The following is a 72,089-nucleotide window of genomic DNA, read 5'->3' as shown; positions in this document are numbered from 1 at the left end:
TTTAATCATGACGCACAGAACTTTTCCAAAAAAAAACATATTTTAACGTATGTGTGGATTTAAAAAAAAAGTCATCTAATGCTTTTCACTTACTACTTTTGTTTACCACATTCATTTAATTACACGTACACAAATGATGTGGGTATTTATTAATTTATAGTTCGTTTATGTTTGTGTGAATATTTTAAAACAACTGAGTCCTGTAAATATCATATATCGTATTTTAAAAATGATAGTATATTTAATAGGGATTTTGTTCATTGTTGTGTCAAAAGTCAAAATCATAACCACAAATACCACCCAACTGAACTTTTATCATCACTGTCATTGGAAATTCACATTTAAAACTATCAGTGTGATGATGATAAAAATTAGAAAGCATCTTTAAAAAAAAAAAACTTTGGAATAATGGCAGCCATTCTTCCCAGCAATTACGGTCAAAAAACTAAAATTTCTCAGACATCGCTTAGCGGTGGACAAAAATTGCGAAACATTTTGAACTAACTTAAAAAAAAAAACACCACAAAGTATCGAAATTACAAAAACGATCAGCTAAATGTCACGCCGCGCCGTCCGAACTATCTCCGGCGACCGCTTTGACATTTATTAACAGCTAGAAGGGTTTAAAAGAATTCCTCCAAGAACATTTGCTCCACGAGCGCCGAGGGGGTTTTTGTTCTGTTATTGACACGACGTCAGTACTCCGATGTCCCCTGGCATCGTAATAAATAGCCTATTACGAGGGGGGAGCGTACAAAAACTCCTTTAAACTTCCGACGATGGTCAGGAAGAGTATGCACGAATTCCTGACGAAGTCAGCTACGGTCAGACATTGATCGATTTACTATCAACGCTTTTTGCAAAATATGTCATTGTTTTACCTTTCTTTAGTTTCATTTTTGTAAACCTAAATAACGTCTATAAACGTTGAATTCATACAGTTTTTTAAAGAGACAGTTGAAAAAATTACAAACAAAATGCTGACTTCACACACTTTTAAATTATGTTAAATATGGTACTACTAGCTTTTACCCGCGGCTTCGCTCGCACTGAATTATTTTTAGTAAAAAGTATCCTATGTTACTTTTAATACATATAAAAATATGTGTACAAAATTTAAAGTAACAAACAAACTTACATTCACATTTATAATATTAGTAGGGATGTTTAATGTTTATAGAACGTAAAAATAGGTTCTTTAATAAAAAAAAATTAACTTTTTAATTTAGAAATATTTAAACGGTTGATACTTTGAGAACGTTTGACACAATCTTATTGAATTTATTCAAAGCTATAAGTGAAATTGTGCTGTGTGGCTACGGCACTAAAGAATTTAGCCACCCCCTCTCTTCCCGTGGGTGTCGTAAGAGGCGACTAAGGGATAACAAGGTTCCACAACCATCTTGGAACTTAAGAAGCCGACCGATGGCGGGATAACCATCCAACTGCTGGCTTTGAAATACACAGGCCGAAGACGGGCAGCAGCGTCTTCGGTGCGACAAAGCCAGTACTGCGGTCACCAACCCGCCTGCCCAGCGTGGTGACTATGGGCAAAACACATGAGTTCACGTTATTTTTGGCGTAAACTTGTGGAGGCCTATGTCCAGCAGTGGACTGTATAGGCTGTAATGATGATAAGTAAAATTATAGTAGTTTTCATTTATGTACTTATCAACCCTTCCAAGGAACGTCGATATAAATCAATAAAAAAAAAATTTGCTTAAACCAACTCATCTGACAGTTCATTCGTTATTTATCATGTGAAGTGTTTCCTGACCTCGTCATAGGGTGAGCGACTTTAAACAGAATAATCGACTCTTGAATTAATACTTTGAAATAAATTAAAACTTCATTGCAAGTCGGTTAAACAGCTATTAAGAAAACTAGTTGTGATAAGCTCTCCTTCCGAAGCCGTTAATTTATTCTAACCTTATCTATCTTTAAGTTTAGATTGTTGTTTGAATGTTTCATTGATAATTTAATTGAAATGCTTATTTTGTTGTAATTGACTTGTATTTATTATGATTATCATGATTGTCACGTTGACTGTGAAATGATCACTTTTTTATTTTTGCTATTCAATGAGATAGCTGATATTTCGTATGAAAATATCATCATCATCATCATTTCAGCCTATCACAGTCCACTGCTGGACATAGGCCTCCAAAAGTTCACGCCAAAAATAGCGTGAACTCATATGTTTTGCCCATAGTTACCACGCTGGGCAGGCGGGTTGGTAACCGCATGGCTAGCATCGTCGCACCGAAAACGCTGCTGCCTGTCTTCGGCCTGTGTATTTCAAAACCAGCGGTAGGATGGTTATCCCGCTATCGGTCGGCTTTTTAAGTTCCAAGGTGGTAATGGAACTTTGTTATCCCGTAGTCGCCTCTTACGACACCCACGGGAAGAGAGGGGGTGGCTAAATTCTTTAATGCCGTAGCCACATAGCATGAAAATATGTTGTAACTTAAATCTACATACAATAAATTAATCACTGGAATACCACTACTATGTACGTGTAACTGCAACGCTAAAGTTAAACGTTTTACACATGTCAATTTGTGAAATTAGCGATACGTGAGAACGCTATAAATGTCAATGATCGCGCACCGTTTCTTATTATACGCGTATATACTGTTTCCGTCTAAATGTTTCCGATCTTCGACAACAGCCAATTACGTCTATATCCGCCGTTCGACCGTTGTTTTATGACAGAACTTCCTTTTTTTGCAAAAATAATATGCATTTCTCGATCTTAAATTGACGTATTTTTATTTGAATAGCGTAAATATTGACTAAATGGGGTAACATGGATATACACTTTGAATTTTTATGTGGTCATTTTTTTTCGTATATCGTTCTCTACTCTTTCATGGTATTAGCCTATACCTCATGAAATAATTTTAGTACATAAAAAGAACACATTTGTTTCAACCAGTTTAGAAATTGAAATGCTAAGCGAATAGTATATTATCTATTTTTTTACAACATTCATACGTAAATACAGATTATGCGCTGTCATAGGTAAGAAACAAGCCTATATGATAGAATGCGATATGATAGGTCCGAAGCTTTGCGTGACGTGTATTTGGTGTATTTACGCAATAACTTAGAGCCGTTAATATGTATAATGACTATGATGATTTTATATAGTTGTGTCATGTAGTTTTACCGGATTTGTCACACACACACTTAGGACAAAGGAAAACGCCGTAACTTTTTTTTTCGTACTTATACATTTTTGTCATTTTGTCTCATCTTATTCTGCTTATTTTGAAGTATGTATATTCCTTTACTTCCGTTCGATTTGATGAATATAGACAACTTAAGTTTTCCAAGTGCCACTGCCACTGCCAAGCCAAGCCTCTTTTTCTGAAGAAAAAGGTTTGTGTTGTTCACAGTGTTGAATCTGAATAAAAAATTACAAATGATGTTTTAGTGAAAGAAATATAATAACAAAAAAAAGACTTCTAGATTTTCCTCTGACTTGCTATAAGTACATTTAGCTTTAGTTATAGGAGCGTATTATAGAAAACAATTTTCCTAGTACAATAAATTTACTTGGTGCTACCAATAAAACCAATTTTACTCGTGTTTCAGTGATGTAAATTGATGTCATTCGACGTTTTTGTTAAGTCACATTATTTCACGAGAATATCTGATACCGTTCTCGATTAATATTACAATGTTGTTGACGTAATCTATAATTTCATTTTCTTTGCATAAATATGGCCTTAATAAACAACGGGAATTCATTATTGCATATGCATTATACTTTGGCCTCAAGATAATACAACTGTCAGACATAATGGAGATTTTTTTCAAGTCAAAGCGGTATGATTTGTTCAACCAAGCATGTAAAGTCACTACACAGTCAATGGCGACCGCATTAATATTACATTCAGCTCATAACAAGGTAATGGACCGCTGTCGCGGGGCGATAGAAAAATGCATTATTAAGCCCCATAACCGTTTCCAATATCGTAGCGGAGGTGCACAAACAGACCTACCCTTTTTTGAATCAACAAAGCCGGTGTAAATTACGCGAAAGATCGCCTTCGCGGGCTTACTGTCCCATTGTCCACCACCAGGCCACTTTAGGGTGACTTAAATCCGAAATTGGGTATTTCGAAATGTGCATGTGTCATTTATCACGACCCTCCGGTTTAGCGCGGGAGGAAAAAACGCACCGAACCTAACCCTATTTAAAAAACTACACCCTCTATAATCCGCTCGCTAGACCCGCGCGGCACACACTAACAGTATTAAATTTTTGTACTATTAATACAATGCCGTCGGTGGCAAATAAATATTGGATGAAAGCGATGGGAGCGGGACTGAGATAATCCTTATTGAGATCGAATATTAAACAGGCCCCGTGTGACGAACAACGAAGTAATCAGCTAATGAAAAATAAAGTTTTAATTGCTCGCTTAAAATCCTTTAAATTCTTTAATTGAGACAGGTGTCCGCATAACTAAAGGCTATGTAACGACATTTATACGTTTAGGGCGGTCGTTATGAGCAATTAGCGAAACGGAAAGATATCGACTGATGAACATAAAAGCAAAGTCTGTTCAATGTACAGATGCAACGATTAATTAATCAAGCGACGCCCGTTCGGTTAGTTAGGCGAAATTAAGACAGTCGCGTGTCACAATAAAAGCCGAAGCGCCTACAGTGAATTGGACGTACACAATACCGCGGTTAAAATTTTCAATATTTTGGTTGGTGCAGCGAGGACGCACGTGCGGCGCGTGCCGCGTGTTAGCCCCCTGCCGATATCCACCGCTTTATTTTTTATTATTTTCATAATTCACATTTTACAATAACAACTCGGAAGGCGTTTCGCACGGTTAGATCATGAAACCACTTTCGTAGCAGGGCTGAGACGGCTTACCGCAAGGACCACTTATGGACCCGTTTTTATTTATGTTATATTATTTTGCTTCGTATTTTGTGATCCACTTTATCAAACGCTTTACAGAGATCACCGTGGGGTTGGAATGACTGGGATAATAATTCAGTCAGCGTTTGTGACTGCCGAACGGCTTATTGTGTTTTTTGGCGCTGGATTAGTGAACAGCGGGTAGGCAATAAAAGCTACGCTCCTAATATATTTGTTGAAAAAATGAACTTATATTAGTAATGAAGAGTGAACAATATATATAATTATTATATAATATAGTATCTACTAATGTAAAAAAAGTATAAAACTGTAACTGAAATTATTTCTTTACTAAATTAATTTATTTCAATAAATGTATTAAATCTCACACGGTCTTCTGTTCCTAAGGTATGCAAATGAACGTCTGTGGTGAGTATCAATGAACCGAAATACAAATTTTTCATGTAATTAATGTACACATAAAATGCATATATAAAAAATATACACATACGCTACACCAAAACTCAGGTCAGGAATCATACCCACTACACTGTATAAGAAAGCAACATTGCCAACTACGCTGACGGATCCATTCAATAAATAATTAGGTCAACTAGAAATAAATAACTAAACAGACAATTTTAAATTTTAAAGTAATTTCATTAAGTTATGCAACGCACCGTCGCTTGCAACTAGGGAGGTAGGAGCGCGCAGTAGGTAAGTTCTTGAGACAATCTTCGATTAAAACCGTTCAAATTTTATGACCTTGCATTGTAATGGGAGAGAATATCAGCGCATGCATATTGAGAGTTGTTTCTAAGTGGAATTTTTAGTGTTCGAGCCAGGGGAGTCTTATCCAAATTGCCGTAACAGTAAGGGTTCCTTTAGAGGGAGACTTTTTTTTTTTATTTTAGAGTAATTTCCCATTACATTTTACGTGAGTCGGGAACTCGTGGGGTAACGTTTTTTTTTTGCGTTCCCTCTACAAACCGCGCAATATCGCATTATTTGTCATCGAGTTTTATTTCCTCGATTTCGATTCTGTAAATTTAACGAAAGAAAATAAATTTTGTCATTTTTACATAAATAAACAAAAGGAGTATGAAGTGAATATTTTGTAAACAATACAATCATATAAAATTAATTTATTATTGATGTAATATATAAAATAAAATATGTCAGAAGAATAGAAAAAATCGTAAATTTAATAAATAAAAACTAATTTGAATAAACAAATGTTAAAAAGATAAACATACCTGAGACGTAATGATAATACTTAAGAAATTAAAAATATGCAAAATGTGACCCAGAAATACGTCATCAGAATATTCCATGAAAAAGAGAGTTTGTCGCGTGTCAAAAGGAAGTATTAAAATCGTACAAGTTAACCCTATGGATAGGGGTCTTTAAATACATCCGATAAAAAACTAAACGACACCCCAACTTTAAAAAAAAAACCCCACGAAAACGGCAAATAGAAACGTCCATAAAGGAAAATTTATCCGCAAATTAATTTGTTCAACGAAATAAAATTAAACAAAGTATTTGAGATGCGTTCGACTGAGATTATTAATTTAGAATTGGTTTTAGAAAACAATAATTAGACTAAAAAAATTCTTATCTTTTTCATTTGAAACTTATTTTCTAATAGAAACTAATGCCTGATTTTTAGAAATGTATTTTACTAGCATATTATACGACTGTCGTTGAAAATATAAATCTAAATATTAATAAGACAGTTTGCCTTTTCCACGATTCATCATCCTTAACGGGTTAAATATTAATTTCGTTAATCTTTATTTCTGTCTGTATAAAGATACAAACGTTTTCATCTGATACACAATATAAATTAAGATTCTTCGACGATTTATAACAAAATGTTTTGATACGTTACTTGATATCAATTAAATAATTATGCATAGTTTATCTAAAGATCTGTATCGCTTTAATCAATATCTCCACACGGAGTTTATATCATATCCAGAATTAATTAGTCATGCAAGAAAAATAAATCAGAAACGAGATACGTAATATTTATTAATGACATTCATATTTAATTAGCTATTTCCTAATTCCTAATCATGGGAATTGAATGTTGAAATCGAGAGATTTTCGCCATAAAAGTCATCCTCGAGCCACAAACTCCCATATCTTCGGTCCCGGTGATTTATGGATGACTATTGTACGAACCACAGTAAGCTAAACCAATAACAGTTTCATGGCAATGTCGCCCTTATTCCCGCTCATTGTTATGTTCTTTTATTGCATGTATAGTTTGTGTAATTTCTGAAAATAGTACCTTGTGGTCGGTTGTACGATAGAGTTTTATGTTTGTGTCTCGAAGGTTGTAAATAACTTGTACTCTTACATCCGAAGATTAACGGTACTGATTTATTTATTTAGGAGTTATGATAGATGCCAGCTGAATTACACTGTGACTGGTGGAAATATTAAAATGGATACAAATTAGAGACACATCGAGCTTGTTAATCACTTTTATGTTTTTATTTCTAATGTTTTTTATTTTTATTTTTAAGTTTAAAATTTTACTTAAACTATGGTTATAGAGATGTCTCCTTAGTATCGTAAGGAGTAAAGAGCTTAATAACTGCTGAGCTTAAAGTTTAAATTTCATCGTAACCTGATTACAACTTTTTGAGTAATCTTTGATAACGCATATTTACTTGACTATTTTTTCGTCTATCGTTGTATTACTTGTCTATGTAATTGAAGTCGGTTGTTTTTTCGTTTGCGAGCAAATACAATTATCATTAATTTTCGTTTTGACGTCTTGTAATTTTTACAAAAACTTTTCAATTTTGATCGTAAATAAAATCGCATTAACTAATTACATGTCCCATTATTGTTGACTTATTTTTTATGAAATTTTATTTTAAAAGCAAATTTTTCTAAATTTTTAATATCACTGAAATAATTCAGTATTATCAATCCAACTAGATAGTAATTGAAACAAAGCCGATTCTTTCGATCTCGTAATCTCTCGACTTCGAACAGCTTGCACTTAATCTTACGGCAGAACCCTCAGAAGGTGAACTAACCGTCCCTGAAATGGATATTTTTTAAAGTTCCCCATTATAAGACAAGAAGACCGAAATTAAACGAGGGACGCTAGATTTAGGGCCAATTTTGGGGCAAATCTCGTTTAGTATTGATTGTAATTTTTTTTACTCCGTATGCACCGTTGGCTGCGTGATCGAATTATTTTTCTTTGGGTATGCAAATGAGGGCGCGTCATAGAAGTTCAGAACTGTCTGATCGGTTAATTTATTAAACAGAGGAAGCATACTTTTGATTATGTTTTCGTTTATTACTTAAGTTATTGCGTTGTTACATCCGTATGATTTACATAATATTGTACATTTCGAGTGGTAATTTAGATAACGTTAATCTAATGCTTATGTATAGTTTTATTTTCTCTATTACCATATTCTTGTATTAAATTAAAAAGTTGAAAGGTCACGTCGGTTTCGACGGTCGTAATTTTATAGAGATCCACTTTAATGTGACAAAGTCAATCTATAAAGTCGAGGTCCAATCGAAAATTATGACAATATTTATTTTATTTACATTACAATATAAGCACTATCGTTTGCATAATTGATTTAAGAGTAAGTACCGTTTTCTACGAATGACATGTAATGTAATATATTCGTAAACTTCTTATTCGTTGATTTTTGTCAGATTTGTAATAAAAATTGGAAAAAATCTCGTTTATTATGAAATATGTTTACAAAATTATTAATCAATTATAAAATATTATTGTCAATACCTATTACATCATTCTTACAAGCACTCATGATTTTATAACTTTATTTTAAATAATTTATTGCAGATGTAAAAGAAACAGTAAAGATTTTAATTTTAATATACATTTTAAAATTGGAATTTATTTCTTTCAAAATTTTCGATCGTAAATTCAGCTTTCTCATTATCTATATATTTGTTATTTATATAATTATGTTCTATAATGTTATAAAATACATAATTGTGTTATATAATGTTCTGTTAAATACTTAAATATGTCTTAGTAAAATTAGAATGATGACTCGAGTAATTAATAAGAGAATAAAGCAATACCTATGAATATCAGTTAACCAGTATTCAATCGGCAGACATTGTAACGCGTAGTTAAAACTGGGAAACGAAACTACCTTCGTATAAATAGTTGTATAATGTTGACAAAAGGCTAAACCTTAACCCAATTAAGACGATATAATTTATAATATATTGATTGCATTCAGCGTCCATTATGTTTTGCATATAAATTGTCCGGTATTTTCTCGATCGGTCGCTGTAGGAAGATTTATCGGCTATCAATGCAAAAGCGTGGCGAACGATATTTTTGTGACGTAAATTATGTTCATTACCGACAATTACAGATTACGTTACGACAAATGTATTTTAAGGTGCTTTCTCACTAGATAGTAGTTTTTGAAGTAGTAATCTTTAATGAAGATAGAGCTTAAGATTGGATTATATAATCGCTTCAGCCTGTAATATCCCACTACGGGGCATAGGCCTCTTTTCCCATGTAGGAGAAGGATCAGAGCTTAATTATATAATGCAGCGTAATAATTAAAGGTAATAAGAAATTTAAATTCAAGCTATTATCATTCTTATATTTAAACCGTTAAGATTATTATTGCTTGATCCATTACAAGATCATAAAACATCTGCAGATTACGATACAAACAATGATGGTAAATTAGTGAACAATGTACACACATCGTTTGAGTTCTGGTAGGATCAAATATTAGTTGAAACTATTGTTCACGAGTTTGTTAGGGTATAATAATGTAACAGTCGTAATGCTAGGTGCGCTAAGTCGCATTCCGAAGACCACATTCCTTCGTGACACGTGGTAGGAAGCCAGTGTCGACTGGTACCGATCCTAGTTTACATACGCCCTCTTGTATAGATATAGATAAATAGATAGATATAGTTACGTAGATTTATTTCGAGATATGTGTAGAGTAATGTGTGTTTAGCACGTGTTACGACGACATTCGCAGTAAACCGTCCTTCATAAATTGATTATGTCATGGGCAACTCACACGCTGTAATAATCAATTATGTGTCTAATTAATTCATTCATATATGGCAGAGTTAGTTATTGGCTAGCGCTTAGTTATTTAGAATTGAATGTTACTAAAGTAGCCGACGACGCGTTGGCGCAACGGTAACAGCACTGTTTTGTGTCTGTGCACATGAAAACTTATGTATTGGCCATACAGATGTTTGTTGTAGTATGGGCGTTTGTGCAGTCTTTGTGGTTCTCCCCACCGTGCCTCGGAGAGCACGTTAAGCCGTCGGTCCAGGTTGTTATCATGTACATCTGATAGCGATCGTTACTCATAGTAGGAAATATATCCATCAACCCGCATGGGAACAGCGCGGTGAATGCTCTGATCCTTCTTCTACGCGGTGAAAGAGGCCTATGCCCAGCAGTGGAATATTACAGGCTGAAACGTAAAATAGCCGTTAGCAGACTTTATCGTATATTATGCTCTCAAAAGGAATTAATTTTCTCCACGTATGTAATATTCGTGAACGCTCGGCTCCGATTCGTCGTACGTAGAGTTATTTAGTGTCTATAAGTTTCAAAGCTTCACAGCCACTGTAACTACTTTTACTTAAACGCGACTAACCATTATTGCCATTGTGAAATTTTACGAAAAAAAGTGTGTGTGCAGTCAACTTACAACAGAAGTGAAACTTCTGAAAAGTAGCCTATGAAAGAGTTTTTTCACTGAGAATATAAAATGCTATGTAATATATTTTACCTTGTTCTCTCCTATACATTTATATATTTATTGAACAAGGATTCTAAGGAAGTTTCGCTTCGAACTTGAATCATCCGTAATCATAGCGTCTGCAACGTCGCCGAAAATCGGCTGTTTCAAAATTACGATCGTACTAGTATACTACTATATAGATTTCTATCTATATAATTGACATCGATAAATGGGCTATCCCCCACTAAAAGAATATTTCAATTCAAACCAATAATTTCTCAGATTTTACGACAGTCAAAACGAAATTCTTTGTAATATTAGAATGCTTTAGATATATAAGTAGAGATTACCTACAATTCGCTACGCTAGAATTTATTTGACTGTTAAGTAGGAACAAATCATTTGGTTTCCATCTTGTAATAGCTAATTATCATCAAAGTTACAAACAAATAATGGCGTGCAGTCGTCGAAAGCTCGGTGGGTGTCCGAGGGCTCGTTATTCTCGCTTCATTGTTTATTGTGGACGTCATCGTATTTTTAGTTGGGTGTAGTTAGTGCAGTCAACTATTATTTAAGGGCTGAGGTATTTGCATTATCTGAGTACTGTTTCTGTTCTCTTTACCTTTAGATGCTTATTTTGTAGTTGTAGAATAATATTTATAAAGATATTATATATAGTTATATATAGTATGTGTATGAAAAATTTTAACTGTTTTAATCTTGGGTTTTGTTAAAAGATAACAGTATGTTATCAAATTTTAAAAATTTTACCAACCATATATGTTAATTTAATATTATGGACGTGGGATTCATCACCATTGCATTCATACAATTTTTAAAGATGCATTTAAAATTTAATACAAAGATAAATTCATAATAAATACTTCATCACTAATAAAGTTATTTATAAAGGAATCCTCTAAACCCCGTCAAAGATAGAGTGAACCCTTCCTGGCCTATTAGACCCAGATCATTAAGAAAGAAAGGGTTAACTCTGAACCCGGTCTTAAGGTCCCCCGAAGAACTGCAGTATTTCAACTCGAATTAGCGTTTTAGGGGAACGTGAAATATTAAGTGTTGATAAGAAATGATCTCATTTGTTGATTAAAGACTTGCAAGAAGAGAAATTATTGTGTTTTATGTTCATAGTTACGATATCAAAGTTGAGAGGATTGACCAGCTTATAAACCTATTTGGTGTACGGTTATATAAATGACAAAAAACGAGCGTGACTCTCTCTTTCTATCTTCCGTTTTTCTCGCCCGATCACACTTTTCGTAACGCTCACGTCACGCATTCACCAGTTTACTCCCCTCAAGCGTGCATAAAGAAGTTTGACTTCAAAAATGTATGTGCTTTTGCGTTATGGAAATAGCACAGGCTTTCATGCGGGACGTACGACTTATTATATATTTGATTGATTAGCCTGTAACATACCGCTACTGGGTTTAGTCAGCCTTATTTCTCCATTGAGGATTAACTAAATGTACTAGTATATTTATTTTATAATGAACTCACATTATTTTTTAAATAGGGCAACTGCTGAGTTTTTTACTAATTCTTTTCACTTTCACACAACTATGATAAAATAATTAATAAAAATAATGTAAAATGACGTTTTAAGACTATTAAGCCTATTTGAGTGAAGTTAATTTTTTTTTTTTTTTTAATAATGTTTGTGACGATCAGAAAATAAAAAATCAAATCAATGATCAAATAAAACCAAGTCAGTTTCAGTGTAAACGTCGTAAAACACGCACATATTTGAAGTATGACGTTTAAAACTCGTAAAGCATGTGTTAAATGTATATAATTACATGGATACAGTTAAAATATTTACGTTTAATATATGTACGTAAGACTCAATCCTGATAAAGAAATAGGTTACATGAAAAATTTATTCAACACATACTTTAACTTTATCGATTCAAATTTGTTTCAAAATATTTTGTTTTTTAATCTGTAATGTTCTGATGATAAAATTAGCACCCGATAAAAAACCCATAAATTAACGGAAACGAAAAAAAAAATGTTCAATCTGATCTTTATACATCTTAAAAGTTTATAATTACTCAGCTGTGTTAATTAGATCTCTCGTTTTATTAAACCGATCCGTAACGAGAAACAGTAAAAAAGGTGACGGTTAAGTCAATAAGAATATAAAGATAGACAGGTGTTTCGTCGTGAAACCTTTGAAGTGTGCTTGGTTGTCATATTTCTTGTTAGATAATTTCTATTACAATATAATTCGTTCACTAAAAATAAATTAATGTATTTTTTGCTTGATTTGTAAGAGTTGGGACTTCTAACTTTCGCTTCGCTTCAGACTGTAATATCCCACTGCTGGGCATAGGCCTCTTTTCCTTTGTAGGAGGAGGATCGGAGTTTAATCCACCACGCTGGTAATAGACCAGCGGGCAGCAGGCGGGTTTTCGGATATTTTTCCTACTATGAGTAACAATCGCTATCAGATGTACATGATAACAACCGGGACCGACGGCTTAAAGTGCTCTCTGAGGTACCGTGGGGAGACCCATAAGGACTTGCTATACCGGAAACCGATATTTGAATAAATACAAATAATCACCCCGAGCAGGAATCGAATCCCCGACCGTCGGTGCTTAGGCGCCACCACACGCACACGCACCATAACACCAGAGTGGTCGTCACATACTCACAAATACACAGCTACTTATAAAGTGCCATGATTCTGGGAAACGTAGGAATTCATCCAAATAATTGTCAGCTGTAGACTAAATATTTGATAGTGTCAGTTGAAAAATTCCTAACAGTAATTCATTACCATCTGCAGAGACTTAAGGCACGCCTGGAGATTAATGCGACCCTTAATGATACGTTAATGCGATATACAACTCTTGCTTAAGAGACGAAAAGTTAAAATGCCGATTGGCAATAAACGCAGCGCCAAGACTACTCGTGTTTGTATAGCCTTAGACATAGAATATGTAAGTGTAGATATGGCTCAACTTTGGTAGGTGCATGTTGCGATGAGTTAAAGTTTATGCAGTGTTGACTATTGTGTGATTGTGTGGAGTTAAATAGTATGATCCTTTTATTTTATAAATTTCAATTACGTAGCCTAAAGAATATACATATTTAAGTATAAATATTTACGAGCATAAATCAAAACTAATTTTAAAAGTTGTACATATAAGTTGTGACAGCATTTGTTATAACAGATACAGCGAATGAAATAAAAACTAAAAAGAAAATGCCAATAATGAAAGAAGAAGATAAGAAAAATATATGTTTAAATAAGACAGGAAATATTCTGCTCAAAACCTGGAACAGCCCGACTGGGGAAGTAACTTGAACTTACAGTTATAGCTAAATAACACTGAAAGGTGATCAGAGCTCCTGGAGGGATTGGGTGGTAAGGTAGGTAATGGGCTTGCGATGTTTATGGTGTTCCAAGCGTCTATAAGCTACAGTAATTGCTTACTATCAGGTGAGCTGGTGGCTTATTATTTATTTATTTATTTATTTAATATTTGGGAAACAAACAGATATACACAATAAAAAAATATTAACACAAATTAATATGTACGATTTTTATTTTTGTGTTACCCACAATTAGGAATTCTAAACATTTTTGAATATCATATCAAAAATTGACCGCTCCAGCGGGGTTCGAACCCGCGTCTCCGACTTGCCGTGTCGGCGCTCTAGCCAATTAAGCTATGGAACGATGCACCCGCTCGAGCGAAATTTTCGATATGATAATTTTTAATTTTCGGTTTAAGCGAACCGTGGCGCCGTCTATAGTGAGCTCTTTACAGAAACCCGTAACTATTCAAAGTTTCATATTACATTGAAAATCTTTGACAGGAGACGACACCGTGCTATTTTTAATATCTAAGATTTTTATTTTTGTGTTACCCACATTAGGAATTCTAAACATTTTTGAATATCATATCAAAAATTGACCGCTCCAGCGGGGTTCGAACCCGCGTCTCCGACTTGCCGTGTCGGCGCTCTAGCCAATTAAGCTATGGAACGATATACCCGCTAGAGCGAAACTTTTGATATGATGATTTTTACTTTCGGTTTAAGCGAAATTTTCGCTTCGCTTTCGCTCTAGCGGGTATATCGTTCCATAGCTTAATTGGCTAGAGCGTCGACACGGTATGTCGAAGACGCGGGTTCGAATCCCGCTGGAGCGGTCAATTTTTGATATGATATTCAAAAATGTTTAGAATTCCTAATTGTGGGTAACACAAAAATAAAAATCGTACATATTAAAAATAGCATGGTGTCGTCTCCTGTCAAAGATTTTCATTGTAATATGAAACTTTGAATAGTTACGAGTCTCTGTAAAGAACTCACTATAGACGGCGCCACGGTTCGCTTAAACCGAAAGTAAAAATCATCATATCAAAAGTTTCGCTCTAGCGGGTATATCGTTCCATAGCTTAATTGGCTAGAGCGTCGACACGGTATGTCGAAGACGCGGGTTCGAATCCCGCTGGAGCGGTCAATTTTTGATATGATATTCAAAAATGTTTAGAATTCCTAATTGTGGGTAACACAAAAATAAAAATCGTACATATTAAAAATAGCATGGTGTCGTCTCCTGTCAAAGATTTTCATTGTAATATGAAACTTTGAATAGTTACGAGTCTCTGTAAAGAACTCACTATAGACGGCGCCACGGTTCGCTTAAACCGAAAGTAAAAATCATCATATCAAAAGTTTCGCTCTAGCGGGTATATCGTTCCATAGCTTAATTGGCTAGAGCGTCGACACGGTATGTCGAAGACGCGGGTTCGAATCCCGCTGGAGCGGTCAATTTTTGATATGATATTCAAAAATGTTTAGAACACAAATTAATTTTACAAAATCCAGCAAAGTTTCCACCAATTATTATTTCATAAAAGCACTCCAAAACCGACCTAGTTGTATTAAAAAAAAATATGTATTACTTAAAAATATTTTTTCATCTCTTCGACACAAAAGAAACCTTTTTGTTTGAAATAAAAGCAAAAAAATGTAATAGAATAAATTGACAACAAAAAAAAAACAGATATACCTACTTTTAGAGTTAGTTCAGATTTAGAACTTACTTTATTATTTTTATTAACAAGTGTAAGTCTACATATTCCTCTACTGTGTGATTTTTTGCTATCACTACCTATCCTGTATAGGTAGTGATAGCAAAAAATCACACAACAAAATTGAATGTTAATTAATTATGTTATAAAGTTTTTATTAATAAACAGTATATTGTATCATATCTGAGTTGTTTTTATAGTCTATGACTATCAAATACATCGCTGTAGGCACTTCCACGGGCACTTCGGACGACGTGGGCCGAAATAATTTAATTAGTTCACATAATTACTGACGATGCAGGTGCAGCTTTATATTCCGAATGTGTATCAAAACTATTACCGACTAATTGGATATTAAATCTTAAGTTTTCTATAATTTTATGGTGCTTTACCGTATTACTTTTGGCTGATTAGAATAAAACAATTTTGTTTAATATTTATTGTAATGAGTTTATATTAAATCAAGTTGTAAGCTTAATAAAAGCAGTATTAATGTGATTGTCAAATTGTTTCGTTATAACATTAAAAAAAAAAAAAAAAATAGAAAACCGCTTTACATAATATAAAGCCGTTGTTGGGCCATCCTTCTAAGTTTTTACCTGTATCATATATATTGTATTTGAGAAAATATACTTACCTATAGTTCAATATCTTTCATACATATTTACTTTTTATAACACTTAGTGTGAGTCTATTGGAAAATGGATGGCTCATATATTACGACGTTCTCAGTACCAAGACTACCCAGTAGATAAGAAAAATCTGTATCTACAATTAAGATTTTTTTTTTTGTAAAATTGTTAACAAAAATGTAAGCCCCTTGATCGATGATACTTTACAGATATTGTAAACAGTGTCTGATACATATAGTAAAAGCTATCAACGCCTCATCAAAGTATTTATCGACTTTTTAGACGATATCTTCAGATGTTTCAACCAGCAATGATAAGACTCCTACATCCCACTCAACTCAATCTCAAATCCACGAACTAAAGTACACTTAAAAGGACGATAAGCAGTCCCACGTCCACAGCAATCAACAGATAACGGCCTCTCAATATGACGAGATATAGATAAATGGGCAGTTTGTTCTAACGCTAATACAGCGAGATTATAAGCCCTGTAGAATGTCACCCAGCCTGTTACCTAACGAATCAAACCTGTTCTAGCTCATATTATAATTAATGATTTGCAACGTTGCTCACTGGGTCTGCGACGACATGCCAATAAAGCGACATTATTATTATACCCTGTCTACTGTTCGTTTGTGGTTACTAGAATTTTTTTTTTCTTCTTTATATCTCGCTAAATATATATTAATTAAAATGAGTTGCAAAAATGTATACGCACATTCTAGTAATAATGCAGATAATTCTTTTTTTAACCGACTTCCAAAAAAGGAGGAGCTTCTCAATTCGAACTTATCATTTTTTTATGTGTGTTACTTCAGAACTTTTAACTGGATAAACCGATTACGAGGTTTTTTTTTTTATAGACAGGTTGAGATCCAACAACAACTTTTTGAGTTATATCTAATAATGCGTATTTACTTGACTATTTTTTGTCGACCTACGTTGTATTATATCGCATGACTTTTCAACGTGTGTACTGATTTTGATGATTCTTGTTTCATTCAAAATCTGATACTTGTTTAGTGGTCCCATATTAATTTTATTGAAATCTGATGACTACTTTTTGAGTAATCTGTGATGATGTGTGATGTGGCATCTTCAGGAAAACTATGTTTAGCAAAATTAATTTCTACCTAGGCTTTATATAAATCTTAAAACGTAGAAAATAATAATGTACTCAGGTAGTAGACTAATAAAAAAATCTTTCAAACCTGGTCCATTTTTCCTATCAAACCCAAAATAATAATAATAATTACAATAAAGTCTCACAGAATTTCAAAAGTCGATAGACATCCAAAAATACAGCCAATATCATTATATATTACTGCAATAATCCTATTAAGAACATCAATATGGATTCTTAGGTTGGCAATAGTAACTATTACGACACGGGGTAACGACCCCAACTACGGGATAAACACTAACCCGATGGGCTCCTAACTTTGATTTGGTTCGTTCGCAAATAAACTTCTATAAGTATTACGAATTGTATTATGTCTATAAATAACGATTTGATACGATTTGTACGTAAATGATAGATTTAGTTTAGGAAAAATTATACATGGATTAAGACAGTATACGCAATAAAATTATATCATAGGAATTGTAATAAAAAAATTCTATAATGTGATTTTTTATTGAGTAAAAAAAGTTTGTAGTCTAGTTATTTTTGCTGATAATAAAAAAGCCATATTCATAGCTAGTTATAGGAGGATGAAAAAATTGTCTATAACTACATAAGTTAAGATACAGAATAAAAACAGTTATACTGATGATCATTTTGACCTGTGACATTAGACGTTAAACTTTTAACGAAATTTTTAAAACTTTTTATATAAAAAAGTAAAACTTTTTTAGGTTCCCCTGCAGTAATATACAAAACGTAACTCTCTCTCTTTCTATCTTCACTAATTTATATCTCCCTCTCAACTTCCGTTCGCTTAACACGATCACACTTTTCGTAACGGTCTCGTTACGCATTCACCAACTTACTCTCCAAGTCAAGCGTGCGTACAGAAGTTTTACTTCAAATATTCAAATTCTATTTACAATTTCCATTATTTTCAACAACTTGCGATAACGTATTATTCAATAACGACAGTTTTCAAAAGTTATTCATATGTAATCCATACGACTAACTTATCACATGACTGTAAAACATGAACTAATGAACACAAGCCTTCTATTCCTACTGAAAACAAATTGAATCAAAAAACTATTAGTCAAAGTTTTTGGTTCCATTAGTTAAACGAAATACCGTGAACTATTCTATATAATCCGACAAAATAGCGAAGCACTTTAGTTATAAGGCTATGACAATAAAAATGTATCGTAAATACATACATTCGTATTTATGCGGTTTCGCGTTCGCACATCAGAAATCACTATTTGGGTTATCGGTTCCTACGCACTGCATCAAATATATTGCGATCATAAAAAGAGGCTCGATATCGGAAGGCGTCGTAAAAATAGATATACAACAATCATCGACTTAAAATATATCGTGTAATATTTTATATTTGCAACATTGAAATATAGCAGTTTTGGTATGGGTTTTGACTTTTGGCGGGTAACGACGCGTTGACGCAACGGGCACAGCACTGGTTTGTGGCTGTTGCGCTGGCAGTTGCGGGTTCGATCCCCGCACATAACAAACAGCCGTGTGCAGTCCTTGTGGGTCTCCCCACCGTGCCTCAAAGATAACGTTAAGCCGTCGGTCCTGGTTGTTATCATGTACATCTGATAGCGATCGATATATATAGTAGATAATATATCCGCCAACCCGCATTATAGCGTAGTCGATTAAGCTCTGATTCTTCTTCTACAAGGGAAAAGAAGCCATATAAATATGTCCAGCTGTGGGATATTATAGGCTGAAGCGTGGTGTTGGCTTTTGGGTTCTTATACGAAGATTCTAATGAATTTTCGAAACTATAATCTGATTTTGACTGCGAATTTTCATGAACTTGTCGCATTATAGCAATAATTATGTTAAGAATAAAACAAAGTTAATAGTTAAGCTCCTAAGAACTTAGAATGTAAGAATCCTGCAAATATTTACAAATGCGAAAAGTGTTGACGATGGGCGGATGTTTTTTTCTTCCGCTCAAAAAGTACTGAAGTTATTGTATCAAGAAAAACACAGGCTGTTTTCATCCTAATATTTCCGAAGTTTCAGAAATTACGCGGATGACGTGTGAAGCCTAGTTTGTTGCTTGTTCTTTGTAAGCCTTATAGTATCATTTAAATTTAAAAATTGACTTATGAACTTAACAGCCTTTAGAAAAAAAAATTTTTAACCAACTTCAAAAAAGGAGGAGGTTACTCAATTCGACCGTATATTTTTTATGTATATTCGGGGATAACTTCGTCGTTTATGAACCGATTTTGATAATTCTTTTTTAGTTGGAAAATAGATATCTCAGGTGTGGTACCATGATAAGAAAACCAGGATCTGATAATGGGATTCCAGAGAAATCGAGGAAGAACCCTTGAAAATTAGCATAACTTTTTACTGGGTGTACCGATTTTGATAATTTTTAATTTAATCGGAAGCAGACGTTTATCGTATTATTTTATATATTATATTTTGTGGTCACATTGCATCGAGATTTGATAACAACTTTTGAAGTAATCTTTGATAATGCGTATTTACTTGACAATTTTTTCGTCTACCTACGTTGTATTATTTGTCGATATAATTGAAGTCGGTTTTTTCACAATTGTTATTTTAAAAAAAAATATTATGTACAAAAATATTTCGGTGCATTGTTGCTTGTACTTAAATTTATTTTCGGTGCCATAAAACGTCGTGAAATTATTCGGGGGACAGGCGGATCCGAGAGCGGTTGGCTGTCAAAAAAAATAACGTTTCACATTTAAAAAGAATTATAGGAATGAGGATCGTACGTGCTGCACTGAGGGGAGCTGATTTCGTTTTTGTTTCCGCGTCGAGGGCGTCGGACCTGGCCGGCGTCGTATCAGCGCCGAGCGCTGATTACTGCCTTGTTTTATATTCTATTGCAAAATTTTGTAATTCTTATTATATATTATTTTCAAAATGACCCAACGTAACTTCATACAGCCATTTTTTTTTGAAATATAGGAATATTTACTGTTTAAAAAAAAAAAGATTGGGTAAATTGGGTAGAGTTTTTCAAAATTTGTTTGCATACATATATATTGTTAATTAATTTTTATTTACATAGGTACTATTGTAATTAGGCTTAATGTGTGCTGTACGCTGGTTCGACGCGGATACTTGAAATTAGATGATTGATCTACAACTTTTTACTATTGGCTCTGATATTTAAGATTATTGTCAAAAAACGTAACTCATGAAGTCATAAGAACTAAGTAATTCAAGAAAAACATTAAAAGACGTATCTTTATAATGATATAGCGATACATTTGATCTCGTATCTCAAGTGCTTAACTTAAGTATACTTAAATTAAAATTATAAATATTTACATTTTCCTATATTTTTCTTAAGTTTTACTTGAGACCGCGTAAAGGATGCATTCAATTTTTCGTCCGCAACGATAAGCGTGATTGTCACGCACGTACTACGAGGGGCCCGAGGGGCCCAGCACCGCTCCTTAACGCACGGCCTCCTTCTGAACATAAACATACATATAGTTATCATTTTAGTGACATTCCAGATACAATGTTAGCACGCACTTATTGTAAGCAGTGTAATAGTGGCTCTGTATTGAACTTAAAACCTTGTACTGTTATAAGCATACAAGCTTAGTTACGTGGGTAGATGAAAAAATAGTCAAGTCAATTCGTATTATAAAAAATATCTCAAAAAGTACTTGTCAGATATCGATTAAATTTAAATGGGACCACATGACATAATACTAAAAAATACAGTCATAATACTAAAAAATACAGTCGAGGTGAGAACCTCTTTTTTTCGAAGTCGGTTAAAAGTTAAGTACTTTTATAAAATATTTTCAAGCCTTCAAGATCTTTTTAACGACGCAAAAATAGTTCTTGGTAGACGTATAACTACTTGTCAACTTTGAAGCTAGTAGAATAAAAGTGTAGGATTTTCATACAATCTTGTAAGAGCCCTAACATCTTCAGCCTGTTATATCCCACTGCTGGGCATAGGCCTCTTTCGCCATGTAGGAGAAGGATCAGACCTTAATTAATTCGTGATGAGTGAATGGCTTAATGATTCTATATATAGACTAGCTGCGCCCGCGACTACGTCCGCGTTGATTTAAAAAAAATATTATTCGCTTCTTAGTTACAAAATAAAAAAAAAACTAAGACAAAATTAGCCTAAGTTACTCCTTCTACCTATCTGCCTGTGAAAGTCCCGTCAAAAGCGTTCCAGCCGTTTCAAAGATTAGTCTGAACAAACAGACAGACAGACAGACAAAAATTGTATACAAATGTTATTTTGGTCTATTTGCGTATACATCCATATGAATTTAGTAAAAATTTTAGTATTAACAGACACTCCCATTTTATTTTGTATAGATATAGCTATATAGATCATAATTGTGTTTGCTCGCAAACGAAAAAAAACCGACTTCAACTACATCGACGAGTAATACAACGTAGATCGACGAAAACATAGTCAAGTAACTACGCGTTATCAAAGATTACTCAAAAATTAGTTATCAGATCTCGATAAAATTTATATGTGACCACATGATAAACATCAGCTTTCGATTAAATTAAAAATTATCAAAATCGGTACACCCAGTAAAAAGTTATTGCGAATTTTCAAGAGTTTCCCTCGATTTCTCTGGAATCCCATCGTCAGATCCTGGTTTCCTTATCATAGTACTAAACTAGGGATATCTTCTTTCCAACAAAAAAAGAATTATCAAAATCGGTACATCCAGTATAAAGTTATGCGGTATAATACAACTTAGGTCGACGAAAAAAGCGTCAAGTAAAAACGCGTTATTAGATATAACTCGAAAAGTAGTTGACACACACCACCTTTCGATTAAAAAAAAAATTGTCGAAATCGGTCCACACGGTCAAAGGTTCTGATGTAACACACATAAAAAAATACAGTCGAATTGCGAACCTCCTCCTTTTTTGGAAGTCGGTTAAAAAGACATTCGCCACATCGATTATTACTAGGTAAAATTTTAATCAAAATATGAGCATTTAGTATTAAAAAGCAAGATACTTAGTGTGTGTGTGTGTCTGTGGTGGCGGGATAACCATCCAACTGCTGGCTTTGAAATACACAGGCCGAAGACGGGCAGCAGCGTCTTCGGAGCGACAAAGCCAGCCCTGCAGTCACCAACCGGCCTGTCCAGCATGGTGACTATGGGCAAAACACATGAGTTCACGTTATTTTTGGCGTAAACTTGTGGAGGCCTATGTCCAGCAGTGGACTGTATAGGCTGTAATGATGATGATGATGATGTGTGTGTGGAACAATACATGTAAGGGAAACCGGATGTATCATAATAGTGTAGGTATAATACGACCTTGATTGCTATTAAATATAGCTTTTTGATTCGTTATCGTAATGTTAAGTGCAGGTTGTCAATAAATCCAGGCGATTTATGATCGAGGAAGTGATTTGTTGTAATGTATGACATCGGTTTTGAATACTAGATGTCCCTCCCGGTCTCGTTTGCGCATATATTTTTAGTAATGAATGTCATATAACCTACTTACTGTAGTAATAAATGAAAGTATCTTTAAAAAAAATTGTTGAAATAATAGGAATACATTCTATTACATCAGGTTTTTTTTATGGAACTTATCAATTTTTTTAAATTTTCTTGTTGTTCTTTTTAATGAGACCAAACCATGATGTTGCTAATAGTACTAAGTACCGTACTGATGGCAGTACAATAGCTGTTACGCTTATATGAAATATGGGAAATTTTTAATGATACGATTCCGGTGTTTTACAATAATTTCTATTTTTCTAAACGGGTGTGATGGTAGCCCGGGATTGAAAAGATTTAATGATAAGAGACACCAAGAAATCCAAATACTATTTCTTAATAAAATAAAAAGATCATTTATTATCATCATTTTAGAATTATAAATTTATTTTGACTTCCTGCTTTAAAATAAACTACCCACGCATACAAACGAACAAAAACTTCGTTTATATTTATCCTTAACAAGCTGTGCCCGCGACTTCGTCCGCGTGGAATTTAACAAAAAACTAGTAAAGTATTGTTTAGCTCGCAGAGTTATAAAATAAGTAAATTTCTAAAATAAAAGTAGCCTAAGTTATTCCTTACTATATCAGCTATCTGCCAGTGAGTCCCGTCAAAATCGGTCCAGCCGTTTCAGAGATTAGCTGGAATAAACAGACAGACAAAAATTGTAAAAAATGTAATTTTGGTATATGTACCGTGTGTACATCCATCCACATGCATTTATTAAAAAGCGGTTATTTTAATATTACAAACAGACACTCCAATTTTATTTATTTGTATAGATAATTTAATTTGGTCTATATTTTTTATAGATTTTATTAAACTGCATAATTTACTCATATTTTTCCATTATATTTGGAGCATTCAGGCACATCAATGACACCTATTATATTGTATTTTATTGTTATTTTGTTTCATTTAATGTCTTTAAGATAATTTTATGCGTCTTTATCGGCTTTGTGATATATTTCATATAATACTATACTTCCTGTTTTGGCTAAATATATATAGAATCTTCTTGGAAAATAACTCGCATTAGAACACGTTAAATATGCTAAGTTGGTAAAGTTTGAATATAATAATAAACTTTAGCAATCGTATACTTTACCTATTAAGATGGATAGAGTATAAGAGTTAGTCTTGATTTAGTTTATTGGAGTAAAATTATTATGATATACTATGTCATATGAATTATGATGTCCTCCGACTGGGAGGACTTACATAACTTTCTGGACGTAGGACACAGCAGGATTATACCTCGACTTGACTTTACAGATAATCACAGCTAAATAATACAGCTAAATATTTTCAAGCAGTGTTGTGTTCTTGTGTTGAGTAAGGTGATTAGAGCTCCTGGGCGGGATTGGGGTTAGGATCGGCACGCGCTTGCGATGCTTCTGGTGTTGCAGGTGTCTATAAGCTACAGTAATCGCTTACCATCGGGTGACCCGTACGCTTGTTTGCCGCCTTAGCTACTAGGTATATATAAATTAGACACAATTCCCGAAGAATTCAAACACTAGTCTTACCAAACAAATATTATAGGTCTCCTGATGATGTCTCGCCATTAAACTAAAACATTTATACACTTTTATTTATTTTCAAACTTAATTGTACACTTCATATTAAATTCATTTTTAAATTTGCCAAAAAAGCAGAAATGACTAAACGGCACAAATGTTTGTCACTAATTCCAAATTACATCTTTGTGCCATCTGCAGACGAAACACTTGGACCTTGGAGTAGCAGTGCTAAATTTTTTTTTCAAGACGTAATGCCTCGTTTTACTGCCTCCACTCCATCCATCCTCCACAAGAGGGCTGGTGCATTTTTGTTCAAAGAATCGGCATAGCGATTCAATGGGGAAATGCTGCCAGCACTCTTGGCACCATTCCACGCGGCCATGATTTATAGCGTAACTATCAATGAATTATTTAGTTCTTAAGTTGTGAATTTTAAATATGTGTAATATTGTAAAATTACGAAATAAATGTTTTGAAAATTAACAATTTATATTAAACATATATAAACGTAGTACAACTAGTCCTCTTGGCACTTTGAGCTATCTCTTTCAGACATCCATTTACGACTATGCAAGACTTCTGAAGTCTATTTGATACTGTTATTTTTGACTATAATTTTAATAAAAAATGCACCTAAGTGGTGGCTTGTTTTTTATTTCGATTTTGATAGAGAATTTCCTCGTAGACAAATCGGTAGGTGGTGTAAATAATTTTCATAAAAAGCCCATCGTGACTTTGAGCCAAAGTCGCAGTCGGCACAAACTGCGCGTCCTGGGAGACGCATCGACTGAATCCGGCCGATCCTGCGGGATCGACGCGTAATTTCTCTGAGCTCGACGTGAGCTGAATGAATAACCGCGCTCAATCGCTCACCCCATTACGTTGCGATACTTGGGACTACGTTCCGTTGACAGACTTTAGCGTTTTTAATACCTTGGCTTTTATAGCCACATTCTGTAAGTCTCACAGTGCACCACTTTTAATAAAATACCTGTTTCCCTTTAAATAAAGAAAGTTTTAAATATGCACCCAGATTTTTTCCTTATCTGTTCCCCAAATAATAATATCGTATCTTTATTTTTTACGTGTCTGTAATTATATTTTTTAATTTTATAAGTTAAAAGAATGACTAATTAACAAATCAATATTAATGAAATAAAAAAATATAATGTAAAAATATCTCACGTCAATCACTTTTGTATTTTGCACAAATTATTATCATGCTAAAGATTATTTAAGACCTCGATTCCGCTAAAGTCCGTCACTTAGACCGCATCAAAGCACATTACTTGGATCGATGTCAGATCGAAGCGGGCAATCAGGGAGTTCCTTACAACTGAAAACAGCTTACTATTGCCTATATCTACGATATTCTATACTTGGATGACGAGAATCTTCAAACGTCTTAGAATAGACTGAGGATAAATTGAAAATTGATTTAACTTGGTCAAAGGTCATTTCTATGTCATTGTAATCGTAAACTAAGTTTTAACATTATGAACGACGTGATACGAACCAATGGGAATCATCACGACTGATGGTGGGAGTGAACTGAACTAAAGGATTGGTTTAGCCTTTATTTATTGATTGAATTGGCTTACCAATTAAAGACATATTAGATTATAGGTATGTATATTAGGTATATATATATGTCGCAGAGTATGAATACGGAACGTCAAGTGTTTGACTTGGGTGTATTCAGATAATGTCAGTTGTCAATTATTAGCTGTTAGAGTAGTGGGGTGATCGACGCGCCACCTAGCACATCGTTCGATAGTCACCTACCCTCAGTTATTATATTACTCGAATTGTTCTGACGTGTATAAAACGAACGGTGTCACCTCGGCTAAGGCAGTCTTGGCTCTGGCTTGGCACGATACACTTGTTGTATCCTGCTAGTAGCTTAACCTAGACTCATTCAATAATTAATTTGTGCAATCGAATTAGTTATTACCTATTACGATTAATTTGGCTAGGCGGGACGTATAACTCGAGCAGTGAAGGTGAGCGTTGATGCGCATTGCAAAGGGGGCCTCCTTAAACCTACACCTGGGTCGCAAGTCCTAGGCACTGCTCTGAGTTACTCCCTCTGCCACACGATGGACTTGGTACCCGCACGGTGAACCGTGAATCCATCGAATGCTAAGAAGTTAGTCTTCGCCCCCTTAACCAATAACTACCCGCCTTCCGTACTGCGTTACCTTTCTGTTAACTGATTCCTGTGTTATAATAATTTGGTGATATCATTAATTGTGTTTACTTGTGTCAACATTACCCACTTATACCACAGTAGACTGAGTGAGTACTCTGAGACGATGAGAAAGAGAAATATACCTTCAAGCCGAAAAGTATACCTTCTCCTTTTTAATATCTGACATATATATATATTTTATAATTGTATCCGCCAACCCGCATTGGAGCAGCGTGGTGGATTAAGCTCTGATCCTTCTCCTACACACATCTACCTTCACCCAGCAGTTGGGTATCACGGCTGAATATATTATATTATTGTATTGTTTTATTAAGTTTCCATTTTATGTGATTTTTTTTAAATTTTATCTCAGGTTTCCATCACGACTAAGCAACAGATTTGTTTTATTATAAACAACTAGTATTTAAAATCAGATTCGGTCTCCACGTTCCCATTCACTTGCCCGTCCCGTCTCCATAATGGTTAATTTCAAATAACACCGTAACATTCCGAGGCCAGAGATCCAGCCGATACGCGACCGTCTAATTGTCGCCCGAAGGTAAAAAACATATACTGATAAAGTTATCCAAACTAAAAATCACCTCGTCGCTATAGACGACCACCTGATATCTACCGATGCTGATAAGCAACTCGATCTAGTCCACAATCACCAAATCGTGGAACGTCGATAACCACATCTCTGTCCTAATCACTAAAAAAAAAAAGTTTAATTAAGACAGCTTCCTCCTTACGGTAGTAAAAATATCATTAGTTAATTAATGACTAACAAATATTTAACTTTATGCCCGAATTATATTAAAATCGATAAATAACGCTCGGCCTACGTAACGATAACACGGTTTATCGTAAAATGGACCCGTTTCAAATAAAGAGGTATTTAATTTTTATTAGGAAATTCGGTGCCCCCAACTGAATCTATCTAATTATGGATAATATATTGTTATTGATAGCTGGACGGGCGATCACGTGGGCCACCTGATATGATATAATCTTTTAAATAAACCGGCAGCTTTTTAAGATTTTAATTTTCTTCGTGTAAGTTTTTTTTTGTAGTTACCGCTTTGCCATTAATAGAGTTTTAAATGGTTACAATTTAATTTAAAGTAATATTGATATGAGTTTTGTAATCATTATTATTTTTAATTTGTTGAATTAAAACTTTTTCACGCACGCTTTCCTTGGGGAGTAAGCTGGTGATTGCGTAACGAGAGCGTTATGAAAAGTGTGATCGGGCGAGGCGAAAGGAAGTTGAGAGGGAGATATGAGTTAGTGGAGATAGAAAGAGACAGAGTTAAGTTACGTAAGCTTTACTTCAGTCGTGTGGTCTAAAGCACACTCGTTTTTTTTATTTACAATATGAAAGGAAATCTGTGGGAAACTGATTTCTTCCTAGTATTTTTACATCAACTAATATAATAATATGGCTGCTATGTTTCGACTGTCAGTCTTTCAGTTGTGCAGTCCTTGTGGGTCTCCCCACCGTGCCTCGGAGAGCACGCTAAGGTGTCGGTCCCGGTTATCATGTACACCTGATAGCAATCGTTACTCATAGTAGGGAATATATCCGCCAACCCGCATTGGAGCAGCGTGGTGGATTAAGCTCTGATCCTTCTCCTATATGGGGAAAGAGGCCTATGCCCAGTAGTAGGTATTACAGGCTGAAGCGATAAAGACAATGAAAGAGATAAATAAGAATTGATGGAAATGTTATTTGTTAAATGGGTGTTAGTGTCTATAAAACAATGTGACTTCTTTACGATAAATAGTTTTTTTTTATATAAATAAAAAAAGTTTATACCAAGATGCTACTATAAACTAGCCCGTTGGCGTAGTTTGTAATGACCATGCTTTCTGCTCCGAGGATTGTGGGTTTGATTTCCACCCCGAATCTGGGAGTAATATATATGTATTATTCATAGGTACATTTATAAAATATATATATATATATATATATATATATATATATATATATATGTGTGTGTGTGTGTGTGTGTGTGTAGATGTACCAGTCGGCTGTTACCTATAACACAAGCACTAAGTTGCTTACCTTAGGAATAGATGACCGTGTGTGTATATTGTAATATATATCATGGTTTAAATTATATTAAACAACATATTTTATTAGTTCCGTTGTTTAGCAGAGAAAATATACCTGGTAGACATATAATCAGAGTCACTTTAGCCTTTATCGTCGTAGTACTATAGGAAACCTTAACATTAAAACACGTTCACGATATTAAAATAATGTTCTGTAATGTCATGACACGTAGCTTTTTATAATTAACTTTAAAAACCAAAAAAAAAATGTCGGCAAGATTCAAAGCGAATATTAAATACGATAATATGGAAAGCGACTGATAGGGATGTATCTGACGTTATCTTTATCGATATTAGGTGTATTTTACAAGCTTGTCGTGCGCAGGAGTCGAAGTGACGCGGCCTTGAGCGAGCGCATAGGCTACTGCGCACTATGATACCGTAGATTTGTGTTGAACACACGTGAATTGGAAGTGATATTAAATCGTTTAAAATAACCGTGCCTTTAAATTGCAATTCCGCTATTTGAATGGTGTTTTAAATGTTCCAAAAGTTGCTTGGTGATGTTTATATACAAGGTTACTGTTATTAATTTTTTTTCGCATCGCAACGCATTCAGCCTTTAATATCCCACTGCTGGGTATAGACCTCTTTCTCCATGTATGAGAAGGATTAGAGCTTAATCCACCACGCAGCTCCACTGCGGGTTGGCGCATTTTTTTAAAGCTGTTTAATTTATATTATACTAGCTGTGCCCGCGTCTTCGTCCGCGTGGAATTTATTTTTCAGTTCGCAGAGTTATAAAAAAAATTAATGTCTAAAATAAATGTAGCCTAAGTTACTCCTTATTACATCAGCTATCTGCCAGTGAAAGTCCCGTCAAAATCAGTCCAGCTGTTTTAGAGATTAGCCGGAACAAACAAACAGATAGACAGATAGACAAAAATTGTAAAAAATGTTACTTTGGTATATGTACCCTATATACTTCCATATGCATTTAGTAAAAAGCGCATATTTTAATACTACAAACAGACAATCCAATTTTATTTATTTGTATAGAAGAAAACGTTATTCGTAATTTTACAGCTTAAACTAAATATTTATATAATGTTCGTTGCGCTCGTGCCACTTCTACTTACCTTAGCTCCGAGTCCTAAGTAGTCGGTATAGTAGGTATAAATTATTCCATGTTTACGTACTCTGTTTCAAATTAAAACGCATTCGTTTTAATTGAATTATATATTATAGAAATGAAACGAAATATTTGCTATGTATTTTTTTTTAAATAAATTATTATTATCATCGATAGAGGTGATGGTAATTTACCATAAAGACCCTCTAAGTATCCCATTCCTGGACAATAATTTTAGCAGGGTAGGGAACAGCAAAATATATCCTGATCAAAATTTGAAGCTGCGGATACGGTACCGTAGTACCGGTGGACGCATCTAACAGCAGGACCATTGCATACTTTTTTTTTGTTATCGCAGGGGAGCCCATTAAGGGTGATATCCAGGACGCCCGGGTAGGCAGTCCTAGACCGTATGTCGGCTTCAGCACTTGGGGGTGCAATGCTGACCAAACCCCTGCGGGAGCCTTCAGCCGCTTTAATTGGAGGGTCCGGGATCTGCAGGCAACAGGATCCCTCCAGCGACCAGCTAGCCTCGGCGAAAAGGCCTGATTTCTCATCCATGGGGACTGTCCGACTCACCTTACCACCCTACTCTTACTCTCCACCGAAGCTCTAATAATAATAATACTTTATTTCAGACTAATTTTAGTCCATATTGGGTTAGTATAACAAAACAAAATTAAAAAAACAATAAGTAAAAATAAAAATAAAATCAAATATCAAAACACTTTTTTCGGATTTTATCGCGGTTTATTGTTAACATTTGATTTAAAATGAGTAAAATTCGCGTAAACATTAGAAAACAAATATCAAAAATCAAAAAATTCAAAAATGGTGTTAGTAGTCAAAAACTGAAATCAAGAAAATAAAAATAAAATAACATGAACTTATGAACTAAGTAACTAAAGCTAAATTTCCTAAAAAAACTCTGGTCACCTTACTCACCAACAGGAACAAAACACTGCTTGAAAGCAGTATTATTTGTATTATTTAGCTGTGATCTTCTGTAAGGTCGAGGTACTTCCCCAGTCGAGCTGCTCCAATTTTGGATGAGATAGATCCCACTTAACCCTACTTCAATGAAAACTGGTCGTAACAAAGCATCGATTTCGAGAAAAAAATACAAATATAATTAATTCCAAGTATCTACGTGTAGGTGTAAAAAAAAATAATCAAAGATTGTATGAAAACCGCGTACACATAACATATCAATTGTCGTAGTTCGAGTGTAATTCTTTCTGCTTTTATTTTGAATAAATTTTCATGCATTTAATTTTATTCGGAAGCAGAACGAGCGAGCTAAAAGCTTTGAATCGAATTATTATTATCTTCAATTTTTTACGTTACAAGTAGCATTGTGGTTAAGTTATGAAATTACTACTTCTTGGATTTTGAAATTGAATTTGTTGGTATGATTATAAATATTTTTGAAGTAAAACTTTTTTTCGCACGCTTGACTTGGGGAGTAAGCTGGTGAATGCGTGACGAGAGCGTTATGAAACGTGTGATCGGACAAGACGAACGGAGTAAGAGAGAAAGGTGCGAGCACATGTTTTATTTCTCTCTTTGTTTCATAGCCAGTTACGTTTCGTATATCTTAGATACAGTGCAGGTCTATTGTACAGGTCTAAAGAAGTTTTACTTCAGTCGTGTGGTCTAAAGCATACTCGTTTTTTTCCGATAAAGGCTTAGCACAGCTTCGTATGGAATAATTATATCGTACAAATGTTTATTGTGGTTAGGGAGTTGTTGTGCGTGTTCTTGGATCCCAAATATATGATCTAACAGCATCTGCTATAGTTAAGTAAATGAATCAAATTAAAATCTAAAGACCGTTAAGAAATGGGTGATTATTTAATTTTGATTAACTTTAATATATAGACAAATATACATTTCTCGTTCTATATATTTTTTATTATAGTGCAGTGAAACCCACACCATAAAATAATACAACAAGAGTTAACCAAAATATCACTTATAAACTCAATCCGATCGAATCGATAAACACAATCACGATTCGATACTAACAATCGATTTTCAAAAATAACAGAAAAAAATACAACAAAAAATGTATACACAAGCTAAGTCATAGACGCATGTCGTCGTGACACGCGGAAGAGATTGAACGCTTGTTAATCTGGTCTGGTCACGCGCCGCTACTGACTGCCGCACTGGCTCCGATATTAAACTTGATCATTAAATTAATTTATGTAATAAACGATCTTTGTAAGACGCAAATCAGGACTGAGATGCTTAGACTATCACTTGATAATCCTAGCATGTTTTAAAACAGTTTAACTGACTTCAAAACAGGAGGTTTTCAATTCGATTGTATTTTTTTATGTATGCTACCTCATAGCATTTTCCTGTTTGTACCGATTTTGATATTTTATTTCATTCCATTTTGAGCGATATTTGAACTATTACAATGAAAACTGAATTTGATTTTTTTATTTGAAAATAGAAAAAATTATTAAGATACGAAAACTTTGATAATCTTCTGAATGATAAAAAAAATAATTTTATTTAAGGTGTATTAATGAAGTTATGGTTACAGTTTACAAAATGGTTTACAGTGTTATGATATGTAATCGCAAGGACGTCAAAGCTACCATAAAGCAATTGCATGACATATTCATACGCAAATATAACATTATATTATACTTATATCAAAGAGAGACACTAATTAAAAATTACAAAATTGAAAAGTAATTACCATAACCAGGATGTAGTAGGTTATATAACGGAATCAACATACTTTAGCTAAACTTTATAAAAAAGGTTAAAAAATTCTACTAGTTAAGTGAAAGAACCTTTAAAAGTCTATCGACAAATATAGCAAAGGTATAGAACTGTTTTACACTATTAGGTCAATCTTTAATCTTCCAATATTTGGGCAAATACCTTTGAGATTCTGTATGTGTTGTGTCGGTAGCTGAGGTTTGGTCGAGATCGCGGATATGCTAAGATAACTGCTTACCATCTTTCCTGCGTACCTGGTGCAAACAAGTTTACCTAACACTTTTTTGCTTAAGTATAAAAAATATTAAAAACAATAATTATTACCAACTACTTCTAAGCAAACATGTGAGGATGAAGATATCAAAAATATAAAATGAAATGAAGAGTTTATTTCGTCATAAGGTAATTATATACACTTAATGAATGTAAAAAGTGTGTATACTTATGTACGCACGTAAGAAGTTATACTTCATTGGCTAGTTAACTTCACGTTGCTAACTTCTTCTTCGTTGACTAGCTAACTGCAGGGTGTCGGTCTTTTGTGATGGTGTACGCTCGTAACAATTTACTCTCATAATTTTTTCCTATCGCCCCAAAAGAAGTATCACTTCGAAAAGTACAAACTCAGATCAGGATGGTGATGGTAGCAAAATCAACTAAAATATTTAAAAAATGCTACATTTTAACATTAGCGTCATTACAAACTTGGGCAATTTACTCAGTAGATGCACTAATTCCAAGCAAAAACAGGGTCAGTTTCTCTTCCTCAGTAAACAAACGTTCATTATCAGAATTTTTACTTAAAACCAGAACTTTGCCTTAAAAATCGGTATCTCGTGATGTTAGTCATTAGGAGAGAGGCTTGTGATTATTGCGAAATGATCCTGTAAATTGCTTTAAATTCAATCCCCTTAGGACACACTCAAAGTCTGGATATAGGTTGGAAGATTATTTTTGCTTTAGGGTATATTTAATCCGAGAAATGAACAAGTTTACTAAAAATGTAAACGAAAGAAAAAAAATCATAAAAATGTAAAAATATATGTTATTTCTACGCGCTTCTTGACGGGCAGCAGCGTCTTCGGTGCGACAAAGCCAGACCTGCGGTCACCAACCCGCCTGCCCAGCGTGGTGACTATGGGCAAAACACATGAGTTCACGTCATTTTTGGCGCGAACTTGTGGAGGCCTATGTCCAGCAATGGACTGCGAAAGGCTACTGTGATGATGATGATGATGAACATTTGATCTGTACTGTGATTAATCTTTCAATTTGTATTGAGGATTTTGTGGTTGTAGGTAAGTAAATAAAAAATATCTGATATAAAGTCACTGTGTATTGTGTTAAGGCGGTCATTACGTAATAAATGAAGGACATAAGACTTTAAGCATTTATAATATTACAACATCAATAAAAATGTCTAAAACTAAATTGCCACCATTTGACATGCTTAAAGAAGCCATTCAAGTGAAGACAATCGCAGACACAATCATAAAAGGAACTTATAACTTTAAAATTAAAATTATATTTGTGACGTAATACAGAATTGAATTAGCTATGACTATAGTTTGCTCGATATTTTTTAAATATATAACTTGACTACACAACGTCTAAAGTAACGTCTATAGTAGCCTATAGACGCTTGCAAAACCAGAAGCATCGCAAGTTGGTCACCTTACTAACGACAAGAACACAAAACTGCTTGAAAGAGGTATTATTTAGCTGTGCTGCATAATTTTCGATGGTCGAGGTACTACCCCAGCCGCTGCTCCTGGGTAGAGTTTTGGCGACTTTACTCTCCATAGGAACTTAACTACTTGTATGTTGTGTTAGTTGGCTGTCTATTTTGGTTCTGACCTTTGTTAAGACATGCGACTGTCATAACGTTAATGGGGATATTTACACATCAATTTAATCATTGCGTCGAATTACATATCAGATTATATACTTAGTAAGGTTATTAAATAACCTCCTCAAGTGATTGCAGTTTGTCCGAAGGCGATTCGAAATTATATCGAAATGGTCGTCAAGGAAGAAGTGGCTATAGGCTATAGTGGCTATATTTCCTATAACCATTGATATATTTAACGATGTTTTCTTGAGATTGACGATTAAAAAAAAAAAATTCCATATCGGAACAGAACAGGTATTGCAACATCTGCCGATCGCTAATTATAATAACAGAAGCGTATATTTTTTAGAGTTGCGTAGTAAAAGACCCTTTTCCTTAAAAAAAATTCGTGCGTACAAAGTACACACGTCAGAAGTGAAACTTCTTTGGCATACTAATTTTTAAGTCTCGTTTATATTTAAACAAATCTAAAGCTTTAGATTTCCGTTCCAGCGCCATCAATAAAAACGTTGCCGTTTCATCAAAATGTTGGCGTTTTATCCGTAAAAATTTTACCCTCTGCATGTGCCTACAGAAGTTTCAATTCAAAAATTCAATGAAAACTATACGTTTATTACACTAAAGTCTACGTCTGCATATATCTTGTTAAAAGGAGGAAACTTTGTTTAAATAGGATAGCTGGAGTGGGACGGTAAAATGAGATTACCCATATACAAAAATGTGTGCTTGATATTTTGCCAGTTTTACTTTATTTTAAAAACAGCATTTTTTTATGTCACTAGGTTGGCAAACAAGCGTACGGTTCACCTGATGATAAGCGATTACCGTAGCTTATAGACACCTGCAAGACCAGATGCATCGCAAGCGCGTTGCTGACCCAATCCCCAATCCCCCCAGGAGCTCTGGTCACCTTACTCACCAACAGGAATACAATACTGCTTGAAAGCAGTATTATTTAGCTGTGATTTTCTGTAAGGTCGAGGTACTACCCCAGTCGGGCTGCTCCATATTTTGAGCAGGAAATTCCTGCTGTGCCCTACCTCAGAAAAAATTAAGTTGTTTTCCTCTTAAACAGTTTTAAGAAAAAAAAAAAAAAAACAAATGTGTATATTGATACAGAACCCTCATCATATACAGCTCGCAACACGATTTTTACTTATATTTTTTGTCTCATGTGTATTTCACTCGTATCGAATAGCAAAATTATTCGTAAATCAGGCTGACCGATATATAAACGGTTTTTTTTTTTTGTTTTTATACTAAAAATTTGATCTTTTATCGCTAAATTATTTTAATAAACCTACGTGTTAAAGGTTAAAGTTATTTTCAATACATTAAAAAATTAACATCGATGCTATCAGAAAGGGGTCCGATCGAACTGTTTTTGATGTCGCCGTGTCCTCAATCAAGACAATATTTATAGCCCGGAATACGGAAATAATGAAGCCATAAGAGGATCTTAGTAAAAACGTAATGGCGGATAATGTTCGGCGCTTATCGATTAGCAACGATCGATGTAATTGTTCGAAGCACGAACCGTGATGTAACCGATGCGTTTTAGGCGAAAGAATATATACTGTACATAAACATAACATAAATGCCTCACACTCCACGGTCTATTCCTTAGTTATAACATAAAATGTATTAGATAAAAGAAAATGATTTTGATATGACTATTCGATTTAAAATCTTAATAAATGGTTTTTTCACAATAAAAAATACACAAATTTTGGAGAAGTACCTCGACCTAACAGAAGATCACACGTAAATAATATTACTTGTAAGCAGTATTGTGTTCCTATTGTTGAGTAAGGTGACCAGAGCTCCTGGGACAATTGGGACAGAATCAGAAATGCGCTTGCAATGCTTCTGGTGTTGCATATAATACTATAAGCTACGGTAATCGCTTATCATGATGTGAACCGCACTCTTGTTTGCCAGTCTAGTTATGTGTGAATTTTTTTTAAATTAAAAGTTTACGTTTATTACCGAATTTTACTAAATCATACATATTTGAAATTTACAACTTACGAATTATATATTTACTACATAAATTACTCAGAGATTAAAGTAATACGGAGTCAGAAATACATATTTTCTAGATAAATTTAAAAGTATAACACATACATTAAGACTAACAAACTAAACTGGAACCGACGCAAGTTAGACAAACTCCATTAATCGGTGCTTGATCAGAGGTAGCGGTTTGTTTCTAAAAGTTGTTTCTAAAACAAAGCAACCGATTACTCCAATATAACAGATTACGTAAGATAGAGCTCTAACGCCACTTTACGCGTTTCGTAAAAATGACTATAAATTCAAGGCTGTTTCTTATTATGAGAGGTTTCGCAACACTTGTCGGTGTTAGAGCTTCATCACGTGTCATTCATTACTTTTTAAATGGCGAAAATATGAAGATGGCTGTCGTTTCGACTTGTGTCTTTGTTTGATGTAGATTTTATCTTGTACAACTTCGCGTTGATTATCTAAAATCAATGATTCCCATTATTCGAGATCTGTTTATTTTAATCATCATTTTATAAAAATAAATAGTAATAAAAATTTAAGGGTAATAAAATAGAAATTTCAATGTCCATTTTTAATTTATTAGATACGACAAAGACCACCCTACAGTACTCAAGAATTCTGTTATCAAAGACAACGAAATACTCCTAAAATAGATAGAAACCCCAGTTTTGTTATGTCCTTATGAGTCTTCTTTTCATGCTTCGGAGACCGCATAAAGCCATCGGCCCTCCTCATGATCCTTCTAACAAAGCCATCGGTCATACTCATGGTAGGAAATTTATCTGCCAACTCGCAATGGCGCTGATTTGGTTAACTTTCATCCTTCTCCTTTGATATTCAGAACTTCTCTCTTCAAACCCATAAAGCAGAGGGACCTTTTTTTTGATTCCATTTAAATCAAAATTGTTATAGTGCACCCCATTAATGAAATGATAGTAAATATCAGATAACTCAGCAAAAAGTCGTTGTCGCTAGAATCATTTGATAAAAAAACTTCAAATGGTAAAACGGTCCGGTTTGCCATGCTGATTTATATCTGTACTATAATTGTAGTACTTACTAAAAAATTGAAAATATCCACGCCCTTATGATGGACTCGAATGGATTATGTATGGTAGGGTCGGGTGATGTTTTTACTACGATTACCCAAATAACTTCAGATATGACATGATTAAGATTTTATATATGTTTGGTTATAAGTACAAAATAAAAAAGATATAAGGTCTACAAATTTTTTCATTGATTATAAAAATTATAGGTCGTTTTATAAACAAAAATATTTTGTATAAAATAAAAATATTTTGCAGATGTTGCGGCCTTGTTTGACCTTTACGGTGCAATTTAAGGATTATTAGACACATCTGTATCGCCTTGGCCTTAATTCCGTTACAGATGTTTTTGAAACATTGGAATATTATATAAATTAGACAATACCGATGATGACATTCTAATGACATTTGAATACAAAAACACTTAAATTTCTACAACTTGTAAAGTCGACTTTTGATAAAGCACCGAATGATTATGGAAATTATTTTTTTTTTATTAATTAAATTGTGTTATTTATGATATGAATAATTTTCAAAAGCCGCGGTCACAAAAGAAGTTTTTTTTTAATTTGTATATTATGTAAAAAAATGATAATATTTCTCGATCGTACAACTGAGTCTCCTGGATCCTAAGCCTCTACTGTATTTGTGACGCATAGGAATATCAATGTTCATTAATGGACACTATATAGGTATATAGGTAATAAATACGGTTACAATGATAGACCAGTCATGTACTTGGGATAATTATGAATTTTAATATTTATTTAATAGTTTCAGTTAATTATGCATTGTCCTTCGAGTGTATGTTCTAATGCTTAAAACCGCCTTTAGCGATTTCTTTACGAAAAGGCCAAATTATACTCAACAAATTTTGTGTAATTGAACAGCAAAATCAATAAATATGTAACTAAATAAAAGTTTTAAGTAAATAGAATAACAACACTTAACTATTGCTTAAAAATACTCTCTGTTCTGTTCGTAGCGTCTGACTCATTTCTCATCTTCTCAATTTACATAAAACACAACACATGTGTGTGTTGCACGTACTTGCATATGATAATTACATGTGTATGTATGCATGTGTATTATTAACTGGTATTGTGATCGACAGCTACATTATTTGTATTGTAAATCAAAACAATTAACAAATACTTCTGTCCACACCTCGCGTCGATAGCGTCGTGATCGTAAACTACCCGTTTTGTTTGTATTTGCATACATACATATAAATTGATACGTTTGCAGTACATCGCTTAACTTGTGACGGGATATTTAAAAGTGTATTAAAAGATCTTTTATTGGCATTAAAAGATAATGTGTTGTGTAATGTTTTGATAATTGATCTTTTAATTCGTTAGAGCTTAGGCAGGGAGTATTTATTTTTTCATTTTTAACCGACTTCGTAAAAGGAGGAGGTTACTTAATTCGACCGTATATATCTGACTCGATATGGTCTATGCTGCCATCGGGTTGGTGATGTAGGTGGTAGTAAGAAGATACTATAACTTAACATTTATAAAATATTTTAAAAATTTTAAAATTTTTAATAAAAATAAACTATGTTTACAGTCGTTAGCCCGTTGACGCAGTTTGTACTAGCCCTGCTTCCTGTTCCGCGGATTGTGGGTTCGATTCCTGCATGAGTCTGGGCGTTGCGTTGTTACTTATAACTCAAGCATTAAGTTGCTTATCTTAGGAACAGATGACTCTGTGTGTATTAAAGATATAATCCTGTGCCAAATAATATGGTTTGAATATCAAAGTCTCTTTCATTGATGTCTTAGATCGGGACATTTATTTGTGACACTACAAGCGGACACGCGACTCGCCGCTTTGTTTAACATACACAGTACAATTGTCTTGACATTAATGTCGTTATTTAAAGTTTTAAGTTTACAACCGTAATAAAATGTTTAACTTACAACCAACAGAACGAAACCTTTCAATTGAAGTTCAATGTACATTTAGTATGAAAACCGATGTATTTTTTTATACTTGTCGTCGTTTTAGTTAACAAAATATTTTATTGGTATGTCTTAATAGCTGTAGAACGATTGGCATCCGAGTCTAACTGCTGAATCTACATTCCGAACGTGTGGTGGTATTTTAGGGTTCCATGTCAAAAGGATGCCTAAAGAACCTTTTTGATTAAGATTTCACTTATCTTCCTTTTCACATAGAGCTATATTTTAGACCCTTAATTTGGACTTGATTGTTTATATAACGAGTGACAATTAATACTAGCTATGCTTCACGGTTACACTCACGTTAATTGAGAAAAAAGGCAGTAAATATTAAATAGCCTATAAATAGCCTTCCTCGGGATAGACTATCCCACACAAAAATATTCTTTCGATTCGAAGCAATAGCTCCTAGGATTAGCACTGTTTGAAACAAACTTCTTTGTTTTATAATATTTGTATAGATAATTAATAAAAAATTGATTAGACATATGTAGAGAAAGACTACTCCGTTGGCACAGCCAGTAGCGGGGTTACTGCCATCCTTGCTAAAACGTTCACAATATTTTTTTGATAAGAAATAGGTAAAAAGAAATAGTCAATAGTCGCGGCGTTTTCACGTGTCGCGTCGGTAGGTACATCAAAGGTACGTATTTACGTTAGGCTTCACGCTCCAGATTTTGTGAATTTGATTAGGAAATTGGAAAGCATTATCTAGAATCTAGGGGCAATATATATTTATTAAATAATATCATGTGTATGATTATCGAGTTCCTTAGGAACAGACGGTGTGTCTGTGTTAAATCTATGTATATGTTATATAAAGACCTACATAGAAAATTATTGTGAAGATTTTAACTTGACTATGCATACACACGAGTTACTTAAACATTACTGCTATACGGAAACTTGTATTTATAAATCCGACTCACACTTGACCGTTTTTTATTTTTTTTCTTATTTCATCGATTCAAAAGGCTAAAAGCCTAAAGATGAGTTGTAGCTGATAGTATTTCGCAAGTTGCTCTATTAGTGGTCGTTCGACCTGTCGCCAAGGAAGGTCGCCCGGTGATGGTAGCTACCAGTAGAGCAACTTGAAACTCAACATACGTTCGATTTGAGGGGACCTGACTGTATTATTTTTTAATTTTAATTTTATGACAGTGTATTGTCGTTAGATAATATTGGGTACTCTTATGTATATTTTATGCTTGTGTGTGTATTAGAGTTTAATGCTGATTCTTCTTTAAGAAACTTAAATTTCGAATCAGCGGAAGCCTTACAATAATTACCATTAATTTACTAAAAACTAATACAATTTCGAATTCGTAAAGTGATAATTTAAAATTTTTTTGAAGCCTATTATCCCTACTAATGTTATAAATGTGAATGTAAGTTTCTTTATTACGCTTTCACGCAAAAACACCTTTACCGATGATCATGAAACTACACATATATGGAGGTATTAGAAGTTACATCAGTATACTATTCTTTATTTAAGTTACTTACTACTTACTATACTTTTTATTTAAAAAAAAATAAATGTGAGCGAAGGGTAAAAGCGAGTAATAAATAAAATTTTGCTACTGAGACAAGTTATTTATAGTTTTACATTAAATAATAATAAATATTTTTCTGCCCATACAACATACAAACATTCATTTATAGCCCATATCATAAAAATAATTTTTCTCATATTTAAAAATAAATATTAAAAAATATATTAGGCTTATCCATGCTATGACAAACGCTCTGTCCCAAACACACTTAGTTATCTATATCTGAAACGTAAACAATCTGGTCGCAGTCGGTTTCGACAGCGGAATGTCCTAACTGGTCCCGAGATTAGGACACTGAGGATGGACACACATACCGCGGAAAAGGTCTTAAAAATTATGTACGGACAATTCCTTTTCTATCGACTTGTAAGTCGGTGTATGTCGATATGTCGGATAGTGGACTTTTATTGATACATTCCACTACTATGCTAAAATAGAAAATTATATTGAGTAGAATATATTTTGCTCGAAACATGTAGCAATTCATATAGAGGTAACTCAGCCTTACACAAGATTACAGCTAAATAAGAACGATATTAAGTAGTGTTGTGTTTCTGTGGTGAGTAAGGTGTCCAGAGCTCTTGAGAAAGGTAGCCCCAAAGATCAACAATCACCTTGCAATGCTTCTGGTGTTGCAGTCATCCATAAGCTGCGGTACCTACATCAGGTTGCTCTTCTTTACCATCGATGATATAATAAAATGACATACACTAAACTTGAATTACCCATGTCGACGTGTTTCTATCGGTAACGATGCTAAAATGTAGATGCTATCTATATATCCATGGGTCACGACAACCATTAGCTTCTTAACATAGATTTTGTAGTTATTTATGGACAGATTGAATAATCTTTAGCCTTCTGACTGAAACGAATAGTTAGATGTAATAAAGCCTAGCCTTATGATATTGAGTCCGTGACGATTATAATACCGTTTGATCTTTAGTCACTGATTTGGTAAGTAAATAGGTGGCCAAATTGAATATTCAAGGAGCCTATTGGATAAAACAACTATGCCTCTAGACTGACTCCTAGACCTATTCAAATTAAACTTTTCTATGGAGTAATTGTTTCTATAATAGAAACCAAAACTTTGTTTCGATCAAATGTAAACGAAACAAAGGGAAAGAAAATCTGGTTTTATTTTTAAATGAACCACTTATGTAAACATTTTATTGCTTATGTAATTTTAATAATATATTTTTTAATATATTATCTCCAAAAAAAACAAAAAATATACAGGTAATATATATATACGTAAATAACCAACAATGGAAACTTGAAACTACGAAATGGCGAATTCGTCTAAGATTTTGGAATGCTACGAATATAAAAAAACCCGTTTGTGTCCATTTAAAAATAATATACGACAAGTCAGACACAACGGCCTCTAAGGCCGTTCATAACTTACAATCTCTGATAGTATTATTGACAAAATCATTTTGGTAATTTATAGTAAAAGCTTGTCTTCCGCAGCAACGCTGCGCGTTGATATTTTGTATTACTATTTAAAAATTTATATCATAACTTTTTGCACGTTATGTTTTATTGATAGTAAAAACGGTGGTGAGCCAGTATTTACTGCAAAATATTAACATTATAGTGTTTTATGATCAATACTTAACTGAAATGTATATCATAATTAAGTAAGTTAGTTAAGTAAGTTATTTAACTTCATACATCGAAGAAATTGAATTATAAAATAAATAAAAAATATATATAATAAATATTGAAACTCAACAAAAGGAATATAATGATGATTGTTTAATCATCTAATATATTACATAAATTCTAGCTACATTGATTAAAAACAGAGGTAACAAAGCCGGTTAGAACCAATTTAGCCTTTTTTTCAAATAACACACACACACACGATCATCTGTTCCTAAAATAAGCAAATTAATGCATGTCTTATAGGTAACAACCTGACTGACTGCTATACCATTTTTTCTTCGATATATACAGAAATAATACATGTATAAATACAAATATTACACATAGACTCGGAGCAGAAAACAGGGCCACTACAAATTGCACCAACGGGCTAGTCAATTTAAGTTGTCAATACATTGCATGTCATTTAGTTATAGAAATTACTAAAAATATACACAGAAGAATAATAACTCATATAAACAACCGTAGTCCCTCAAATTGTGCGTTATTCTCGATATATGTAAATGATATCTTCTTCATCTCTTAGCACCGCTTACTCACAGGATTGCAGTCCGTTAGCCGCTAGAACCGGGTATGTGTCGAGGCCTTGATTTCGTTACTGCTTGTAAGTTAGGAACACATTTCTAATGGGACTGGATTATGTTTGTAATATTTTTTTTTTGACATTTTAATACCGTCGTAAAATATTTTATTATATTTGGCACGAAAAGACAACATATCGTTTTTGGTGTTATTAAAACCGTGTTCGTATTTTGTATTAGTTCTTTATGTTGGCTGGTAATCTGTTGAACATTTGTTTGTTGAATTGTGTTCTAGTAAGCTGTATGGCAACGGCAGTAAAGAAAATAGCCACCCCCTCTCTTCCCGTGGGTATCGTAAGAGGCGACTAAGGGATGACACAGTTCCACTACCACCTTGGAACTTATAAAGTTGACTGATGACGGGATAACCATCCAAATGCTGGCTTTAAAATACACAGGCCGAAGACGGGCAGCAGCGTTTACAGTGCGACAAAGCCAGCCCTGTGGTCACCAATCCGCCTGCCCAGCGTGGTGACTATGGGCAACACACATGAGTTCACGCCATTTTTGGCCCGAGCTTGTGGAGGCCTATGTCCAGCAGTGGACTACGATAGGTTGAAGTGATGAAGTGATGATATGTTCTACAAAATACTTTTGATAAGTAGTGGTATACACAAACACGATGACATTATTATTGTGCTAGGGCTGAACAGGAACTTCTTTCTCAAAATTTAGCGTGTGGGCTGCATAGATCACAACCAAATACTGTGTTCCTGTAATGAGCTCTGAGAGTCAGAGAAATGCTCTGTGTTTGCAGTGGGGTTAGGTCAACTCTGCTATTCTAATGCTTCAAGTGTTTCAATCATGTTATAAGTTAAGAAATTATTTTTTTATTTTTATTAATGTTAAGTTGCTTTTGTTTTTAGTATGGCTATTCATGCTAGCCAATTCTTATTTTTATTTTTATGTTAATTTTTTTCTTTTTTTCCTTTTTGCTATGTGTATTGAATTGGGTTCTGTCTGTAATATTATATTTAAGAATAAATAAATAAAATAAAATAAAAAAGATTGAATGCTTGTTTTCTACCTTAATATTATAAGAAATAATAACATTTTTCAAACAATTCTAAATTCATTAGCGTCAATACGATACTGAAGTATTTAGTTGCAGTTTTTTTGTATTGTCCACTAAGAATTAAAAAATTTGATCTTTACATGTTATTACGGAACCCAAAAATTTTGAAATTTAAAGGCAAGTGAATTAGTATTAAATGCTCTTAGCGTATAATCAATTTTGACTCAATATTACTGACTCAAAATGACTACCGTTGGCCGTGTTGTGAGTAATCCGTACCGATATATCGTTATCGGCGAAGCCGGTTATTACTGCTATAATATCGCTGGTATGTGGTAGGTGGTACCGTTCTGTACTTATACGGTGTTGGGGATTCACGACGATTAAATTTATTAATAACTTAAACGATTCTTTTTAATCGAAATTTTTGAAACGTTGATTAAAAATATGGTGTCAATTGTCTGTTGAAAGGAATTTGTTTAGATGAAGTTTTTTGTAGTATTGTTATTAAAAATAAATTATATTCGATTGTTTTCTAGCTTATTATGTTGCGTATACAGCAAGAATTATACAATTATTGGTATCAAAACAATTGTAATGCGATAGTTTAGCGATCAATCGGAAAACTAATAAAACTAAAACATCGTTACCGATTTATTTAGGTAACTTTTATGTTTAACGATTTAAAGAATGTCGAACGATGATTGCGTAATTATTGCAAATAACTAAAACTTTGGATCTATAGGCCGAACAATTTCAACATAATTTTTTCAAATTTTAATACTTTTAATATAAATACATACATACGAAAGTTAATTGAAGATTACAACAGTCTTTAACTGAGGTAGGACACAGCAGGAATTTCCTGCTTAAAATATGGAGCAGCCCGACTGGGGTAGTACCTCGACCTTACAGAAGACTGCAGCTAAATAATACTGTTTTTAAACAGTATTGTGTTCCTGTTGGTGAGTAATGTGACCAGAGCTCCTGGGGGGAATTGGGAATTGGGTCGGCAACGCGCTTGCGATGCTTCTGGTGTTGTAGGCGTCTATAAGCTACGGTAATCTCTTACCATCAGGTGAGCCGTACGCTTGTTTGCCGACCTGGTGATATAAAAAAAAAGTCTTGACAGTCGCGTATTTTTAAGGAAAAGATTTTTTCTTAATAAAAGTAACACACTTTAATAGCTTTCCGTATTAAATATTTTTGTTAATTCCCTACATCTTGTTAATTGTTATCCACATTTTATTAATAAACGTTTATTAATAACAAGAATAACGTACTATGTAACTAACTGGCCACCACATTACACTAATTACTAGTTTACTTTGATGTAAGTTTTGCGTGTGTTTATAAAAAAAGGGGTAATTGGGCACAACTCTTACAATTGTTAATATATTTTACGCTGGATGGATCACAATTGCAGTCCTTTTTTAATTTTTTTTTAAGATTGATGTGCTTTCAGATGTTGAAATCAAGATTAGATTTTCTAGATTTTTCTAAAATTAAATACAAACTCTATTTTGCTTTTTTTCTAAGCTATAGCAGGAAATATCCTGGTCAAAATCTGGAGCAGTCAGACTTACAGGTGATCACAACTAAACAAGCCTGCATTCAAGCAGTGTTGTGTTCCTGTAGTGAGTCTGGTCACCACCAGAGCCAGAGCCTCAATGTTTGGAGGTAGAGTCGGTAACGTCCTTACAAAGATTCTAGAGTTGTAGGCATCTATAAGCTACGGTAATCGCTTATTATTTTAGTCGTACGCTTGTTTACCGACTTACTTTTATTAAAAAAAAACTAGTATATGTGCCTATATGTATTCTAGGTCTTCAACTGTCTACTTATTAATACCCAGCTGACAGAGAACACGACTTAGTAGTTCCAGAGAGAAAGAGTAATATCAAACGAACTATCTAAATTTCATTGTTTTATCAGGATAAGAAGTTGATTGATAATAAATTCTTATCTAAAGATTTATTACTCTTAAAAGTAAAAAAGTGAAGAAGAAACACAGTGAACATTACTTTAACACCTTGATACATTCCTTCTCTTTCAATAAAAAGTCAATAGATTTAGTACGTAGAACATCTTTCTGCCTTACTACAAGAAAAATCCTCAATTAAGGAACTTTCCAAAATGGTAACTTAGTATAAATATCAAAATGTAACTGGAGTTCCATTCGAGTGACTCCTATTGAAGAATTAGCAATAAATAATAAAAACGTTGAACATTATTTCAATTGCTTATGCTTTATAGCGTACAAAACTGCGATTAACTATTCGATTATTATTAAAAAAAACGAAAACAATTATTCGAGTCACGATACGATGATCGATGCGATACATCACTCGAATGGTGTTAGAGTGAATAATATCGATTCGTCGGCGCTCATTGTAAGACTTTCATTCATCATATTTTAATCGAAAATAAGATCAAAAACTATCAAACACGATATTACTGAATGAAGAACGAGATGAAACATAAGTGTTAGAAAGAGATGCGTGAGCGTTCCATTCGATTCCATTTCGAGATCGATTCACAATAAATCTTTCGATTCGTTTTTTTTCTCGTGCTTCGGATAAGTACACTCTCGACGGTTGAAGAGACAGCTCGTTGCTACTGTGTTTCCGATTCGAGTCTTGTAATGTTATTTTATTTATCGAATTTTTATGTTTATTGCCGGTTTTATGATTGAATTGTATTTCGGTTTTTAAACGATTATCGTTTTTTTTATCGATTATTAATTTGAATATTTTGTTACTCGATGATTTTGCATTGTTTTTAGAAATTTTAAGTATAATATTAACTGGTATATTTAATAATAATGGATGAAGAGACTCGATCTGTTGATTTTGTTGTTTAATGATTTGGCTGGCTTTCATGACATTTATTACGCAAATAGAATTTAAATATGAACCGCTAGTCTTATAGGAGACCTGACATGGTGCTGACAAATTTTTCAATATAGAAGCATCTTATCTATAAAAATGCAGTTTTCTTTCCGATAGCCTTGTACCCGTATGGTATAGTTTTAAAAATATTGCAAGCAAATAGCAAGTTGAAGTGGCAGTGGGTTGATTACCTGTGTCAGCAAACGTATCCTGGAATAGAGATCGCGTCCTGCCCGCTGGAATGACGATGTATGTAACATGGATGGTGCAGACTGGATGACGATTGCGGACAACTGAGATGTCTGACGGGAACTAGAGGATGCCTATGTCCAACAGTGGACTACAATAAGGTGCACTGACAAAATTTATGTAGGATAGATATGTATGTTTCATCTTAGGTAATGGATTTTTTGGATTGTAATGATCTTTTTTTTAAAAAAACACATAGGACAGACCTTTAAATGAATGACATGGTTATCCTTAAATGTGATAACATTGAGAAATTTTATGTTTTGACCTACTTACCATTTATATATATCACTAGCTGTACCCTGCGCGCGTTGCTACGCTTTTTTTATTATTATTTTTTGGTCGTACCAACTCAGAAACCTTTATGCATAACATTTTGCTGACATGATCAAATGCATAGTTTACGATTCTATAAAGGAAATACAGACAAACATTCTTTTTATATAGAGATTTGTAACTTGGATGTTATTGTATTTAATACTAGCTAACGTTGATATATTTTTTGACGATTTGTTTATATTTATATTGATTGGTATATTTAATTAAAAAAAACCATTGTCCAAAAAAAATTCATTTTCGATTTGATTCACTGCCAAATATTAGACATTCAAATAAGTAAAATATTTCGAATATCGAATATCAGTCAATTGCGAGGCATCTCAACTGAGGTAGAGTGTGGTATAATTACATAGTAAGTATATAAACGAACGAAGTTGAAGTATTAATTACATAAACGCCGTATTTTCTTACAACAACTTACCGAGAACACGTTTGATTGTTACAATGTATGAGATATTAATAAATTACTATATTTATTGTAAACTGTAATTGTGTGTTATTATTAATAATAAATGTGTATCGACAAACTAATACAAGGATTATAAAAAAAAATAATTAAGTATTATAAATACATACTGTAGTAGATAAAACAATGCACGAGGAAAATAAAAATATGTAACTATGTTTAACTATATACCATAATTATCATTGTCAAAAAAATGGTAGCGTTTTAGCCAAAGTCATCTCAACATTTTTTGAATATCATATCAAAAATTGACCGCTCCAGCGGGATTCGAACCCGCGTCTCCGACTGACCAAGACGCGGGTTCGAATCCCGCTGGAGCGGTCAATTTTTGATATGATATTCAAAAAATGTTTAAAATTCCCAATGTGTGGGTAACACAAAAATAAAAATCGTACATACAAAGTCATCTCTTTGGCTTAAAACCTTCACAAATCCTTCCTGAATTTCCTACATAATATCTTAAATATATAAAAAAGATATGAAGGAGTGCCATTGCTACACGAAACAAGCGTAGGGAGTATAATTTATATAAAACAAACCTTAGAAAAATGAAACCTATATGTACTAACGAGACTTATTATGAACCACCTCAATAAATCCCATACACTCATTAGTAGCCGAGGAAAAACATATGTATTCTTGTAAATAAGTAATAAACGAGGCAACGAAGTTATATATTATGGACTAGATAAAGTTATTGGTATAATTTTATTAATGTTTTGCTTCGTGACTGGTCTACACACTGATGTACGACTGAGTCTAGATGAATAGTCCACGTTTTTGCGACGTCACTGTTTCATATTTATGTTTTGTGTTATGTGCCTACCTATATTATTGTTGTTGACAATCAGAGATATAAATTTCTATACTAATATTATAAAGGGATTATGTGTATTAGATGAGTGGGTTGGTTGTGAAGGGGACTCTAGGTGACTTTATTAATAAAAATTGTGTGTGTGTGTGTGTGTGTGAGTGCGTGTGTGCAATTCACACAGGACAGAAATCAATTTTCTGAAAAATCGTAGGAAGGTACGCAGTTGCGATTCATTCACACTTCCGCAACTAACAATAGTTATCTGGTGCTTATGATAATAACTGAGATCGACGGCTCTCCTAGGGAGACCTAGAAAAAAAACTTGTATAATTACTAATATCCGATCAGAGCAGTAATCAAACTCGCTATCGAGTGCATTAATAGACATTTTCTCCACTACATCAGAAGTTGGTTTCATGTAATCTCCGACGTGGTGGGGAGACCAACAAAACAACGATAAATTTTCAGACGAGGTTTTACCTTTAAAATAGATTAGACCCTACGATATTAGTCCATAAATGTTTTGTAAGGTTTACGAGTATATAATACATTTTATAACATAAAATACATCTTTTTAATTTTAATTCATTCGATCAAAAAAACGTAAAGAAAATTGTGTATGATTTATAGGTGCGATAGTACACGTTACAATTACACGTAATTGCTTATAATAGGGACAATTATTTTGTTACGCAGTTGCGTTTGACCTTTAATTGAGGATGCATCATAATTTATTTATTTATTTATTTATTTATGTATTTATTTATTTATTTATTTATACTTTATTGTACACCAAAACTACATTTTAAACAATAAACACATTTAAAAAAAGAATATTTACAGACTGTGAAGTACAATGGGCGGACTTATGGCTATTTAGTCATAATGTTTACGATGCGTTACTAAACGCTTGAAATCTTTACCTTATATGTGTTATAGTAAATGGGCAGTGTAAATAATTTTAATTTATTTTAGTTTATTCGAAAAAAAATCGCCAAAAAAAACCTGACCAGATCCTGACCTGATCGTTGAAAAATTCCTGACCAGGCTGTATTTAATTCAAAATTAAAAGATTTATTTTATTCAAAAATGCACCCACAAGTTTAAAAAAATAAGTTTTATATCTACCGACAGTATGAAGTCTGTAAAAAATGCAAATATTGGGTGTTTATTATTTTCCTCTAACTATTGATTGGTAGGTATAAGCAGGTATTTCAATAAATATATATTGTTCTAGTTACTTTCACCCACATGTTTAATAAATAAATCTCACATCAAAATGAGCGCTGTTTCATTGCGAATACGATGACATAGGGTTGTCAGCTAAAAGTTTGGTTTGAATGGTGTTTACAGCTATAATATAGCCTGGCCAATTTTCCAGTCAAATTTTTCTCCATTAATCATTACACACTAATAGAGACATAAAATAATTTTTATCTAGTAACCAGATAGGTGAAAATGTCTAGTTCCGATCTTAGACTATAAATTGTCATACGTAATATATATATTACGTCTACCTTTTTTTAATAGTATTTAAAAAATCCAATCATTTACAACATTTGAACTTATCAACTTACTTAACGAGCCATTGTTATTTATTTATATAGTAAATTAACGATATTTTAAATAACTTAATCATAGTTATATAAATACATAGAACGTGTGGCCCGAACAGTAATGTAATTCTGGGGGCGTGCGCTGATCACATGAATAAATAACATATTAATACACTCATTTAAAACACAACATGTAATTTGTACACGGCATATATAAATACATTAACTTGACCAATTGATTTCTTATGAATTACGGTACTCTCGTTGTGAATGAATGATAATTTGATGTCGGGTGTAATACGGTGGCGAATTTGTGAAGGAATGATTCATGATGTCATGTTTAGTCGTGTCAAATGTTTCGATGTTATGATATTATATTTAACTTAAATATAATCGTTATACCCGAGGGGGTATGCAGGAGATATCCTGCTTAAAAGCTGGAGCAGACCGACCGGGGAGGTACCTCGACCTTAAGATCACGGCTAAATAACACTGCTCGAGAAGTGTTCTGTTACTGTGGTGAAGAAGGTGATCGGAGCTCCTGGGGATGATCGGGAGTAAAGTTGGCAGCGTGATGCGATGCACCTGGTGTTGTAGGCGTCTATAAGCTATGGTAATCACTTACCACCCGGGAAGTGGTACGCTTGTTTTCCGACCCACTTGTATAAAAGAATAATATAATTTCGCTCGGAATGTAATATTTGTATTCTTTTTTGATTGTTTTTTCGAACTTTCATAATTTTAAATTGAATCTTTTGAATCTAATGAAGATTATTCTTTTAAATTATAAATTATTTTAATAAATAATAATACAGATCATAATATATACAGATACAGTACACAGAAAACACACATATATAAGATGGTAAGTATTTGTGTGTGTGTTCCCGAATCTCAGGCACAAAATCATTCTACTTAAAGGCATTATGCTTGATCTTTATTGTTTACGAAGCCAATAACTAAATCCATTTAATAATAAATTCCAGCTCCGCTGCTAAAAGACTATAATCACACAGATATAAATAGCCTATATTACGAAGCACGCGTAACGGAGGCTATGGTTTACTTATTATGTTGGATTATATCTCGAGAGGGCGGGCTAATGCTTCTGTTAGCCTAGCTAACGATAACTCGATACCAGCCACCGGGCTTCGGAAATAACTTGTAATAATCATTAACGTCGGCTGGCAAGAACGCAGTGCCTCTCAAGATGTTTATTGATTTTCTTCTATTGACGATGTTGGAATCGAAAACTTTTGTGAAGTACTGTTATTTTAATTATGAATTAAACTTAGTTGGATTTGTATTATTATTGGTTAAAATATGATTTTTGTATTGCGTAACAGTTAAATACATACCATTTATGTGTAAGTAAATAAATCAGCAATTATCGAGCCTTTCATACCAAGTTAAAATAAATTAAAATTGTTTTTGTAAGCAAATATCTCGATACATTCCTGGACGTTGTCGATTTAATCGTCCCATCTAGAAATGTTCGATCGTTGATGATAAAATCAAGGAAGTGTGTTGCAATCGAAATAAACTCGCCAACTGTGTATAAGGATAATGCGGCTTTGTGCATGTGAGCACGTACGATTAAGTAATATTCCAAATACCGATAAACCACCAGAACGTGAATGAAATGTCCGCACCCACCATTCAACGTCTGCCACATTCTTCTCTGCATCGCTCACCCTCTCACCCTTATATCTAAAGATTTAAAGTTCAAATTTCTATGTATCGTATAAGTATAGGCTAGACATGATCTCAATAGCAAAACAAATAAAGGTGCATAAAAACAACAGCAGAGGTTAGTGCGGTGGCTACCAGGCGATCAGCGCGCCGCGGAGGTGGCCGGTAGCGACCGGTCGAGGTAATGATACCACTGCCTTATAGGGCGCGTGTTATGATGGCTGCCGGTCTTACTGTGGACACGTCTTTTATTATTTTTATTTATTAATATATTTATTTTAAAAAATCTTTAATACTTACGTGTCATTTTTATCATCATATATATTAAATTTATTTTCATCGCGTCTAAAATGTTAATAAAAAAATTTGAACTTTTAAGCTAAATCTATATTTTTTATATTTGAAATTCAATCAATATCTTTTAAGGTAAATAAACAATACAGTCATATCCATATTAATCCATCCGCAAGGCCCTCGGTTATCCAGTTTGTCCACTCTCATTAAGATCGTGCAGTTAGTACTTACGACTGCGTTTTTCCATCGACACTTGACAACTCGGCGAGACGATGACAACTCCTACGCCGTTATGATAGCCTGGTACTCGAGGTTTGCCTAGGAGCTAACTATGATCGTAGATAAGCATATTTTTTCTACTAGACGACGTAGTTCTTATAAGGAATACCTAGATGTTATATGACGCTATTGATTTCCAATAGAACCTGCTTGTTAGTTTCTTCTTATTTGGTCCATACAATCTATATGGAATCACGTAAATCTACAAACAATTTACATAAAAACTTTTATATATATAAATAACATTTTAATGATAAATAAATTGTCAGAAAAGTAGCACATTCGACGCGTAAGTGTTTCTAGACCGACACCCACATATCCACCTGCTTATCTTGTTTATCTCCGTGGGTAGGGGGCTAGATAAAGGCGGCGCGGGAACCGAACCGGCTATCGGTGACACGCGGCTACCGGGTGACTCAAATGCGTTTCTCTTGTTACGCGTTATATGTGCGACCTTGGGGTTACGATAAGGAGTCGGAGAAACGGGATCCTCTATTGGAATATTTTATTATCGAAGCCTGCCACTAATTACGTACAGTTAGTCGCAGAGTAAACTTTGTAATTAAGTACGCAATTTACGACTAGAGAGTACAAACTGACCCAATAGATGTGTAAGCAACGAAAGAATTCTCTAAATAGCTGGCTTTCACTCTTTTACGATCCAAAAGGTGACTCTGTGGTCTCATATCTTGATAATGACTCTAAGCACGACGAAATGCTTGTTACAACAATAAATATCTATAAGTAAGGCAAATGTTTCTTATAGTTTTACATTCAGAAAGATTTTTGCGATGAATTTAAGCAACAATGTACCAACACTGTTAGTATGTATGTATAAAGTGTTTGAGTTACGATGGTTTAAATATGTTAGTGTCAGAGAATCGTTCACAATAAACTTATCGCAAAGGAATGTAATTACATTGTATCCTACACACATTGAAAAGTAAGAATATACTAATTCCAATGAAATTAACACAGATTGGGATGGATACAGAAAAACTAATTGATTATTTAATCCTATTCCTTGTTATTTCCATATTTACCTATAGGATCGAAAGTAACGCAACTAAAACGATATAACACATTTAGTTTACTGACGATATGGCCAAAGCATACAATCCCTAATTCCCTAATATAATATCATAAATGTAAGTTTGTTTGTTACGCTTTCACACGAAAACTACTTACCCGATCATCATGAAACTTTGTACACATATTCTTGGAGGTTTTAGCAGTAATACAGGACTAACTTTTATTAAAAAAATAAAGTTCAATGCGATCGAAACCGCAGGTAAAGGCTACCTATATAAGAATATGCTATTTGTTACATTAAGAGTATGTCTTCAAATTAATATCGATCTTGGGTGTTTAAACAAACGCAATATGGAGCTTCATAATATTATCGTGAATGTTGACGGATAATTGTATTACCATAAAACACCATATATGAGAAATAAATGGACGCATTATCATTATCATAGGAGGTTTATGGGAAATGTTGCGACATGTCAACTGTTTCTGAGTGGCCCTCGTTATGTGAACATGTTAAGTATGTTTGGACTGACAGCTTGAGCTTTATAACGGGTTTTTACAACGCATGCGTAGGTTATTTAATTTTATAAATAGGTATGTTGTTATAATTCGACGATCAACTGCACTTCCCTGAGTATTTTTCATTCATTACAGCCTATACAGTCCACTGCTGGACATAGGCCTCCACAAGTTTACGCCAAAAATAAGGTGAACTCATGTGTTTTGCCCAAAGTCACCACGCTGGGCAGACGGGTTGGTGACCGCAGTACAGGCTTTGTCGCAGTTTGATGTTATAAAGCCTAGTTTCTTAAAAATAGGTTATCTAAGCCTAAAAAATAGTATAATTGTATTTGCTCGCAAACGGAAAAATGCCGACTTCTTTTACATATTTATTTTATCATATTTATTTTTTATATTTTACAAGTAATACAACGTAGGTAGACAAAAAATACTCAAATAAATACGCGTTATCAAATATTACCCAAAAAGTACTCTCAAATGCCAATTAAATTTAAATATAGCTTTCGATTTAAAAAAGCATCATCAAAATCGAAACGCCCAGTAAAAAGTTTCCCAGTATAAAATTGCTCAGTTTGCCATTATCAGATATAACTCAAAAAGTACAGTCGAATCAACACACTTCTCCTTTTTTAAGTCGGTAAAAATTACTAAAATTTCTTTATTAAATGTTATGCCTACCAAGTATATATCTTACAGCTCATTAGGGCTACAGGTACTAATTACAGTGACCGCTCTATCGCTCCACTCGTGACTACACGATCTTAAGGCGACGCCTACCTCACGAGCTACACTAGGTGTTGCTCTGTACTTGTAATTTAGTAATTGCTGGATGACCAGATTATGTATGATTGTAAAGCCGGTCAGTCAGAACTGTCCTGTGATAGGAAAGTGATGGGACTTGATATATGACACAGGACTGCTTTGAGAGTTCGCGAATACTTACGAATAAACGAACGAATAGTCTTACGAACATTATCCCTTTTCCCACAGTGCAAAAATCATAATCATAAGAATGCATTTGAAATTAGCTTTGGGTTTGCATTGTCAGCTTTGATTATTTGTTTATAGACGATTTGTAAATGCAAGGTTACTTTGAATAGCTTTCGAAATTATGGAGAGAGAATTTTTTTTTTTTTTGTAATTTAAAAGACATATTGTAATATACATAGTGTAATAGGATACGCCGATGATCTGGCACTGCTTGCACAAAGTGAAGAGGAGGCCAAAAATGTGGTGAGAGTCTTGGACCTGGAAGCAGCTAGGATCGGCCTAAAGATAAGTAAGGAGAAAACCGAATACCTTCACATGAAGCGCTTCAAAAACATTCGTGTACCACGCAAAAATCTTGTAGTGGGAGGCACAGTCTACAAAGGCGTAGATAAATTCAAGTACTTAGGTTGCACTGTAACTGACACTAATACGAGAGAGCTCGAGATTGATACTCGTATTCAAAATGCCCTACGATGTACTGCCTCCCTGCATAAGGTGTTAGTATCTAAGTTACTTAGCAGAAAAACTAAGATTAGGATATACAAAACTGTGATCAGACCAATCCTTATGTACGGATGCGAGACTTGGGTACTAACGCTTAAAGAAGAGAACAAGCTTCTTGTGGCAGAGCGGAAAATACTCCGAAAGATTTTAGGGCCGACCCAAGAAGCTGACGGAAGATGGCGGGTGAGAAAGAACCGAGAGATTGAAGACCTAGTGGCTGAACCCAATATCATCGGAGAAACCAAAGCGGCGCGACTTCGCTGGCTCGGCCACGTAGTAAGGATGGGAGACGATCGCGCAGCGAAGAGGGCGTACTTGGGGAAACCTGACGGTTGTAGGCCTGTGGGGCGCCCCAAATACCGCTGGGAGGACGAGGTACGGAGAGACCTGCGCGAGCTGGTGACAGCGGACTGGCGTGAGATGGCTCTGGACCGGGACCGTTGGAGACTTTTGGTGTCGGAGGCCAAGATCCACTTCGGGTCGCTGAGCCAGAGGAGTAAGTAAGTAAGTAAGTAAGTAAGTAAGTAATTTAAAAGAGTTTTTCAACATAGTTATAATTTTGTTCTGGAAACTTTATCTCAACGGACATTTAACACTGAGTGATCTTTTCTAGAATATGATTATTATAATGTATTTGTATGTAAGTTTATCGTAAACCTGTAATTGTATATGTATATTCGATTAAATATCATAAAAAATAATATTTCTGTATGATGATGATATTACATCAAAATGAGACGAACGATAAGTCAAGTCCTTGAAACTATGTACAGATAATATTCGACCATAAAATAGCGTAATTATAATTTAATGTTACATTATTTCCAGTAGGAATTTCGTTTTTTTTTTTCTTTTTAATTTTTTGTCCATTTAAGTTTATGATACGCGGTCGTCCACCTAAGGCGCGAGGCGGACACTCCATTTTGGAGCAGGCATCGGATAATTGACGCTATAAATCTCTCGAGCACAGCTCAGAATTATCACAGAAATTTAAAACGTCAAGCGTAAGTCTTTGCTATACAGATTTAAGCTTCTGGGTTTTTACTAGCTAAAAATAGGTAAAGAGTAATAATCCTCACTCCTAAGCTAACTAATATTGTCGGTAACGCTATAAATTTGTTTGTAAGTAATATTTAATTTCATTTTTACGATTTTCATTAGACCTAATTGTGGCTACTCGCAAACGAAAAGAAACCGACTACAATTATATCGACAAGTAATACAATATAATATCATCAGATCTCGATAAAATTTAAAGGAAACTATGACAAACATTAGCTTTCGATTAAAACAAAAATCATCAAAATCGGTACCCTCAGTGAAAAGGTGTGTGGTATAATACAACGTACGACGAAAACGTCAAGTAAATACGCATTATGGCGATAAAAGATGATGATTTAAGCGTAACCTGGTCTTGGTCTAGGTCTTGGCTGTATTAGCTAACGGCTTGAGTATTATCCGCCAACACATTTAATACATCATGACAGTTAGCGGAACAGCCTGCTATACTGCGGGAACGAGAAGTCATACTCCAACTTTACTAAAACTCCACTTCAAAGAACTCAGAATAACTCTTACGACAAGTTTCGTTCAACCATGAAATGAACTTTAATTTCAAATTTCACTGAATGAATCATTCAATTTTGACCCCCAAAACGGTGTCGATTTACACGTACCATCCACTGGACCAATTCGATTTATCTCTCCGCGAAGACCCCATTAAAAATCTATAAAACCACACCAAAGACTCACCGAAACAGTAGGTCGTGTTCTTTAAATCTTTACGTCATGAGTTATCATCAGGATTATAAATAAGACCCCTCGTCATCCTTATCTGGTAACTGTACCGATCGAAGTCCGGTAGCTTAATTTATTCAATGTCGCTTGTTACCTTTGGACAAAAGAAATAAATCGAATACACACTTATCGTTATAGGATACCGTCTCGTGTTAGGAATACGTGCCATTAAAAATGTTATCGTTTTACCGTATTCCAATTTTTTTGACATTATTTTTGTTTGAATTAGTGAATTAGATGAAAAGGAGGTGAATTATTATTGCGTTCAGGTAAAAAATTGAAAAAGAAAATTGTTTTGTTTGTAATGTTTTTTTTGTAACTGTAAGATTTAATGATAAAACAATATGTTGCCATAATAAAATCACAATGCGAAATATGTTTATTTAACTTAGTACCTCTTACATACATAGTCATTATCAAATAAAATTATCGATTTTTTTTTACAAAAATTTTCACAAAAAAAAATTAAAACGATTTTGATGGGTTTTTATGGTTTTATATAATCTTTTAATAAGTACAGGTAGTGAAGACGCCATGCGTTAAGACAGCACCTGTCCATTAGCGATTCTCGATTGACAGTTCGGGGTTTGCGTGCAAATTTATCTTTAATTGACCCTGCAACCTGCTGTTAAACTTGTTTACTGCTTAAAACGTAATTGACAACAAAACTGCTTAAAGATTAAAAGAAAAATATATATAAGAAAAACACTTCAGTATATTTGCTTCTAGTATATTCTCTTTTGAAGCAATAGCTTGATTTCCTGTTGAGTTAGGCATTTGTGTTCCAGTGAGTAAGGTAACCAGAGCTCCTGGGGTGACTGGGGGTAGGGTCACACACGCTTGCAACGTTTCTGGTGTTGCAGGCCTCTATGAGCTACTGTAATCGCTTACCAACAGGTGAGTCGTACGCTTGTTTGCCGACCTAGTTGTATAAAAAAATTACTTCCATTTTATGGTTATTTTAGGGTTATAAGGAATATATTTGTCTAAGTCTTCAGTTCTTAACATGTTCATCGTTCAATAGTGAGGTTCAATACTTATAACGTTACTTATGGAGACGTCAGATATCATTCTTTCAAAAGATCAGGCTGACCATCCAAACTTCTCCCTTATAAAAAATTTAATGCCACAGTTAAGAGAACTACTAATGTTATTTCAAAAAAAATTTCTACACCAAAAAATCTGTTTATCGAGAATAAGATAGGCTATAAAAGATTCTGCTGTAACACTAAACGAAACCACTTAACAAACGCGTGTGAAACAGCACGGATAGGCTATCTTGCGTTTAAAACCGACCAGTAAAGCACAAGTCCATGCCCTCGCTAATGAAGAAGTTAATTAAACGCAGCGCGGGCGCTGCTCGTACAGATAACGCTATCACGCACAACGAAATGCTTTCCAGCGCTGATTAACTTTTAACTCAGCAAACAGATCTTAATGTGTGCCCGGTAATAGTTACCAAATCTAAACTTCTTTCTTATTGTTCATAATTAGTACATAGTATAAAACAAAGTCGCTTTCTCTGTCCCTATGTATGCTTAAATCTTTAAAACTACGCAACGGATTTTGATGCGGTTTTTTTAGGCGGTAGAGGAATACTGGTAGTTTTTGCAACCGTGCGAAGCCGGGACGGGTCGCTAGTTTTATAATAAAGATTAATCATGTGTGATTTAGCTTTTTATGTTTGAAGGTTCCAAAAGCCCTTTGCTCTCTCAAACTTTGAAATTCTAAATCCTCTTGTCAGTCCTGAATTGTGTAACCTTTCAAGATTCTAGCTTTAATTAATTGTATTTGTGACTATTTTATAAGTATAATTTAATTAATAATAATTAATTTCTCATCATTTATCATCATCACTTCAACTTAATATTGTCCACTGCTGGACATAGGACTCCATAAGTTCGCGCCAAAAATGACATGAACTCGTGTGTGTGTTTTGCCTATAGTCACCACGCTGGGCAGGCGGGTGATCGCAGGGCTGGCTTGGTCGCACCAAACACACTGCTGCCCGTCTTTGGCCTGTGTATTTTAAAGCAGTTCGATGGTTATTCCATCACCGGTCGGCTTTTTAACTTCCAAGGCGGTAATGGAATTGTGTTATCCCTTAGTCGCCTCTTACGATACCCACGAGAAGAGAGGGGGTGGCTATATTCTTTACTACCGTAGCCACACAGCGTAATTAATTTCTAAGTTTCACCAAAATCTGTTTAATTCTTCTTTTTGTTGTTTAATTCTTTCTTGACTAATTTAGCCTGACCAGCCTGGTGACTATAGGCAAAACACACGAGTTCACGTTATTTTTGGTGTAAACTTGTAGAGGCCTATGTCCAGCAGTGGACTGTATAGGCTGTAATGATGAGGATGATGAATTTAGCCTGAATATAATAAAAATTGTCTTCAAACTCAAATATATGTTATTATTATCTAAGATTTTTTTTTAATACAATACGATCATCAGATCGTAGTCGTGTGACTTTCGTTCAGTAATTATTCCTTAAGAGTAGTGCGCTTCAGCCTGTAATATCCCACTGCTGGGCAATGGCCTCTTTCCCCATGTAGGAGAAGGATCAGAGTTTAATTCACCACGCTACAATACGTGTTGGTGGATATATTCCATACTATGAGTAACGATAGCTATCAGGTGTACATGATAACAACCGTTACGACGGCTTAACGTGCTCTCCGAGGTGCGGTGGGGAAACTCACAAGGACTGCACAAACTACCAGACCACGGCAAACATCTGTACGGCCATTACACATGACATGTGCGGGGATCGAACCCGCAACTGCATGCGCAACAGCCACGCGTTGTGACCGTTGTGCCAACGCGTCATCAAGAGTAATATGTTCATACAAATAAAAATAAAACATATAAGAATTAACTGCTGATCGCTATAGTCAAGAACAGTATCAAGACACATCGTAGATAAATTAAGAAGTTTAGAATCATTTCAACCGTGAAACAAACGTTGATCTATTATTATGGATGTCGTAATCAGAATTTGATTATATTGTAATAATATTAAGAAGTGCCCGTCGGGGTCAGATGCGGTGGTCATTAACGCTACCGGGCGACTTGGTCGTACACTTTTCTTTCGACGGTTATACGCCCTTGTACAGGCTGTTTGGTAATTGTTTTTACTAAAAATAACTATTAGCTGTAAGTTTGTTTGGTGTTATTCTTCATTACTTTGACTTTGGTTCCTGCGGCTGTTTTCGGTGTGATGTTAACAAAATTACACTTGACTATTTTTCTTTTAATTTTTGTAGGTTTCTTCTGAATGGCACTAAAAGTTGACATGTTAATATTAATTACTAAAATTTATAAAAAACAATGTTTTATGTAAAACATAAAATAAAAAACGCTTGAACTTTTTTTTTGATTAAAACCATTCACGTCTGTAATTTTGCATAACTTGATTTTGATTGACTTAATTTCACTTTAATATTATTTAATTTTTTGTTTCTTTTCGTGTAGATTTTCATAATTTTTGGATGAATATTTCAACGACGTAAAACTGACTTATTTGAGATCATTAACAAAGCAATTAAAATTTTTAGCTTAAAATCTTTAATTAAAGGTGTCTCAAGCAGCCTGTACGTCGGTCCAGCGCGGCGGCGGGCAGCATCCGCGGAGGCGTAGCGGCGGATTGAGTTAAATGCCTCTTATCTCCTCCTAATGGCCTCCGAACATGTCAATTCATCACTCGCGTGTCTTGCACGCTCTCATTCTTGCTCTAATCCTGGTTCTGACGAAGTGCGTCAGATACTAAAAATTATTTTAAGAAAATAATTGATCATCATTGAGTATCATTTATAGTAGTGCCGTGGTTGAGAAACTTTCAAATTTTATTTTATTTCTATGTAATGACTTGTTGCTATGAAGAAAAAATAAAGATGTGTAACAAGTATATTGTAGGTCAGATTATTTAAAAGTAAGAATGCGAAATGAGTCCGTTAATGTGGCTTACATTTTGTTCTTTCATTTTAAACATTATATTCTCATAGGCCTACAAACATTTTAATTTAGTCAAAGTATTTAAAGGTTTTAATATTTCTACTACAATATATAAAAAAATGTTATAAAAGCTAATCAAATACTTTAAACGAAATGGTGAGATAACACAGAACCTGTCATGCAGAATCGGGAGTCAGGTACACGCTGAAACAGATCATAAATATAATATTTACATAAAAATAAAACAAAAGCAACTCGAACACACAACGAAATATATTCGAACACCAAAAAAGATCATCAACGCCGTTTACAATAAAAATTACACCGAACACACGATAAAGAAACTTCTTTAAATGTACAAATCACACGTAAAGAAATAATAAATTGTTAAACTTTTATTAGCCATTCGAACATATTTCGGGAGGCCGTCCCGGGCTTGTCGCGCTTGCGTTTTGCGTGTAAATAAACAAAAGTAAGGGATCGAGAATAAAAAGAAGCAAATGCAGTCGAGCGGAAGCCGCTTCTAACCGGGCGATAAGTGTCCGACGCCGACAAAAGCCTTAATACATTTAGGGGTTTATAAATCACTAAATCCATAGTTATCAACGGCACAATTAAGACGTCTCGGGCGACGCGGGCGCACGACCGCGTATCGCTTTTTTGGTCTAAATTAAGGAATGTGTCAATGTTTTTATTGAGTTATTTCTTAAATTTAAATTATAATACGTTTTGTTCTTATTTAAAACTAATTGGAATACTATTTTATATTAGAATTTTATTATATATTAACTGCTTTTTAAATATTTCATTTTTATTTTTTAAATAATTGATTTAAAAGAATGATTAAATTAAATTAAAATAATTATTATTAATACTGCGTTGTCCCAACTATAAGTTACAGCAGAATCTTTGTATGAGTCATACTTATATTTGTATGGACCATACATATTTAAAGCTATCTAGCTTATACATTATTTTACTGGGAGTCATTCATTGTAAATTTATTGTTATGAATGTATTTTTATTAATGTTTATAGCATTGTTATTGTCATAGTGTTGTAACGATATGTTTTACAACTCAAATAACCGGTAGTGGATATTATGTTAGTAAATCTTACTGAGCTTTTAATTGGTCTGTTGACATATTTTCCAATAAGGAAAACGTAATATCCTTAGTCAATTCTTGTTTGACTAGTTCTGGGTCTGATTGGAATTCCTGTGTATAATGAAAAAAATAATAATAAAACTCTTTTAAAAGTGTAGAATATTTATTTATTTAATAATTGAATTACACCCAAGTAAAGTTGGATGCGTTCGTGTTTATTTTCAAAAACCAAAATTTAATTTTAATTAATCATAATTTTAAAATTTAAATCATACAAAAATCGTAATTACTGAACGTATGAGTATAATGAAATGTTATATTGAATTTATCTGTTTTTTATAACACACCGGATCGTTTTTAAGAAAAAGCAGCTAAGTTCCACAATATCTGTCAAATTTTTAACAAATATGATAGTAACATTACGTTTCAAGACACAGATCTTATTACATTTAGATATAAATTGTAGGTGTTCAGGTTTAGCTGAGGTAGGCCACAGCAGGAAATTTCCTGCTCAAAATATAGAGCAGCCCGACTGAGGTATTACCTCGACCTTACAGCTAAATAATACTGTTTTCAAGCGGTTTTGTGTTCTTGTTGGTGAGTAAGGCGACCAGAGCTACTGGGGGGAATTGGGGATAGGGTCGGCAACGCGCTTGCGATGCTTTTGATGTTGCAGACGTCTGTTTATAAGCTACGGTAATTGCTTAAAATCAGGCGAGCCGTGCGCTTGTTTGCCGACCTAGTTGTATATACAAAAATTTGTTTTTTGAAAATTATTTTTTAATATATGGTAATGATATAAATTAAAATAGTTTGTTTTTGTTCAAAAACTACTAATTAAAATTAAAAATATATTATTCTGTTTGATAGCCCATTTACCGAGGAAGAACGCATGTGAAACCGCGGGGCACGCTTATGTATATATAATAATAATAAGAGAAATAAAAATAAATTTATTTAAAGTATTAATTGCATATTCTTGTATAAAAATGTTAATTTAGAATATAGATTATATTTATGAAACCGACTTCTATTCTTGTATATGTATGTATATCTATTATGAATCGTCATAAAATAAATTAAATATACCGATGTTGTCACATAACACTCATTATGTAATGAAAATAAATAAATCAATATCTTATAACGGACACCAACGGTCGTCTGTTCCTAAGGTAAGGAGCTTAATGCTCGTGTTACAGGTAACAGCTGGCTGATATAACTAAATACATTTTTTTTTTTATAAATATACATATATAAATACAAATATTACACCCGTAGAAAATAAGGCCCACTACGAACTGCGCCAACGAGTTAGTCAATGTGTAATGTAAATAAAATTAAATGAATGAATATTAAAATTTAATGAATATTAAAATGAACGGTGTCCAGAAAACTATAATATCATATTTCTTTGAAACAATATTAACATAATTATGTAATATTTAATTATTATAAATACGACTATTTGTATAACAAGCAGTCAATTTATTATCACGGAAATCAAATAGCCATAAAATAAGTTTAAATAACATTTTTTTTTCGTAATTAATTTTTGATTATCACATCTATCGAAATTTAAACAAAAACATTTAAAATTATGGACAATATTTAACATATATGACATTTTTAAGCCCTGTTTTTTTTTTTTAAGTTTAGTTTTAAAATATAATTTAATATTTGTATCCACTACTGGACATAGGCCTCCCCAAGTTCTCGCCAACTTGGCGAGAACTCGTGATTTTTTGCTCATAGTCACCACGCTGGGAAGGTGGGTTGGTGACCGTAGGGCTGGCTTTATCGCACCAAAAACGCTATGTCCGTCTTCATTTCAAAGCCAGCAGTTGGATAGTTCCGCCATCGGTCGAGTTTAACAGTTCCGAGGTGGTAGTGGAACTGTGTTATCCCTCAGTCGCTTCTTACGACACCCACGGGAAGAGAGGTGGTGGCTATATTCTTTACTCCCATAACCATACGGCAAATATACTTTAAATACACTTTAATTTTAAAATTATATCGAATAAAACATGTGAATCGACGGCCGCATTAACTTAGTTCTAAAGATACTAAATTCGTCTTCTAAAATGTTGTGTTTGACGTAATTAATGAATTGTTAGCATATCTGTATAGTTTAAAAGTAAAGCAGTGTGTGCCTATTGTATAGTGAAATAGTATTGAGAATTAAGTCTCAATACTACCTTGCTTTATAGGAATAGTCTTAGAGATCTTTAGATCTTTATTATTTGTTATTTGGTAATTTTGTGGTAGGTACTTACCTTCAAAATTCAAATGTATTTTTTTTTTCAAACGTGTTATTTTGAGAAAAAATGCCTAAAAGCAGTAGCTGCACATGTAAATACATATATAAAACACTCACGGGCGCGGTATATTGGTACCGCTCGACCTGAACTCCGAAACAGGTCTTGGACACTATCCGAGCCGAAAACGAACAAATAACGCGCCCTCGATAACAACACTCGGGAATCGATTTCCAGACTAACCATTTAATTATTTTATCGATAATCTCGCATGGAGTTGCCGGTAAGGAAATAAGAAGAGTCAAGAGTAATCGTCGCTTAGCCGACGCCCGGTAGCCGGCGGCGGTTACCGGTCGATTTTATCGACTCATAACAGGCTCGATTTATAAGTATCGATTATACGTATCGATCTAGCGATATGCCGCTCGCGGTCATTTAGCGAATTTTTTTTACCCTCCACAACAATTTTGTCGTTCGCTGTTGTTTTTTTTTTATTTTTGAACGGCAGATGGCGACCCGACGGTAAGTAGTCACGTATCCGTATAAATTGTTGTTTTTAGTAACAACATGCTTCTGTCGTTGTGACAATTTTCTGTCGGTTGCGACTTGGAATTTTTTACTTTTTACCGGAATACTTGATCTCAAAGGTATCGTAATATTCAAGTCATGTGTGAATCAAATGTCCAGTGGATATAACTACCGGAGTAGATTTTTTTTATATATTTTACATTTTTTCATATTTTACATTATATTTTACATCAGGCTATCCTTGTCTGGACCAGACCTGGTCCTGATAGAGCGTGCCGGATCTGGCATGCATCATTCTATCCTGATCCGGTCCAGATACATGATCTGGTTGAGCCTGACCTTTGTTCTAGTCGGGTAATGACACAAACTGAATTTTTCAGAGCTAAATATATTTAAGATTTTACCTTACTTGTTAAAACAACGAGAAAAAAAGAATCGAGAAGAAGGATCTGATCACTGCTTTTTGAGTAATCATTGATAACGCGTATTTACATTTTTTCGTACATACGGTGTATTATTTGTTGATGTTAAAGTGAATGAAGTTGATATTTTTTAGCGAGAAAACACATATGTATTTAGATTAATAACCAGGTGATATCAAAGCTGCGCCCGCACTATACCAAAGCCCACGTAACCTGTATCATTTATAATGAAGTTCCTTACCACACATTGGATTTTTACTTACATTAATCGTAATTATATTATGTTTATTGAATAACCAACATGCTATGGACAATATGCAACGCTCAGGGCTTTAATTTGCAAAGAGAGCTTTGTAAAAACAAAATTTGAAAGACTGGATAAATATGATAGAGTGCCAACCATAACATCAAAGAATTACTTATTGTTCTAAAAGTACACCGTGCGTTATCTTCACAGGTATGTGTATTATGTATCCTATTTTTCAAAATGCGTACGGCTCACCTGATGGAAAGCGAGCACCGTAACTTATAGACGTTTGCGACACCAGAAGCATAGGATATCCAGGAGCTCTGGTCACCTTACTCACCACAGGAACACAACACTGCTTGAAAACAGTATTATTTATCTGTGATCTTCTGTAAGGTCGAGGTACTTCCCCAGTCGGGCTGCTCCATATTTTGAGCAGGAAATATCCTGATGTGCCCTAACCTGAGTTAAAAAGGTATTTTACAGTTTAACTAGTAGGTATAATAAAAATATATCTTGTCGCATAAAATTTCAATTAGCATTATTCCAATATGAATTAAAATATTTATGTTATTTAATTTAAAGTTTCCTTCCCGTCATTTTTCTGTATTAAAATTGTATATTAGCGAAATATTCGTAGAATTTGAAACGTTAGCCTTATTTGTCCTTCCGTCACACTTTGTGATAGCAGTTTTTGTTTAAATTTTCGATGTAGATTTGAATGCCCTATTCGGTAAGTTTTCCTATTCAGGTGTAATGTCATAATTATATAATAATATATTATATAGTAATATAAAGCCATAAAATAGAACTATGTAAGTTACAAAACGTGTGCTTATTACCAACTGTGTCAAAACTACTTACGTCTATAAGACCAATAGATTTCCCAATAAGAAATTGAAAGTCGAATTCGACTTAAGAATTATTTAATCCACAACAGATTATTTAGACAGACATACACAAACTGGTCATGAAGTTTTAGACGTTATTATAGGTTTATTAGTGTATATATACCTTGTCAGATTTTCTTAAAGACTAACAAAAAGTCAGCGTACAAATTTTTTTATTTATTTATTTATTTATTTAAGCATACTAACAATATACATATTTTTACATTGTTATAAAAACATTAGGTATACAGTAAGGTCCTTAATACATATATTAATAACTAGCATGCATAACATTCAATTATTTTTTTTCAGCTTGCATAACACAAAATAAAACTATTAATTACTTAAAAAAGGATTCCAAACGAGAATATAAAAAAGGATTACAAAGGAGAATATTAAAAAAGGAATACAACGAAGAATATTAAAAAAGCAAGAAAAAAAACTGTATTATTTGTGAAGATGAGCAATAAGTTTCGTTTTAAATGCATTATAATGTTCACCAAATATGTCAAGACATATAACATTTCCAATAAGAATAGATTCATGTACGAGTTTTGTAAGTATTTTTATATAGTACAATTATTATTTATTTTCTTAAACTATTATAATAGGATCGCGCTTAAATATGAAGCAGTCCTAGTGGGTAAGTAACTCCAACTTACAGAATATAGTATATAGTAGTGTTGTATTCCTTTGGTACAGTAGTCAGCTCAGCGTAGGCATCCGTAAACTATGGTAACCACTTACCATCAGGCGTCTATACACTTGTTTGTAAATTAATCTGATCGTCACCGGAGTCTTAAAACGAAGCATCTTCTTGTGACAAATATGGGTAAGTGTTACGGCTCTCAACAAAAAGAACTTTGTGAACTTGAACCTTGTGTTTGAGATCCAAAAACACACATACAAGCACCACTATTATGATGCACATTTACACAGTCATTATAATATCCGTCGTAGTTGCACAAGAAATTTCGCTAGTTCTTTAAAAATCTAGTAATTAGATAAGAAGTAAAAAATTCCAGTCTTTTTTTTTGTTTGTTGCTAGTGCTGCAAGTTCTATCCGATCGGCCATCTTGGATTTTTCAAGTTTATCAAAAGCGCAGTAATTGCATACACTAGCAGATATTCCGCACTCGTTAAGAAACATATTTAAGGCGAGATTCAATTAAATTTTGACATGTATACGACGAACGCCGAGTGTGCGCCTGCGCAGTTAGTCCGACTTTTTATTATCAGCTGATATCATCTGTGCGTACTGTCACATCTCACTCGAGATGAGTTTTTCAGAATTATTTGTTAATTTTTAATTAATAACCAGTTAAGATTAATGAAAAAAAATAGCTTTTTATTTATTTTTTATTTTTCACCATTCCTTCATAAGACTACGTTTATTGTTTTCAAGTAAAACTTTATTTACATCTTCACGCATTACTTCAACGGTTCCGAGTTGTGGACATTAACAAAGAGAATAGTCAAGAGAGAGAGTCAAAGAGAATATACAAGTTTAAAGTCACTCGACGTACTACGGAATGCACTTTGCTTGGGTTGTCTCTCAAAGAAAGGATCAGAAATTATCCGCGAAAGAACGAAAGTAACCAGCACAGTCTGTAGATTTAGCAAGTTGATGAGGCAGTGGGCTAGTCATCTATGTCGCAAGACCGATGACAGCTGGATTAGGCGTGTCCTGGAGTGGAGACCGCGTGTTGGCGAACGCAGCGTGTAACGTCCTCTGGTCCGCAAGAGATGATATCCATAAGGCCGCCGGTGGGAGTTGGATGAGGATTCCGGAAAACCGGGTTGTTCGGCGCAAACTTGGGCAAGTCTATGTCCAGCTGTGGATAGGCTGAAGCGAGTGAGCGAGAATTATTTTTACATTTCTTTTAAATTATTATTTTTTATGTAATTATTTCTTCAGCACATTTAAAGCAAGTTTCTAGCATACATTATTGACAAATGCATTCAATTTGTTTATTATCAGACTACGAATAACCAAACTTCAAAAAGCAAGCCTAAAGAAATATGTATATACTTTTAGCGAGAAACGAACTTAACGAAGTAACCCTACGTGAGACGTTCTAGCTATAATTATATTTTAATCAGTATTACCATTAATTATTTATTATTTAATGCTTTATTTAATTGAAAACACCAGGGTATTAATTTAATATCAAAAAGGTTTTTTGCTCTTTTTACTTATGATAACAATGTAAAGTGACGATTCGTCACAGCACACACATATTATTTTCAAAAGAGTAACTGCGGAGTTTCTTGCCGATTCTTCTCTGCAGAATCTACATTCCGAATCGGTGGTAGCTTTACTTAAAAAAAAATAATCACTTTAAAATATTAATTTGTAAAATGATGATTCGAAAGTACAGGCTTCAGCCTGTTTGATTGAAGTGGTTTTTGATTTGATTTGACTGGTGTAAACCAGGCTGTTGCCACGTGGTCTAGAGTCATACGGATAAAGCAAAGAGATGATGCAATAGTGCAAGATGCAATTGTGAATCAAGCTTATCTAAAAGACTGCATTGCAATAATTTTACCATTATGTCAATGAGATAACAAAGCGAGTGAAATAACACGTAGTTTTTAGTATACCTTATATTCGTAGGAGAAAGTGATTGATTGAACAACAGGTAACAACCGGTTGTCATTACCTGTATTTGACCTTCACTTGTTGATGACCATTAAATAACTATGTATTTACATAACTATAATATACCCACGAGATAGAGAAAGTTAAAAACTAAAACCCGACTACGGCAAAAAAATAGTACTTTATGGAATTTAGAGGGCGCCACGTTCAATATAATGTGACATCATGTAGATTATAATAACCAGAGAATAGTTAAAACGCTTTTTATGATACCTAATTTGTCTAATTACAAGTAGTTTGGGGGATATGAGGGGACAGATGAATATACATACATATATAGATTGCTAAAATTATAACCCCTTTGGCTTTACCGTAGTCGGTATAAGTAACATTAAAAACAAATAATATAAATATAAAAATTATAATTTGAAACAAGAAAAGTATTATTTTCGTTATTATAAAATACAATCCTATACATATATACAATTCACAACTTAATAACTTAATATTTACAGACACTTGCGGTATAAATCATGTACGCGTAGCTTATAGACGTCTGCAACACCAGAAGATCGCAAGCGGGTTGCCTACCCAGTCCCAATCCTCCCAAGAGATCTGCTCACATTACTCATCACAGGAACACAGCACTGCTTGAAAGCGGAATTATTTAGCTGTGGTCGTCTGTATATCGAGGTACTTTCCCATTCGGGCTGCTCTAAATTTTGAGCAGAATATTTCCTGCTCTGCCCTAACTCAGTTGACTTCAATTTTACAAAATTCCACCTTCGGAACTAATGTTAAATACATGTTATGTAACAATTAATAACTTTCTTGAAAATTAAAACTTTTAATATCGGCTCTGATCTTGAAAACTTAAAAAAAATGGTATTTTTGTGTCACTATTGAGTAAATCAGAACATGTTTCGACTATTGTGCAACTTTCTTTTAACACAACAAAACATTTCAAAACAACCTTTTATGCTGTAACAAAATTTCCATATCAAAGCATACGAGTATGTCCACTTAAATCTTTTAAGACTTTTATATGTATCGTAACAAATGAACAATTAAGAAACGTCACACTGTACACGTAAAGATTGCCTACCAACTTCTCGGTTACATTGTTTTTGAGCAATTTGCATAATTTAAATTTAAATTTTTATTTTATTTCAACCCTTTAATGGCGCTCTGGACAATATGTTTTATTGGAGCAAAAAAATGTCCGCTGACGATTTCTTTACGAGTCGGTGAAAGCCGGCAAAAAATTGGAGCGGTGTCATCAACAGAGTGTTCTTTATTTGAATATTTTAAACTTATTAGCATTTTACATGCTCTCGTATTGTATTTTAATTAAAAATTAGATTTTGGATTCTTAATTCGAATAATTATTCTATTTTAATGCGTAATTTTACTATTATTTATTTAATTCTTGATATAGATCTATGTCAATAGATAAAAAATAGATTTTGTACTTTTCATTTGAATTTGTATTCGATTTTAACATGTAATTTTACTTTTTTTTAGATGACTATCCAACGTTTTGATTTAAAATTCAATAATGCGTTCAGTTTATAGTATTTTTTGATGTTGTCTATCCTTTATTCAATACAAATAAACTTCTGAAAAAGACGAATGCACTTTTTATTAGCGTTATAAGAAATATGACTATTAATGTTACTTTTATCATAAAAATAAAATAAATAATATATGAACAAAAATGAAACTAATAGATGGACAACGTAAAATTGATTGATTGTTATTATTGCAATTAGGTATATAGTTATTGCTGACAAAATGTAACAAAATAATATTAGTTTTACTACCTCTTTATTATTATATTATCTGCTTTTAAGTAATTATGGATGTAATAGATGATCTTTTAAAATTTTGTGATTAAATGCTTTTCCTACTTGGAAAAAGAGCAGCAGTAGGGTGTTCAAGGTTGAATCTTGACAGATACGTGTAAAATTCGGTATCCTAAGTAAATAAATAATTGGATTCTACAAAAACACTACAGATTGATCACAAAAGATGAGTGATGATGAGATTAAATGTTAAATTTATTTAAGCCATAAAACCGCCTCTTGTACTACACATTCTTAAGTTGTCTGTATTGTTATTATTTTGTATTTGCATATTGTGGTGTACAATAAAGAGTAAATAAATAAAATAAAAAAATAAATATTCAGCTATTCACGTATCGAGTTTCATTGCAATCTTTTTACTAGTTAATGCATAAAGTTGCAACAAACTTCTATTTGACAAAACAATAATTAAT

The 72,089-nt window shown here is 33.7% G+C and overlaps 1 long non-coding RNA gene across 1 annotated transcript; it reads left to right on the top strand.

Moving 5' to 3' along the window:
- Positions 1–52,501: 52,501 nt before the first annotated feature.
- LOC123654702 lies at positions 52,502–61,712 on the top strand. Its single transcript, XR_006743268.1, has 2 exons — positions 52,502–52,564; positions 61,383–61,712. It is a non-coding gene; the product is annotated as an uncharacterized LOC123654702 (long non-coding RNA).
- Positions 61,713–72,089: the final 10,377 nt, after the last annotated feature.

This window comes from Melitaea cinxia, chromosome 6, assembly GCF_905220565.1.
Source record: "Melitaea cinxia chromosome 6, ilMelCinx1.1, whole genome shotgun sequence".
NCBI lineage: Eukaryota > Metazoa > Arthropoda > Insecta > Lepidoptera > Nymphalidae > Melitaea > Melitaea cinxia.
The sequence above is the reverse complement of the archived record's forward strand: the minus strand, read 5'-3'. Positions and strand labels throughout refer to the sequence as shown.